This window comes from Euleptes europaea, chromosome 20 (genome assembly GCF_029931775.1).
Source record: "Euleptes europaea isolate rEulEur1 chromosome 20, rEulEur1.hap1, whole genome shotgun sequence".
In the NCBI taxonomy this organism is placed as follows: Eukaryota; Metazoa; Chordata; class Lepidosauria; order Squamata; family Sphaerodactylidae; genus Euleptes; species Euleptes europaea.
This window is the reverse complement of record NC_079331.1, coordinates 1,838,646-1,909,633: the sequence shown is the minus strand read 5'-3', so window position 1 is coordinate 1,909,633 and position 70,988 is coordinate 1,838,646. Positions and strand designations below refer to the sequence as shown.

The following is a 70,988-nucleotide window of genomic DNA, read 5'->3' as shown; positions in this document are numbered from 1 at the left end:
TTAAAATGTGCTTCACACCCGAAAGGCACGATCCTCTTGCTGGATTGTTGTTGTTGTTTTGCTAAATATTTTTAAGCAATCTACTTCACGGTTTTGCCGTGATGCATGATTGAATTATGGCCCATGATTTCCACCCATTACATTCTGTAATTCAAAAGGACATTTAAACCCCCAATTTTTTTCACTTTTCCATTTAATAACAAGCAACAGCTAACTTAAATGTTTTCTATTGTAGTATCTGTGCTTTAAACTGTTAATGCCCCCCAAGCTTTTCACAGCAATAGTAAACATGCCTTTCCTTGGATACTGAGACCACTGAATTTGGGAGAGGATAGGAATATTTAATCCTAGACATCTGGAAAAGACCCTTGAGAAGGATGGGTATCCCCCCTCGAAATAAATGGACATAACTGTTAATCTATTTGTAAAAATTATTTTGGTTTAAGGCCCACCTCAGTACAAGAATTCATGATTATGTTACGATGATAAAACCTTTTAGTTACTCGTAGGGAAAAGAGTGTTTATTTTGGGAACAATCATTACCAAAACGTATACCTGGGAATTTATATATTGGTAATTGTTGAGGGATTCTAAATGGCATCCATAAATGTTGTTAATGAATGTTATCGATTCATGAAGAGATGAGAAGAGCTTTCTTTTGGGCAATGAGCACAAAAAAGTAAAATTCAGTTCCACCAAGTTTAGGACCTAAATTACTCATGACCAATGCTGCAGTTGTATGCCCACCATTGGGGTTTACTTCTGAGCAAGCCTGCAGAGGGCTTTGCAGGTTAGTTGTTCCACTGTTTTCCAGACACTAAAATGCATTCCCCTCTTTTCAGTGGGGCTCCGCCATGACTAACTTTTGCTGGTTCAAGGCTGAAGGTGCCGGGCCTTCAGATACTTCAAGCTTGCTTTCAAGGCTGTGGCCTTCACGTGGCCAGCCGGCTAATTTGCTCTTCACGAGATACAACGCAGACCCCTTGAAAATGGTGGGGATTTCATCATTCACTTCAACGGGGTTTACACTGCACCCCACAAGCAAGAATGTGTACATTTTAACTTCAAAAAGTGCAAGGTAACGGGAACATGGGGTTGTGTGTTGTTGGGTTTCTCTGAGCGATTGCTCCTTCAGAATTGGTACCTTTTGGTCTCGCTCGCTCCTCAGGGCGACCCGCTATTTCCCCTTTCAATCTTCTTAACATGGTCAAATATGACTTGGCTTGCAAACATTAAACGCAATTACTAGCACAAAACCCTCCACGAGATGATGCCACAGCTTTACCTCCATTTTCCCCGACACTAAATGCACAACCTGGACATAAACAACTCACTCGACCTAATTAAACGAATTCTTCCTCTCTATTAAAAATTTAAAAGTGCTCCCTCAGTGTAAACAAGTCATTTTGAAAGGGAAGAAAAGAAGCCGTAATGCCCACAAATAATTGGAAATCTTTCCTTTAGCCAAGCCGCTTTCCTAGGGCAGCGGTCCATAAATTATTCTAATTCTTCTTCTATCAGTAAAAGGATATTTGTGAAAAGCCAGGAGTATTTAACTGTTTGTGATTAAAGTCCTGGCTGTATTTATTTTAACACTTAAGGGTAGTAACACATTTTGGATTTTCTGCAGACACGGCAAGTCGTTCTGGAAACGTTCACTTTTCTGTTGGTTAAGGGAGAAGAAAAATCCTGCAGGCGGACCAAGGGAGCTGACTCAGAGAGCAACATTTTTGGGTGGGAGAGGGACAGATCTGAGGCACTCCAGCCCAATCCACATGGGCAGTTCTGCCACACAAGCCCCACTGAAATGAACTGGCGTGCACAATGAATGCCATCGAAACCACTGAGGTCTCACACAAGAATCTGCTGCAATGAACTGCACTATGTTCATTATTTGCCACCAGCTCCAAAATATCTTGACCCTCCCCACACACCGGCTAGTTCTGTTGGTGGGGGACAAAACCCAATTTCCTTCTTAAATCATGTCCACCATTTACTGGTTGCTTAAAATGATCTTTATAAAATACCTCTTGGCTTTTCAGCCCTGTTTCCTGTAAACCTGGATGGGCTTTGGATGTACGGATGACTTGGATGGGTTGGTTGCATATTCTCCCTGAACGCGGCTTGGGTTTGCAATGGAGGGAGCTGGCGTGCAGAAACGAAAGGATGAAACAAAGGTTTCCTGACATGATTCTTTAGAGAAGGTTAGTGCAGGGTAGGAAAATATAAATGTTTGCTTGGGACCTGTGACAATTCTAAGCTTTAAAAAAGTTGTACAGCTTCCTTTGGGCTCCCTCTAGTGGGAAAATACTCTCTCTGCAGCCTCTCAAGCTGGTTGTGGGGGGGCGAAGAAGATGGAGAAGAAGACGGAGAGGAAGAAGGAGAAGAACGAGGAGGAGAAGGAGAAGACGGAGGAGGAGGAGAAGAAGAAGACGGAGGAGGAGAAGGAGGAGAAGAAGAAGAAGACGGAGAAGGAAAAGGAGGAGGAGGAGGAGGAGAAGAAGGAGAAGGAGAAGAAGGAGGAGGAGGAGAAGACGGAGGAGGAGGAGAAGGAGGAGGAGGAGAAGACGGAGGAGAAAAAGAAGACGAAGGAGAAGAAGGAGGAGCAGAAGATGGAGAAGAAGGAGGAGGAGAAGGAGGAGGAGAAGGAGAAGAAGGAGGAGGAGAAGGAGGAGAAGGAGGAGGAGGAGGAGAAGGAGGAGGAGGAGGAGGAGGAGAAGGAGGAGGAGGAGGAGAAGACGGAGGAGAAAAAGAAGACGAAGGAGAAGAAGGAGGAGCAGAAGATGGAGAAGAAGGAGGAGGAGAAGGAGGAGAAGAAGGAGGAGGAGAAGGAGGAGGAGAAGAAGGAGGAGGAGGAGAAGATGGAGGAGGAGGAGAAGGAGGAGGAGGAGGAGAAAGAGGAGAAGAAGGAGAAGAGTTGGTTTTTATATGCCGACTTCCTCTGCCACTTAAGGGAGACTCAAACCGGCTTACAATCCCCTCCCCCTCCCCAAGCCCCGCCCTCCTCAGGCTCCACCCCAAAAACCTGCCGCCGGTGGCGAAGAGGGACCTGGCAACCCTAGGGGGGGACTTCAGTGCCATAGAGTCCAATGGCCAAAGCGGCTATTTTCTCCAAATGAACTGATCCCTATCGGCTGGAGATCGGTTGTCATAGCGGGAGGTCTCCAGCCGCCACCTGGAGGTTGGCAACTGAGGGCCGGGTGCAAAACCGCTGCACGCAGCACAGCCTGTGGGTGGGGAACCTCGTTGGCGGCGACACTTCCGGACACCGAGCTGGGGGGGGAAGACTACAGAACGGGGGACCATGATTCTGTGCAGCGCTTCCGGTCCATGTACCACGGGGGACTCCATTGGCTGTGACACTTCCGGGCACCAAGTGGTGGAGGGAAGACTACAGAACGGGGGACCATGATTCTGTAAGGTACTTCCGGTCCATGTACCACGGGGGACCCCATTGGCTGTAACACTTCTGGTTACGGACGGTGGCGCGAAGACTACAGAACGGGGCAATGATTCTGCGTCACACTTCCGGCCTATGCACCATGAGGGACCTCATTGGCTGTGACACTGCGCGAAGACTACAGAACGGAGGCAATGATTCTGTGTCACGCTTCCGGTCCCTGCGGCAAGGGGGACGTCATTCACTCTGTCACTTCCGGGCACCCAGCCCGGGGGCGGGGGACTACAAAACGGAGCGACGGATTCTCAGCAACCCTTTCCGGTCATGTACCATGGGGGGCGGGGCTTAATTGGCCACGACACTTCCGGGCACCGAGTCGGGACGGATGAACGGCCGCAGGCGGTTGCCATGGGAACCAACGGCGCGCGCGTACGGGAACGGCGGCGGCTCCTCTGGCTCGGAAACCTGCTCGGGGGGTGCTGCCGCCTTGTGGCGCAATTGAGGAACTGCAGGGCTCGGCCAGGGGCGGGAGGCGCGGCTCTTCTGCGCTCCAATGAACAGATGACGGGGAGACAAGATGCTGCCATCCGGTGGCCGAATCGATGAACTGCAACTGAGAGGCCCCGTGACCTCCATTGCCCAGGCTTAGCCGGGGGGGTGGGGGGGATTCTTTTTTAAATAATTTTTTTATTATTTTTCCAAAATTATTAATCACATAGTTTAACAATGGCATAAACAATAAAAAAAAGGTAACATTGTTAAAAAAATCATATATAATAAAGAATTGTTGACTTCCCCTACACCTCCCTTCATCTTGTGATGAATTAGTAATTTCCTTTGCACAAAATTCTAATCCTAATACTATTGCTAATACTTATTGATTTCTTTGACATTTATATTTTTCAAGGGGAAAAAATTAATAGTTGATAATATCATATAAAGGAAAGGAAAAAGGAAATAAAAAAGGAATAAAAATAAAAAAGGAAAGAAATAGTAAATCTCACTAGTAATAAATGGATTAGTATAATAAAAAGCATTTATTTCCATTAAAAATTAATTATTTTATAAGTCCTCCATTTCTCCCTAACACTCATTTAATACATATTATTTTTCTAGTAAATTGATATAGCCCGGGGGGGGGGGATTCTTAGCCAAAGAGGCACGAAGCTTGGCAGGCCCCGCAACCTCCCCTTCCGGTCCCATGCCCACCCCGCTATGCCTGCCAGATCTCTGATATTTCCGGTTCTTAAGTGACCATGCGGGGCAGCCAATGCAGAGGGTGGGGTGTGTGTGTGTGTGTGGCCTCGGACAGCTCATGTCGCTTTGCAAGGGGGGTGGAATTAGGGTTGCCAACCTCCAGGTACTGTGGGATGAACTACTCACTCAAACTGTACAGTTAAGCTGCAAAAATAAACAGTAGTTGGCTCTGCCAACTGTGATGTATTGTAATAAAACATGAAACAATCATTTAAACAATGTAACAGGACACAGTGAAACAGTGAAAAAGTGACTGATGACAATGTTGTATGCAAAAATTGTATACAAAAATGGGCCAAAAACAAGCAACAAGTACAAGTTTTTGGCCCATTTTTTTATACAACGGATCTCCAGCCGATAGAGAGCAGTTCCCCTGGAGAAGAAATGGCCGCTTTGCCCATTGGACTCTATGGCACTGAAATCCCTCCCCAGCCCAAACCCCGCCCTGCCCAGGCTCCGCCCCCAAAACCTCCAGGTATTTCCCAACCTGGAGCTGGCAACCCTAGGTGTAAGGTTGCCAACCTCCAGGTGGTGGCTGGAGATCTCCTGCTATTACAACGGATCTCCAGCCGATAGGGATCAGTTCACCTGGAGAAAATGGCCGCTCTGGCAATTGGACTCTACGGCATTGAAGTCCCTCCCCAAACCCCACCCTCCTCAAGCTCCACCCAAAAACCTCCCGCTGGGGGTGAAGAGGGTCCTGGCAACCCTATCACCCCACCTGCGGTCATTCTTGCTTCTCCACGCAAAGGAGGCAGATACTTTCCCCCTCTTTCCTTGACATCCCTTCAGAGGGGAAGATCCCCCTGATGCTTTTTGGGTCGAGAGGCTGCTTTGTTTCCTTCTTGCTTGAATGACAGAAGCAGCAAAGGATCCCTGGAAGCTCTTGTGTGGATGTGTGTGTGTGTGGGGGGGGTCTCAAGTTTAGGGGGGCAAGTGGCATATTGCAGAATGGAAATGGCTGATTGTATTGTTTAGTAGAGATCTTTGCTGTTTGGTTGTTTTTGACAAGTTTGCAATCCGCCTGGGGTCTCAGTGAGAAAGGTGGGCGATAAATGAAGTTGTTGATAATAATAAAGTGTTGTAGGGCTTTGAGGGGGGGATTTGAACCCAGGTCTTCCCAAGTCTGAATCCAACCGTGCACCCACATTACACGTCTCAGGATAAAAGGGGATGAGCTTACATAGAACACCCAGAGGAACGATGTGAAAAATAGATAAGGAAGCGGGAAACGCAGAATCAGGAGAAACTGCTACGGCAGCGTATGAGTGAAGCAAAAGATTCCTCATGCACAAAGAAAGAGTCTTGCTGAGCTCCAGAACAATTTCTTTTAAAGTAAAAATTCCACTTTATTTGTAGTTTTGACAGGTACGCAATACACAGAAGCAGAATCCTTCACAGCACAAATTTTCCTCCCTTTGGAATGGTAACTTCTCTAGCCTCATTAGTCCTGCTTAGGTTAGCTACTTGAGTTAAAAAGCCACACAGAGCCAAGTTAGGGGACTACACGAAAGCAACCGAGGGTATCGGGTCTTGCGAATACAGAGAGACAGAAGAAAGTTAGCGTGTCGACGGGGCTAGTTCGGCAGGAGGAGAAGGAAAGCAGACAACGCATATCTGGGCAAGAACGGGTCCTTCTCCGTCACAGTTTTCAGTCGTCTCCTCCGCAGAGGTTCAGGAGCGCCCTCTGATAATCTCCCTTTGTTTCTTGCTGCAAGGGAAGCGAAAGAGACAAGGGAAATTAACCCTACGGACCGTCCTGCTCATTCGACGTCTTAAAAGGACCTCCAAAACGGTGCAAAACTGAAGGTACCAAAATACGTAAAACTTCCCCTCCTCAGCCTCTTTCACATTCTGCATACCGTTCCAGTCGGAAAGCAGATGGATTCTTTCGTCACATTGCAACTTCCAACCTGCCTTACTGTTTAAGCGCAAGGGGTCTCTCCCAAAAGAACGCTGAATGTGGGTCAAACCAAAATGAACTGAGTGGCGGGGGGACACAAAACTCCATATACTAAAAGGTTTCTAGATGACTCCCAACCGGGTGGAACCGACTTCATGCTGTGGGGTGGTCAGAATTAGAACTGTGAACACCTTCTTGACGCTGCACCAGCAAGGCTAATTTTTAGTGCCAAGTAATATATTCAGGAGTGCCCAGCTTGCTGGGGGTAAAGGGAAGATGACTGGGGAAGGCACTGGCAAACCACCCCGTAAACAAAGTCTGCCTAGTAAACGTCAGGATGTGACGTCATCCCATGGGTCAGGAATGACCCGGTGCTTGCACAGGGGACCTTTACCTTTACCTTTTGAATATATTCAGGCCCTGGATGGTCCTTTAAGGAGATTCCAGGACTAAAGCTGGGCCCGTGTTATGTAGTAGTCAGAGTGTCAGAGTAGGATCTGGGAGAACCAGGGTCAAATCCCTACTCTGCCACAGAAGCTTAAGGGGGTCACCTTGCGCCAGTCACGCTCTCCCATCCTAGCCTACCTCACAGGGTTGTTGTGAGGATAAAATGGAGAAGAGGAGAATGACGTCAGCCACTGGGGGTCTAAATGAAGTCAATAAATAAATTCTGTGTGCAAAACCTGCGTGCTGTTGGGTACCAACCCAGCCCCCTCCTCACTCACCTGGATGCAGTAGTAGAGGGACTTTCCGTATTTCCTCTTGAACTCACTCTTAATTTTCAGCATGTCAACTTCGCAGCGGGAAGCCATGATCCTGATCAGCACCTTGTCCTTAGTCCCTTTGCCCTGGAAAAATCAGTTTGTACACATTTATTGTTGGTAACATTCGAAAAATCTTCAAGGCTTTTTGAAAAGGTGACATCTGGTGACAAACGTAATGAGCACGGAACTACTCAAAGGCAAGGAATCATCTTGGGGTCGTACTCAAGGCAGAAGGGATTTATAAAAATAGCTCCTTTGGGTTGCGAGAAGAAACTGACAAAAGGAAGTATTTCTTCACACAACGCATAGTTAAATGGTGGAACTCCCTGCCCCAGGATGTGATGATGGCGGCCAACTCGGAAGGCTTTGAGAGGGGAATGGACATGTTCATGGAGGAGAGGGCTATCCATGGCTACTAGTTAAAATGGATACTGGTCATGATGCAGGCCTATTCTCTCCAGGATCAGAGGAGCATGCTGAATATATTAGGTGCTGTGGAACACAAGCAGGATAATGCTGCTGCAGTCTTGTTTGGGGGCTTCCTAGAGGCACCTGGTTGGCCACTGTGCAAACAGACTACTGGTCTTGATAGGCCTGGGTCTGATCCAGCAGGGCGTTTCTTATGGATACTAGTCATGAGGCATACCTATTCTCTCCAGGATCAGAGGAGCATGCCTATTATATAGAACACAGGCGGGATGGTGCTGCTGCAGTTGTCTTGCTTGTGGGCTTCCTAGAGGCACCTGGTTGGCCACTGTGTGAACAGGCTGCTGGACTTGATGGGCCTGGGTCTGACCCAGCAGGGCTTTCCTTATGTTCCCCCATTTAAGTTCTCAGAAGAGAAACCAGGTGAGGTTTCTGGGGCATAGCACAGCAAGGGTATTGGGGTTTAAAATTACCCCCAGCGTGCCACGAAAACTCCACACAAAGGTAAAAGAACAGAGGACATGGCAGACTGAGAATGTTAGGGCAAAAGAAGGAAATTTGTTTCACAGCTACTGACCCGGTTAAAGAACTTTAATCGATTAAATTTAAAACAGATTAGCATATTAGCAAAGCTTCAAAACTGCTCCCTCTGAGATACTGAAGAAGTGCACAATAACAAACGTTAGCTTATAGGAATCACTTGGCTTAACTCATTCCGTTTCAGAGGGTGGCTGTGTTGATTCGCAGTAGAACAGCTAGATTCAAGTCCAATATAGCACCTTAGAGAACCGCAAGGTTTTGGGGGTATTAGCTTTTGACAGTCAACGCTCATTTCATCAAATACAAAGGAGCTCTGACTCTTGAACTCTTGCGCCACAAAACCTTGTTGTTCTCAAAGGCACGATTAGACTCAAATCTAGCTCTTAACGGACACAGTAATCTTTCACTGATGGTGAGCTTTAGTTTTGTTGGGCCTTGGCCCAGAAGAGGCCCCCCACCACCACCACTTCATCTCCAAAGAATGGGGACCAGCCCACCAGAGTGTGTGCAGGAGATCTTCCCAGAGCATTGCGTGCTTGGCATGTTTTCAGATACTCTACCTTCATGGACTCGCAGAGCCGGTCAGCAAAGTACAGCTGCTTGTTCTGGATGCAGCTAACTGGGGGAGAGGAAAAAGAAAAGAACGGCAGGGTGAAGATGCACGGCGGGTAAAATAAAAACCCACGGAGTTCCTGGTAGCTTCTCCAGGGTTTCTAAAGGAGAAGATCAGTGACGGCAGCCTGGCTTTCCTGAAAGATGGCTGGCCCGATCTTCCTCTGAAATGTGCCGTGGTTGCCAAGTTCTCTCGCATGGGCACAAGGCCCAGTAGGGCCGGCCACGGTGCCACACGGACTAAGGATTCCCAGCACCTGGAGAACAGCCAGCATGAGAGCCTGCATGGTGCAGGGATCAGAATGTGGGCCTAAGACCTGGGAGGCCCAGGTTCGAATCCCCATTCTTCCCCGGGCATTCACACCAGCTGCCTCCACATTGACTTACCAAGGTTAAGGAATGCATTTTCCAGGTCCCCCTTGACCTCCTTCTTGATGCTCTCCTCCATATCGAATGGGCTGTAGTTCCTGTACCTCTCGAACACTATCAGGGTCGGGAAACAGAAGGGCAGAAGAAAACCTCCGTTTAGATCAGGGGTCCGCAACCTTTTTGAGCCTGTGGGCAACTTGCGCTGCCAAAGCAACTTAAAAACAACAACTGCACAGCCAATTGAATCTCCAGTGGTTTTATGCCAATGAAGGTTTGAATGAATGAATCTCCAGTGGACAATCAGAAGACCTGCTGGGCAAAAGCCCCACCTGGCCCCACCCACTTCCTAAAAACACTTGGTGGGTGCCAGGAAAGGTGTGGGCAGATGCCGTGGCACCCACAGGCACCGCATTAGGGACCCCTGGGGTTTAGACAGAGGGTGAGATGCTCACAGAATGGATGATGCAGCAGCACCAATGGTGCCTCCCCGCATGGCTCTTTTGCACCTGCCCAGTTGTAAGGAGAAGGAGGGCAATCGGTGTGTACACGCCTGCCTCGTGCACAAGCTCTCACACGCAGGCACACTCCTACAGCAGCACAGGTACTGCACCAAGCCCCCACCAGCTCCCACGACACTGCGCACGCCTAAGTCTCTTCTTTCTGTAACCCTCTCTGAGGTCTATCCTACTAGAAAGCAAAAGGCTCATGTTCAAATCCTGACTCTGCGACAAAGCTCCCTGGTACCGCCTTGAGCCAGCTTCTCTCTGTCGAAGCCTAACCTACCTCACAGGGTTGTTGTGCTAATAAAATGGAGGCAGAAGGACTAGGCGTGTTACACAGGGTCCTTAAAGGAAGGGTGGGATAAAAGATGTATCAGATAAGTAGAATGTCAACCACACACTCTTTTGTCCTCCTTTCTAAGCGGACCTTTGTTTGACTGAAAATATCTGCATTTCCCTTCCAGCATTCGTGGTCCAAGAAAGGGAGATTGTTACTAGAGTGTTTCTTGATTTCTTAAATCTTTCTTTCCTTTTCTTAGCAGGGTGTGCGTTTTATCTCCATAGACCAGGGGTGGGGAATGTCCGGCCTGCAGGCCGTATATGGCCCATGCAATCATTTGGTCTGGCCCTTTGTGGGTCCTGGCAGATCTCTAGCTCAGAAGGGTCTAAGACTGGTGATCTGCTCCCTCTTGGCTAAATGTGTGACCAAATAGAGCAGGCGAATTTTTAAGTTGATAATTTTGTGTGGCCCACACAATGATGTTATAAATATCCAAATGGCCCTTGGCAGAAAAAAAGGTTCCCCACCCCTGCCATAGATGCTCCTTGCAGCGTGTTTCAAAGTACCTTTCTGAAGGTGGGGAACGCTCCTTTCGCACATGATGTTGATCCACTTGGGCACGTCGGTTCCCTTCCTCTTCACCCCGGCGTCATAGAGGTCCTGTGGATGCAATGAAAAAAAAAACCTCAGGTTTTATCCTGCTTCCTCCACTGGGCTTCGGCATCAGAACGGCAGCTCTCAAAATATCCCGACCACAAAGCTCCCCTCTTTGTCAGACTGACTTTATTTGCAGTAATTACATACAGTTCGTCTATACCCTGCCTTTCTCCAGACACAATCAGGGCCCGAGGCAGAAAAACAACCATAAATACAGCACAAAAATAATAATCAATTGAGGTCACGAACAGGCAGACTCTAAAATTGTTTTTCAGTCGTGTTTTTTTTTTTATTAAGTGTGTCTGCATTGGTGCCCCTGATAAGGGCAGCTTGTAAATAAATAATAAAACGATGGGAAAGAGATCAGCCGTAGCTACACCGCGTCACCTACCCTAGCATCTTGGTCAATCAGCTCGTAGTCAACCACCGAGCAGTTCTCGTTTCTCATCCCCTTAAAAACAACAACACACAAACACAAAGCACATGAGCGCCAAAGTAAATATCTGTTTCAGACACAGCCAGGAACCCTTTTAATACAGAAAAGGCTTTACAAGGTCTCGTTCCCTCATACCACAGCTTTGTGGACTCAGATGCAATAATTCCCATTTTACAGAACGTGTATCAGATGGAGACAATGTACAGGTCTGTAGCCTGGGTCAGAGCACTCACTTCGACATGAATCTGTGTATTGCTTTAAATATTATGCCATGTGTTAATTTGTAAATTGCCAGTAGGCAGCAATGTAGTGCTGTTTGCTTTAGCTGAATTTGCTCATGTAATGTGGAGTTCTCCCATGAAAACGGCCTCTCCCTCTCTCCCTCTCTAAGCCTCTATGGCAGAGAGAGACAAAGAGAGATCACTCCAGGTCTGTGAGAGAGGATTTCATTAAATAGCCAGAAAGAAAAGTTTGAGTTCATCTGCTGTAGAAGAGATCATTCAAAGGCAACATATTAGGAGTGGTGGTGAATTTGAGCCAGTGGACTCTGCCAACCTTGGGGTAAACACCCAGCCTCGTTCTTCTCTGTACCCAACCATGACTTTAATCTTTGGTAAGTCAGAGGACTTTTTGAAGCGGAAGGCAGAACGACAGAGTTCTTTAGTATCCAAACCAGATCCCAGGTTCAATCCTCGGCATCTCCAGTTAAAGGGACCAGGCAACTAGGTGATGTGAAAGACCTCTACTCTGGGACCCTGGAGAGCCGCTGCCGGTCTGAGTAGGCATATAATACTGATTTTGATGGGACCCAGGGTCCGATTCAGTAGAAGGCAGCTTCGTGTGTTCATGATACGGGTATCAGCTTTCCGAATACAGTGGTTCGGTTTCAGCTTAAATCAAATATATCAAATTGCATACACAGCAAGAGAGCAGACGAAATTATAACCAGCAGAGGAAAAAACAGCTGGGTGCTGCAATCCTTACCTTGGCCAGGGCAACCATCAGCTTGCGGAAATCGCCAGACGTGTCCGATATGATGTCCTTTTCCAGCTCAGTCTTGTACACTGAAAAACAGATCAAACATTAATCGGATTAAACCGACAGTGAACGTTTTGAATCTTCTGTCCCAATGGTTAAACATACTGAAACTCAAAAGGGTTCTGGTATTCTCTTTGTTTCTGAAAAAGCGTGGGCGGCGCAGCTTAAACTGAGACCTCTGGATGTCAAAAGCGGCCTTTTGTTACTACTATTATTTTGTAAGCCTCCTCATGCAGGTTCCTGGAAAGGCGGCATAAAAATTTTCTGAACAAATAAAGATCAACTGTATGCATTCTGCAGATCAGACTCCAGGGCAGAGGTGGGTTTCATGAGACGGTTAGCTTTTGTGCTGGACGAAAGGCAAGATTCTAGCCCTCAAGCATACACGCCCTCCCAAACACAATATAGGCAACGGCTACTCAAAGTCTAGAAAACTAAAGAGGGCTTCCTGTGTTTGATGGTCAAAATTATTGTCCCCACACCTCTCTCTGACCCTTCTTGTGGTTTCAAGCACCTCCTTCCTTGCCTTTGTTTGCAGAAGGGACCTCAAGAGCTTTCAAACTCAGGACCTTCCACATTCTTCCCCAGAGAACCGGGGGCAATTCTGTTCTCACTCCGCTGTGGGCAACAGCCCCACCCCAGCTTCCTCATTCCAGGATATATCCTAACACAAGTATTCATTTTAAAGGCCAACCGGCCATCCATTATTAGCTTTGCAAAACATCGCCTCCTCTTAACACTTGCTTCATTTCTCATTTCAACACTGGGAGACCTTTGCCAAGCAATGAGTGGCAAAGGAATCCATGAGCCAGGAAGACAGAAGTTGCTGTGCAAAGTGGGCCGCAGTCCAACAGGAACAGCCCAGTGTTATCTGCAGCACCACACAGGATTCTGTGGCACACCTTGGGCTGAGTGCCGTGGTATGGATGCCCCTAAAAACAGACACCTCTCGGGGCAGCTGTTTACATTGCTTGCGCATTCAGGCTGATCCTGTCCCCAGGCCTACCAATCGGAATTAAAACATTTATATGCTGCCGTTCCACCCAAATAGGGTCCCCAAGGTGGTCAACGTCAAGGCATTGAAACATTTAAAATACGAAAACAGCATTTAAAAATGTATACCGGTATATAAATATTTATCAGTACAATAGGCGTACAGACATGCAAACAAACAAATACAGGAGGGCCAACAGTAGCTTACTGGGGGCACACCAAATGAAACAAAAAGTCTTCACCCACTGGTGGAAGACATTGACACAGGAGACAGATGAATCTCCCTGCAGAGGGAATTCCAAAGTTTCGATGCCACAACCAAGAAGTCCCTTTCTGGGGGTTGGAATAACTATAAGCTGGCGTGTCAGAGTCTGTATGTAGAGGAGAAAATGCAGGCAATTCCATCTTTTTTCGGTAGGCCCAACCAACTCACTTTCTTTGTAGGCTCTGTTGATTGCATTGAGCTCCTGGTTGTTCCGCGAACAGATGATCTCGATCAGCGTCTCCTCGTCTGTCCCCAGCCCCTGAAAAGAAGCACAAAAACAGAACTGACGGATACATACAAAAAACCACTTCCTGAATGGCTCACAGTTCTGATCAAGGTGCAGCTGAAAAGTCTGCCCATGGTTTCAACTGGGGGGAAAAAGCAGCTGCCAACAAAAGAAGAATTAACAATAGGAGAGCTTTCATGTTTTGACATCATGATTCTTTTTTGGATTTTAAATCTAATGCCAGAGGAGTCTTTCAGATGCATGCTGAATATATTAGGTGCTGTGGATCACAGGCAGGATGGTGCTACTGCAGCCATCTTGTTTTGGGGCTTCCTAGAGGCACCTGGTTGGTCGCTGTGTGAACAGACTGCTGGACTTGATGGGCCTTGGCCTGATCCAGCAGGGCTTTCCATATGTTCTTATGTGCTACTGGACTCTTGCTCTTTTCTACTGGTTACATAAAAACACCTGGAGGGTTTGTTATAGACCAACCTGTAGGATTAGGTACATGCCTTTCTATACAACAGTGACACAGAAGTAGACCTATCCGGAAAAGGTGCTTTGTATGTTCTGGAACTGAAAACAGCCAGAGCGGGTTCCTAGTGATGCCCAGGCTAACTGGAGGCAATTGAACCTTTATCTTTTATTTTCTTTGCTTCTATGTTGCTTGCCCCTTTGAGAGATCTGTGGATACAACCGGTGACAGCTTCTGGTGTTTCCCTTGTTTCTATGCCTTTCCTGCTTTCCTGCTTCTGGTATTACCTTGGCTGTGGCTAAATATCTGGCAGCGGCCCTGCCTTCTACGTGAGGATGGAATGAGAGACTGGTATTTCGTAAGACTGGATCTGGGCAAGACAGCTGGGTCGCTGGATTGTATGATAAAAGTAAAGTAACTGGGGATAATTCAAAATCCTGCTATCTGGACGTCATCTTCAGCGGGAATGAAAATTAAACATTTTGCACTGCACCAAGTCCAATGTGCCCATACACTGTATCTGAAAAGTGTTTTTGCAAATCAAACGCAATGCTGGGCAGCCATTTAAAACCAGGCAAAGAAAAAACCCCAGCTCATTATCTCTGCTAACCCTGAAAGACAAAACTATGTTTTGCACGACAGGCTAAAACCCAGATTTCATTTGTTTGGAACAAGCTAGAGGAGTTCAAGGGGCCTAATGCTATAAAATATGTATTTCAAAGGCTGATTCTGTGATCAAAGTCAAGATTTAATCAGCAGGTTCCTCTCCAAGCTGCCTTTCCGCGCACAGTGAACATAAAAACTTAATTCAGAAGTGCAACTTTGAACTAACGTTGAATTAACCGGGTGTAAAGTGTAAATCAATTATGAAGCTGTTAATACAATAAGAAAATTACTAGCACACATGAAAACGTGTCAGGTGTTAATTAAACTCTTTGGGAACTCAGGTGACCTTCCTGAGCCCGGTTCTGTTAAAAGGATTCCTGCCGAAAGCTGGGAAAATATGGTTGATTCCGGCCAACATCAGCTACACATAAGCTTTGATTAGCTACAGAATGGTAGGACACTTTTAGAATGGGAAATATCACATCTTTAAGACAACTCATTTATGGATCTCTTGTTTATACAATATTATTATTATTGTATAAAAGAATAATAATAGTGCAAACTTTTGCTTGAGTATTAGGCACATGATTGATCAATTAAGCTTCTTTAACCAAAGCGCCCATACAATTTCCTCGATAATGTATAAATGCTGAAAAAAGGATGTAAAGAAACAAAGAAGAAGAGTTGGTTTTTATATGCCGACTCTCTCTACCACTTAAGGGAGAATCAAGCCGGTTTACAAGCACCTTCCCTTCCCCTCCCCACAACAGACACCCTGTGATGTGGGTGGGGCTGGGAGAGCGGTGACTAGCCCAAGGTCACCCAGCTGGCTTCGTGTGTAGGAGTGGGGAAACAAATCCAGTTCACCAGATTAGCATCCGCTGCTCAAGTGGAGGAGTGGGGAATCGAACCCAGTTCTCCAGATCAGAGTCCACAGCTCCAAACCACCGTTCTTAACCACTACACCACGTTGGCTCTCAGCACAACAGCAATGAAAAAGGGGTGAAAAAATACTGGTGCCAGAGGCGGTTTATAGAATAAAAGGTTCATCACAAATGAAAACACTGAATAATCTATAATCTAGATTATTTCACTGTTTTCATTTGAGATGAGCTGTTTTGGGATTATTTCATTATGTCACAACCGTGCTGGCCAGAGACAGAAGAGGGCAGCATTGGATTCAAAAACAAACAAGCCACCCAGTACTGGCAAGAACTTCACTTTGGTTAACAGGCCACTGGGTGGAATATGAGGAACCCCAAATGCAAAGCATGCGGGACTGAGGAACAAACGTAAGCGAGCAATGTGCTGCCCTGTGGATCGCGTCAGGAGCCCCGGATGAGCCAAAAGGTAATCTTCGCACAAGTTTAGGCTGTTCTCAGGGCGGATTCTCTGGATAAGATGCTCAAGCAAACTTTGCACCAGCAGAAGATCCATGAAGTGAATGATGAAGTAAACTGGGCATCCCCCACCCACCATTACCTTCATGGCAGCTTTCAACTCAGAGGCGTCATACTGGGCAGGCGTCTTCAAGAGGGCCAACATGAGTGTCTCCAGATGTCCGGAGAGGCCGGATTTCAGAGCTGCAGCCAGCTCCTACAGAAAGGAGGAAGAGGCTGACATGTTAAGGCTCACTCCAGATTGTGCCCTCAAGCAGTTGAAGCATTTTTAAAGGTGACTATTTTCCCTTAAAAATGTAAAAAATGACATATTCCATTTAAAAAATCAGATATTTTGTTATTCCCCAAATCACAGCCCCAGAGGTCAACACAATTCATTTAGAAGAAGAGTTGGTTTTTATATGCCGACTTTCTCTACCACTTAAGGGAGAATCAAACCGGCTTACAATCACCTTCCCTTCCCCTCCCCACAACAGACACCCTGTGAGGTAGGTGAGGCTGAGAGAGCTGTGACTAGCCTGTCACCTAGCTAGTCTTATCTGTAGGAGTGAAGAAACCAACCCAGTCCACCAGATCAGCATCCGTCACTCATGTGGAGGAGTGGAGGATCAATCCCGGTTCTCCAGATCAGAGTCCACTGCTCATGTAAAGGAGCGGGGAATCGAACCCAGATCACCACATCAGAGTCTGCCACTCATGTGGAGGAGTGGGGAAATCAATCCCGGTACTCCAGATTAAGAGTCCACCGCTCCAAACCACGGCTCTTAACCACTACGTATTAAAAAGTTAGCACCACAATTAATTTTGTATGCATTAGCAGTGCATTCCGAAGGAGAGTAGACTGGAATAACTCTCCTTAGGAAAGCCCTGTAAGTTATTTAAAAAGGCAAACAATAGGGATGGTCTCGCCTTACTGCATCTGTGCACTTTCCAGCTTGTGTTGGAAACAGGATACGGGACCAGACTGACGTTTGGCCTGACCCATCAGGGTGGTTCTTGTGTTCTAAAGACAGTGTTGCCCAGTGGGGAGCGTTTCCTCGGGATGTCTGGGCCTCAAGTATGAATTTGCAGGCTGCAATCTGCAAATGCTGCCAGCCGCATGACCCAACAGGAATGTCTTTCCATGGCACAGGAAATACCGCTAGTGTCTTTGGGACTCCCACTGTACCTTCTTGTACCTCCTATGGTAAGCGAACGCGATGTCCTGCCGTTGCTCGTTGCTGCGGTTTGTCAGGATTTTGACGATGGTTACCTCATCCACACCTGCAACGAGAAAGGGGGTTCAGCAGATCTTTGACACACACACCCAACGCCACGTGCATTGAACACATGAAGCTGCCTTCTACTGAATCAGACCCTGGGTCCATCAAAGTCAGTATTGTCTTCTCAGACTGGCAGCAGCTCTCCATGGTCTCCGGCAGAGGTCTTTCACCTCCCCTACTTGCCTGGTCCCTTTAATTGGAGATGCTGGGAATTGAACCTGGGAACTTCTGCCTGCCAAGCAGATGATCTACCACTGAGCCACAGCCCCTCCCAATCAGCACTGTCTATTCAGACCGGCAGCAGCTCTCCAGGGTCTCAGGCGGAGGTCTTTCACATCCCCTACCTGCCTAGTCCCTTTAACTGGAGATGCCCAGGATTGAACCTGGGACCCTTCTGCATGCCAAGCAGAGGCTCTACCTCTGAACCATGGCCCCTCACCATCAAGGTCAGCATGGTCTACTCAGACTGGCAGTGGCTCTCCAGGGTCTCAGGTCAAGGTTTTTTACATCACATTTCACACACAGAGAGACAGAGGGAGACACAGGATGCTCGGAATGCAATTTCCTCCCAGTTCCAATCAAGTTTAATTAAATCCACGATTACCAACAAAGGGGGAAAAAATTCCAAGCAGCATCTGAAAGCAGTTAAGTCACAGCCGCCAGCTGGGGGCAGGGGGAGAGAGCTGGGAAGGAGGAGCTTGGGGAAAAAAATCACCCAGAAGCGGAATATGAGCAAGAATGCCGAGCTCTCCTGTTCGCAAGATCTGCCAAGCTCCGGGAACACCCCTGTTCATTGCTTTGGCATTTCACAGGAAGGAGCGGGGTGGGGGTGGGGGGAGAAGAAGAAAAGCTCAGCTTGCATTTCAGGGCAAGAAGACACCGTGGGCAGGACGCTGACTCAGAGCTGCCAAGACAGGGGTGGGGCAGCCAGCGATGGAAAACTGGGCCTGGCTTTCTTTTGTTTCGTTCTGCTGTGAGGAGGAGCGGGGGGGGGGGGCAGCTCTCTGGCCAACCCAGTTGCATGACCATGAGGAGGAGAATGGTGCAGAGAATGGGCGGAGCCCCCTCTCAGCCACCAGTGCCAGGGAAGCGAGTGGCATCCCTTCCTGGGCTGGTTTTGCCCCCCTGGCTGCGTCTGAGCCCAGCCCCTGGTCTTTAAGGGCCTTTTAATTCTCCAAGGGCCATTCTTCAATCAGTCCGGCAAGAACTGTTCTTGCTGACGGCTTCGATCTACTAGGCAAACGGAGATGCCATGCATTCCCTCCCCTCCCTCACACTGCCCTTGCTGGTTTTGCTATCACACAGAAGCCCATCTTGGCTTCTGGGGTAGAAGCAGGGTTGCCAGCCTCCAGCAGGGCCTGGAGATCTCCAGAATTACAGCTGATCTCCAGGTATCTGACAAAGCTGGGGATAGTTCCTGGGACCTTCTGCACGTAAAGCAGATGGAACAAATGAAGCTGCCTTATACCGAATCACTGGTCCATCAAGGCCAGTATCATGAAGAAGAAGAAGAGGAGTTGGTTTTTATATGCCGACTTTCTCTACCACTTAAGGGAGACTCAAACCGGCTTACAATCACCTTCCCTTCCCCTCCCCACTACAAACCCCCTGTGAGGTAGGTGGGGCTGAGAGAACTCTTAATAGACCTCTAACTTGCCCAAGGTCACCCAGCTGGCTTGGTGTGTAGGCGTGGGGAAACCAACCCAGTTCACCAGATTAGCTCCGCCACTCATGTGGAGGAGTTGGGGAATCAAACACGGTTCTCCAGATCGGACTCCACCGCTCCAACCATCGCTCTTAACCGCTACACCACGCTGGCTCATCTACTGAAACTGGCAGTGGCTCTCCAGGGTCTCAGGCGGAGGTCTTTCACATTATCTACTACCTGACTCTTTTAACTGGAGATGTCAGGGATTGAACTGGGGACCTTCCGCATGCCAAGCAGATGCTCTACCCCTGAGCCTCAGACCTGTCTCCTTGTGATTGTGTATTAACTTTCCATCATGTTCAGATGGTATCCCCCCTCCCCCAGCTGCTGGCATGGAAGAATGATCAGAGGGAGTAGAGGCTCCTCACAAGAAGAGTATTTCTATCTGTCGCAGGCAGTGTTGAACTAAACCACAAGGAAGTGGTTTTCGCGCCATCGCCTCGCTGTCTTGGTGGCACCAATCAGACGCAGCATCCCGGAACATAATCTGAGATAATTGCAACTCTAGGTCGGCTTTAACCAGACCGATCCTGAAGGCCTTGCGCCACACAACCCGTAACGGCTCCCCACCATGATGGATAGGGGGTGACTGTGAGAAATTAAGACGGCACTACATCCACTTGAACAAGCGAAGCTGGAGATGCAAAGAGGACTTTCTCTGCTCATCACGGATGAAGTCAGAGATCTTATGGTGTGTGGAACAAGATCGCCCTGCCTCTGTTCGTATCCACTGTGTTGTTTCAACCTGAGAATGAACGCCTGAAGGCAACCAGCTCTTGGCAACGCTGGCACTAGCTTGGCACAGTCAAGCCACTCCCTGAAACCTAAAAAGCTCATGCATTAAATCAGCAGGGCTTAGCGTCTCTTCTGCAGGTACTACTTAGCACTGCAAAATGCTTGACTTTTTAAAAAAAGAACAGGCATTTTTCTAGCCCTCATGACTGAAAACTCTGACTCCAGCAACTCACAACCGTAACCCAGGTGTTTTTTCCCTGGAGTTCTAGATTTGTTGAGCTCTGAAAACAGCCAAGCAGAGCGATCCTAAGCGCAAATACACCCTCCTAAGCCAATTTAAAAGTCAATGGACTTAGAAGGGTGTAACTCTGTTTAGGATTGCACTCCACAGTGTACAGACATGCTTACTTTACAGGATGTAGATTTAGTTGCCAATGCACGACATCTGCAGATGGATGCAGGTGGGTGATTTCGCCCTGAGAAGATTTGGTGGCCTTGGTTTTCCTAACAGGTATTCTTAATTCCTTTTATCGATAAAGTAAATCAGCTTCATGTTTTGAAAACTGTTCCACAATGCAATAGGACAGCTCTCCTATACTTAGTGATGCATGCTATCTACTGAAGGAATCTGGTTAGGCTTAAGATTTACTGGTAAATGTTGGAATTATTTGACATTTCCCACTCTCCTCCTGTAAGTGTTGCTACAAAATGTTGGTGCTTCTGATAGTTCAGTGAAGCATTTAGCTTTGGGTCAAGGTATAGGATCGCCTCCTCTCCTTTCAACTTATCCATGACCTTGCGAGAGACACTTCTCCCAGAAATTCCTGCCATCTGGGTTATTCAATTTATTGAAATTTTCTGTATAGTTTGGGCTGACCTGCCTCTTTTCTGTTTCCTAAGCAAATATTCATGCTTCCAGTCTGTGGCAGTTCCACTGGCTTGGATGTTAGCACAAACTGCGGCTTGCCATAAAAAAGGGGGATGCAATTTGTTCACTGTAGGCAAGGGAATGAAGGAACGGAGGAGAGAATTTGGCCAATGTGTCTACCTCCGGACACGTGAAACGAAAGAAAAACGAAGCACCAAAGAGCTTTTGAAAAACTCATAAATTAGACAAGATTTGCCTGATAAATAATTCAGACAGCTGTCTGTCTGCATTAATGTATGCGTTTTGGGCTAACCATTTATGGAGCCCAGAGTCTGTACTAAAGATGCTAATGTACAGTTATGCACTCTCGGGTGTGAAGTTATTTCTCTCCATGGGCTGGGTTTCTAAGAGCCAGACCTGGCTGTCCCAAGGGAGGGGGAAGGGGGGACAGCAACCCTGTGTTTCTCTTGGAAACCAGGACCCAAACAGCGGGTGGGAGGCAGGGTGTTTAAAAATCCCTCTATCCAAACGGGGACCTCCAGTTTAATTTCTCTTCCCCAGCCTGGCTCTGGAAGAGAGCCAAACTGAAATAAGAAGAAAAAACATCCTTGTGGGTTTGCAAGCCAGAATCGGCAGATGCAGGAGGAGAGAAATACGCCCTCCATCCCCACACCAAAACCCCGAGGCCACAATGCAGATGTTGCTTTGACAAGAGACCCCCCCTCAAAGCTGAATTTATTCTCTGTTATGTTTTTGGGGAGTTGGCAGGCGGGAGAGTCACTATCGAATGCAGAAAAACTAGCACTGGGCCAAGGAAGTTGGTTTCAATTTTGTCTGGGTGCCATCCCAAAGCTCATTTAAAACTGCAAACTCAGCTTGCCTGGCAGAACTGTCTCCGCTGCCCAAAGTCACGCCCTAAACATTGCTTGGCATGTGCCGAGGCAAAACAGCACAGATGCGAAACAGTCAAGCATTCGCTGGAGCTTTCCCCTAGACCACTGGTTCCCAACCAGGGGTCCGTGGACCCCCAGGGGTCCACGAGAACTAAATTAAGGTCCGCGAAACAAACTTATAAACCCATAATAAATTAATATTGTCAATTAAAAGTTCTCTATTATAAAAATATATATTCAAATATTATTCTAAGTTTAATGTTTAACTAACAGTTATGATTAAAGTTTATTTTCAAATTCTCTGAATTTTTATTTTGAACCTTGGGGTCCCTGCACCGAACAAAAAAGTCCTAGTGGTCCCTGGTCAAAAAAAGGTTGGAAACCACTGCCCTAGACAGAAAGGGTGCAGATTGAAACAGTGTCGCATAGTGGTTACAGTAGCAGACCAGGGCCTTGGAGACTCGGGTTCAAATCCTCACTAAGCCTTACAGGGGACTTTGCCTCTAAAATAAGAGGCCGTACCATGTAGCAATAAAACCTTTGTAATTTTAGCGCATGTCTGCTGGAAGCAACTGCCCTACAACCAGTACAAGACTGGTTTTAGGACTGCCAGCTCTGCCTTGGGAAATTCCTGGAGATTTGTGGGCATTAGAAGAAGAGTTGGTTTTTATATGCTGACTTTCTCTACCACTTAAGGGAGACTCAAACCAGCTTACAATCACCTTCCCTTCCCCTCCCCACAACAGACAACCTGTGAGGTAGGTGGGGCTGAGAGTGTGTGACTGGCCCAAGGTCACACTGTTGCTTCATGTGTAGGAGTGGGGAAACAAATCCAGTTCACCAGATTAGCCTCCGCCGCTCACGTGGAGGAGTGGGGAATCAAACCTGGTTCTCCAGATCAGACTCAACCGCTCCAAACCATCGCTCTTAACCACTACACCACGCTGGCTACACTCTTAACCACTACACCACTAGGGGAGGGCAGAGTATGGGGAGGGGAAGGAGCTTAGCAGGGATGTAATTCCACACCCTCTGCAGCTGCCACCTCCTCCAGGGGAACTGATTCCTGTCATCTGCAGATCAGTGGCAATTCCTGTCGGCTAGCTCCTAACAGTTAATGGGCAACCATATCCTGAATCACTTGCAGTTTCTGGGTTGTCTTCGAGGGCAGCCCCACGTAGCAGCCAGTCAGGGGGGAAATGACAGCTGCGAACATGGCAGGAAAGGCCTTTCCCCAACAAACCTTTGGTCTTGAGCGCTGTTTCGATGGCGGTGCAATCTCTATCAGCATCAAAGTTTGGATATGCCTTGATGGTGGCATAGGCGCACGAAGGAATGGCGTGCTGGAGAGAGAAGGAAGACAAAATGTTAAAGCCTCTCCTTTATGATCATTACAGAGACCGGCTAAATTCCAGCAGGGAGGGGAAAAAATCCCACAAATGTCTGAAAGGGAAGTGGAACACACTCAGCTCTGCTTCACAATTGGGGTCAAACAACAAAATTCTGCCCATCGGAGCCTGAACCACGGACGGCTTTCCCCATCCTCTTAGTGGTTTATGTCGTCACAGGCCATTTTTGCAGGGTAATTAGCAGCGCGTTCCATGCTGAATTGACCCGCATATTTTTTTTAATTTTGCACGCTGAACCGTCATTCTGGAAATGACTGCGAAGCCGGCACAAGGAACTAAGCAAAACAACAGAGACGCGTTAGCTAAGCACATGCTAATGTCTATGCAGACAGGAACAAAGGAGCAGGCGAGTGGGGGTGGAATTTCTCCTTTTGCGTGGGGACCATAAATAGGCATTTTTAAAGTCACATTTTTAAAAAGAGCTTTGAGCGAGAGTCAAAATCGACAGTGCAAAAAGGCCACAGAGTTGTTGTGAGGACTGAACAGAGCAGGGGGAAATGTAAGCAGCCCCTTTGGGGAGAAAAGCGGGGTATAAATGAAGCAAATAAATAATTCTGGACCCAAAAAGTTAATACCTCACTGAAGAGCTACGAATCTTTCCACGCTGCCTGATTTTGCTACTTTCATGGTCGATTTCTATTTAGGGCTGCAAGATCTGGGCTGGGAAATTCCTGGAGATTTGGGGGTGGAGCTTGGGAAGGCGAGGGACCCCAGTAGGGAATAATGCCATAGTGTCCACCCTCCAAAGCAGCCATTTTCTCCAGGGGAAGAGATCTTTGTCATCTGGAGAAAAACTGTCATTCCAGGAGATTGCCAGGCCCTGCCTAAAGGCCGCCAATCCTAATTTCTGACTTTTTTTACTAGTTTGTTTTCTATTTCTGTTCTAGGTTATGTTTTTAAAAAATGTGTCTGCAAGCTGCCTCGGGAATGCTGTGGGATAGTGGGTGGCATGCCGGTTTTTTAACACAAAAACAAAAACCAACACATCCGCTTCGTTCAAGGAAAAGCGCATCCAAACATTATGCAACATGGCCAACGAGAGATATATTTCCCCCCTTCTGGCACCGCTGCTAGGGACATCTTAGAACAGGGGTGGGGAGCATCAGGCCTGGGGGCCGTTTAAGGCCCGTGAAATCATTTGGTCTGGCCCTTTGTGGGTCCTGGCAGATCTCTCGCTCAGAAGGATCTAAGATTGGTGATCTGCACCCTATCGCGGACAGGAATAGCCTCTATTCAAGGCAGATGTGTGTTTGTTTTGCTGAGTAAAGGAACCTTTCCCCCCCCTTGCAGAAGAGTCGTTAGCTATGGAGCTGCTAGGACCGCCCAAGAAACTGTGTTAACCCTTTCCCACTCGGGCCATGGTCAGCTAATTTTTAAGTTGATAATTTTGTATGGCCCGCAAATGATGTTGTAAATATCCAAATGGCCCTTGGCGGAAAAAAGGTTCCCCACCCCTGACTTAGAATATGTCAAGCAATGCAGCCTAGTAGTGCCGGTGCACGGAAAAGTGTCTCCCCGGCCACTTCCTTGGAGTCCTCTGTAATATCTAAGTGTAAAAAGTGAATGTCAGAAACAGAGCTGAACAGGGTGTGAAGAGACGGCCTCGTACGTCTGGTCTCGCCTGCTAGGCAGGTTACCCAAGTAAAGCGGCCGGGCCCTCCTTGGAGAATCCGAGCCTCCGGGTGGAAGGTGTAAACACTTTTTAAAAAAAACCCACAACCCAAAACGTACCCCCACCTCTCCTACAATCCCACCTCTATCGGCCAAATCCCACCTCTATCGGCCTGGACAGCCGCCACCCCTTTGCTAAGCGCGCACAATTTTCCAGAAGAATCTGTTCATTTTCACTGCCAAAAATAACAGCAAGTGGAAAAGTTAAAACACGCTCAGTGGAGAAACTGACGGGACAGAAAAATTCCTAAAGCAAAGCACATTCTTTTACCACCGAACATAATATGCTCGGGAGTTTTCACACGGGCAGGAATGGTTGAGGATACCCCAAAGCATGGTTTCCTCAAAACCTGATAAACAAGAAGTGTTGTGGGGTTTTTTTTTTAAGTGTAATAGAGGTTAACAATATGCTCGCCCTTAGAAAAGACCCCTGTGCGAATCACTGTTCAGGGCAAATTCAGAACATCAACTCATGCAGAGACACAGCGGGAACCCTCCTCCATAGTCTGACCTTATATGCAATGCCAACAATTCCAGACATATTCACCACTGCCCTAGGATGCCTGTGCCCTTCTGGGTTTACTCAAGTGCAGTGATGGAGATACGACACATTGGAGATACAGGCTATGTTCAAATACATCTTTGCACATTCACTCTTGGATGTCATTAGAGAGAAAGGGGAGAAGAGAAGATTAAAGCACAATGAAAGATACTTACCTCTCCCTCCAGGGAGAGCTTGCTTAGGATTTCGTGGACAGTAGACATCTTGAAAGGAAGCTGGAAGGTAAACGAGAAAGGAGACGTCATGTAGATCAGTTTTTACCCATCCTAACTGATACTGGCTGCTGCAGGAATTTAACAAAACAAAGTTGTCTATTGTTGCCGAACGCAGCTATGAGCCACAGACTTTACTGGCAAGCCAGGCTGCATTTGCTAGTTGGTGGAATGTTTTTTTAAAAAACCAAGCAAGTGAATTTTATCTATTATTCCTGTGACCGGAGCAAGGACTTGTTGCCTGAAGGGTCTAGGATGCCGAACTGAACAGGGACAATGGGTTGCAAGTGTAACAACATATTCACAATGGTCAAGACCGAGTTCAGAACATTAACCACCTTTTAAAAATTAGTATAGCACCCTCAGCCAAGAGGAGATTACCCCGCTGGCAAAGAGATCAAGGCGGTCCCAGCAGGGCCAAGCAACACAGGAAGGAGATCCGGCCAGGGCAGGCTTATCGTGGCCTGAGGAATTCCTTTTATTCTATGTTTAAGACTTCAGCTATCTAAACTGAAATCTCATTTGGGGAGGGGGAGACACCCTCCAGATATTTACAAACATGAACAACCCTGTCATGAAAACCCTATTCTGAACAACAACGCCAAGAAGTTTGCCTTTCCCCTCCCAAACCAGAACGGGAAACCGCGGTTTGATTGTGATTGGCAGTTCTGGTTTGGAGGGGAATCACAAACCATAGTTTGCTGGCTCGGATCAATTGGCAAGCTCCATCCGGCAGCGTGCGAGCCTCGGGCCTGACATTTTATCGGCACAAAGTCTCCAAACAAGCAGCCAGGAAAACTGTAGAAGAGTACCTCGTGTGAACAGGCCGGCAACAGTGCTGGAGGGTGAGCCCCTTGAGTTGTGTAGATATTTTACAGAAGCATAAAAAGTCTGGAAGGCCAAAAGTTGTCGCTTAAACAGTAAAGTAGCGCAAGGGGTCAAAAGCCATCATCCAGCATGCAGATTTTGACTTCTTCTTTCCTCTCATGTCATTTATTTATATTTAAAACTCTTATTAGCCACCATTCATAGAATCATAGTTGGAAGGGACCACCAGGATCATCTAGTCCAACCCCCTGCACAATGCAGGAAATGCCATACTACCTCCCCGACACACCCCCAGTGACCCCCTACTCCATGCCCAGAAGGTGGCCAAGGTGCCCTCCCTCTCATGAACCTGCCTAAGGTCATAGAATCAGCATTGCTGACAGATGGCCATCTAGCCTCTACTTAAAAACCTCCAGGGAAGGAAAGCTTACCATTCTATCTTACGGAACTCAAGACGGCTTACAATGTGGATAAAATACATAAAATACATTTTTTTTAAACCCAAAATTTAAAGTTAATTAAGCAGACGCGGTCCTCCATCAAGCCGTCTTCAACTGTTTGTTGTATTGTGGGGGCTTTTGCCACTGCTGGGCTGGGGGAAAGAATCTGTACTCAGAGGCAGCTGTTTTCAGAAGGGCGTTGCTCAGAGGAATGTGGGCAGAGCCCCGCTGCGTTCCTGGAGATCAGGCACGAAAACGAACTCCCAAATTCCTCCAGGTTAGAAAAATTATTTCAGCTCCCGGCCAGCTTCTGACAACGGTAGGAGATGTTCTATAGCTAGACTTGCTGAACTCTACGCCACGGGTGAGGGCCCACATCTGAGACACGGCCCTGTCCCCACAGAAAGGGTGCAAGAAGCAAACAGGGACACACGCTGGGTGAAAAAGGCACCTTGACGTCCAACTCTGCCACATGTATGAGCTTCAGATTCACGCCCACCTTCCTCTCCTGTTCTCCTACACTTCCTAGTTGCTAGCAAACCACTGCTTGCTGCACTGTCTAAATTAGCCCGCTGTGGCTTGCAGATGCCCCCAAACTCAGGTTTGATTTCTGTTTTGGAGACTTGATGAAGCAACAAAGCAAAATATCTACACAGCGCACCTGAGATCTGAGGTCAGCCGCCCAGGCTCTGTTGAAAATCCTTCTCTGTTGGGTGTGAAGCTGAAAAACATTCATGAGTGGAGCTTACTTTGGCAACTGCCCCCCTAATTGCGGGCCTCCCTCCCTGCGGAAGGATGATCGGTATCTTCTTTACCCAGCCTTTCACACCAATTTAAAAACTCTTCAGATTAGGACAGCTTATGAAAATAACAGTGTTGATGACCCCTGAGATCTTCTAATTTCACACATACTATGGGATTTAATCTATTTCTTTTAGAGATGAGGATAGAGCAGTATTATGGTCTTTGAGGATCACAGATTGGAAAGTTTTAATCTACTGGGGTGTTTTTTTGTTTTTGTCTTTAAACTCTCGTGGCATTTCCCAGGATTGCAATTGTGGCGATTATTCTGTTCTTCTTTGGCATGCTTTATATTTCGAAAGCTGCTTTTGTGTATTTTAAGCAGCACATTGGGGGTACACGCTGAGCAAATGACTTGGTCAGCTCCCAACTGGGACGTGCTGGGCTGCGCAACGGAAGGGGCAATGGAAAGAGCCCTTACATAACAGTACCAAAGCAAACCCACCCTTGAACCCCTTTCATAGCCTTCCTACAAGAACTGGACCACATAGTTAAACTGTGGAACTCCCTGCCCCAGGATGTGGTGATGGCTGCTAACTTGGAAGGCTTTAAGAGGGGAGTGGCCATGTTCATGGAGGAGAGGGCTATCCATGGCTACTAGTCAAAATGGATACTAGTCATGATGCATACCTATTCTCTCCAGGATCAGAGGAGCATGCCCAGGTTAATTTTTTGATTTGTTTTTAAGCAGAGGAAAGGAACACCCACATAGCTCTGAACGTCTGCCAGCACCTTAAACTTGCCAGCAAGCAAGCAAGCAAGCAAGCAAGCAAGCAAGCAAGCAAGCAAGAAAGAAAGAAAGAAAGAAAGATCATCAAACCACAAACAAATCATCCCTGAACCAACTGGTAGATTTTAAAAGCCTTTTGCAAGGAAATTTTGCTGCCTTAATGCAGCTGTTGCGCCACAAACTGAAGAAGAGTGCAATAAAAATAGCTTCACCAGGCACCAACCGATTTCTGAAAGAGCTCTGTTACTAAATCACATGAAAACGCACATTCAAACAGGCTTGTTGGGACAGGGGAAGGGGGGGAGGAGAAAAACCGAGACTGAATCATATCCAGCTCACAGACCCTCCCTTGCAAGCTGGAATGTTCCTTCGGTTGCCACATTACTCTGCAGAGAAAAGAAGTCAGTTATTACGGCAAGAGACCGGGGAAAGGGCAGGGCGGGGAAGAAGGGCGAGAAAGGATCTTGACAAAGCCACCTTCCACGGAAAGTGATCTTTGACCAGAGAAGAGAGGTCACCAATGCAGCAGCAATTACATTGTGAAATGGCAGGAACTTCAGACGGGATGGGGCAGCTGCTGGCGAAGGCTGGGTCTTTAAGCCAGTACAGGCTACTAGCACTCATGGGTACAGAAAGAATTTGAAACAGACCTGAGACTAGAAAAGTAAGAAGGGGGGGGGGCTGCCATTCTTACTTGGAGGAAAGTCCAACAGAATGACTTATTTTTGAATCCCCGAGGGCACAGCAGAAACTAGAAGATATATAGTTGAGACAGCCTTGCTGAAGTTAAGGAGGGCTAGATCTGGAAAGCACACGAAGCTGCCTTAAGAACATAAGAACATAAGGAAAGCCCTGCCTGATCAGACCAAGGCCCATCAAGTCCAGCAGTCTGTTCACACAGTGGCCAACCAGGTGCCTCTGGGAAGCCCACAAACAAGCCTTATTCTGAATCAGACCATTGGTCCATCAAGGTCACTACTGTCTACTCAAGAATGGAAGCGGCTCTCCAGGGCCACAAGTTGAGGTCTTTCATGTCACCTACTGCCTGGTCCTTTTAACTGGAGATGTCGGGGACTGAGCCTGGGATCTTCTGCATGCAAAGCAGACGAACACACAAAGCTGCCTTGTACTGAATCAGACAACTGGTCCATCAAGGTCGGTATTGAAAAGACCTGCAGTGGCTCTCCAGGTCTCAGGCAGAGGTCTTTCGCATCACCTACTGCCAGATCCTTTTAACTGGAGATGTTGGAGATTAAACCTGGGACCCTCTGCATGCATGGCTCTGCCACTGAGCCATGGGCCCTCCTCACTGGCATCCCGAGAGATGGAAAGGGGGCCTCTGTCCAGAGTTGCCCAAATGGCACCCCAAAAAAGTACACACACATGTGCGCGCATGCAGAATCTCTTCCACTGCCCTCCCCCAAGTTCTGAGCCAGCTTGGGAGACAGCACCGCCCAGATCCTCCATCAAAGGCCAGGGATGAAATTAGTCAGAAGGGATCCACCAAGGGAGAGAACAGCCGGGCTTCGGCTAGGGCGTGGCTGTTCCCACCGCACTGGCTTAAAGAGGAGAGAGCCCCTTTTGTGGATGACAATGAAGGGTGTTGCCCTGTGGTCAGAAACCTTCAAAATGAGAGGATGGAAATCCTCGGCCCCCAGGGAGGGTTCCTCTTCCCACTCAAGGGTGTGGCCGTGGAGGAGGTCGGCGAGAGAGTCGGAGGGGAAGAGGCCTGCCCTGGAACAGCCACACAGGAGAGACCCCCGGCCCCCAGGCGGAAGCCCCTAAATCAAACCGGGGCTGTTTTTATTAAGTTCTTCACGTAAGATAAGCGTGAACAGGAAATGCCGCCAACCGAACCCGCAGAAGCAACACAGAAAGGAAGCAGGTGCCAAATTTTGCAGCGGCTCTTAATTAACTTCAGGGCAGGAGCTGAGCAACCTGTTTTCCTACAAATAATTTGAAAGCATTACTCGGAGAACTCGGTTCCACGGGTAGAGTGAGAAAGTTCCCCACCGGCTGAGTTAGATCGGCCTCTATGAAGAACCTGCCCTCCCTCCTGCTCCCCCGTGGCATCTCCTGGCCCTGCAATGCCCTTCCACTGTGGCTCAACTCAACTAGGTCATTTACAGAACTTACCGTCTGCACGGATTATGGGGCAGGTGCTTCTTTACAAAGGGCACAGTTTCTGCAGAATGGAAGAGTCCGTACAAGGGGGGGGGGGGTCAGCAGCTGAAGCCCCAGGGCTCAAACCCGGCCTTGTGAGAGTCACTGCCTGGCCCCCCCACTGCTACCCTAAAAGCCAAAGAGATGGCAAGAACCAACATCTCTGGCATCAGGATTCGCTGCCAGGAAAGTAATGGGCCCGTTTTAGTGCTTTTGACTGCTCACCACCTTGGGGACCCTAATCTGGGTGGTAGAAAGGCGGCACAGGAACGTTTTAAATAAATGGAATAAAACAACAGCGGCCGGCCAGAAGTATATACACTGGAACATTCAAGAAGAGCAGGTATTATCTGTTGCTTCTGGTGTATCAGACCGAATTCATTAAAGCATAAGCTTCCAGGAGCTAAAATCCAACCCATTTTGCCAGGGTGGCGGCGGAGGTGGTGGTGAAGGTATAGAATAGTCCCCACCCAATTTATTACAGTGAAAATACTGTATTTCTGGGCTTGAACTAACGTTAGAGGATTTATTATCCACAGAGGGTTAAAATACGATGTTCCGCTACAGGCAAAATTAATACTTCCCACATGTATGTAATTAACCAGATCTTGATTAGTTTCTCTTGGCATATACGAAAACCATGATCTGGTGATTCGGGAACATTTATTTCTGCTCCCCCCTCCAAATGTGCTTTTGCTGTAACACAAGTAAGGGTAAAAGTCACCCAGAGCTCCAAACTATTAAATCCGTCAGATCTAAGAAAGCTGGCATAACATCATAGAATCTCGTTCAACCCCCTGCACAATGAAGAAATTTCACAACTACCTCCCCCACACACCCCCAGTGACCCATACTCCATGCCCAGAAGATGCCCTCCCTCTCATGATCCACCTAAGGTCCGAGAATCAGCATTGCTGACAGATGGCCATCTAACCTCTGCTTAAAAACCTCCAGGGAAGGAATGCTCACCAATCCTGAGGAAGCCTGTTCCACCGAGGAACCGCTCCAACTGTCAGGAAGTTCTTCCTAATGTCTAGACGGAAACTCTTTTGATTTAATATCAAAAGAGTTCTGGTCCGACCTTCTGGGGCAACAGAAAACAACTCGGCACCCTCCTCTATATGACAGCCCTTCAAGATCCACTGCTCAGACCTGCAGGGCCAACATTATAGGATCCCTTTTGACCACCAGCCCAGGATTCCTTAGTCCAGGAGGCAAACGACACTCACTTAGGGATAATTATAATTGGATATGATCTACCCTAAAGTCCTATGCATGGCCTTAGATACGAACAGGAACTGCTCAGGAGTAAAGGGGGTCTGCTCCAAAATAAGCTCGTTCAGAATTACATATTTTTCCATTAATTGGAGAGAAAATCCCAGACGACACCCAGTTCCACAATTAAGACCAGCAGGCCCAACAAAGTTTTCCAGCCCACAGTGCTTATGACTAGACCCTCTACCCACCCAAGCCGAGTCTCTTGTGATCCACCTCCCGTTTCCAATAAAAAAAGGTCTCCCTCGCTCTCTCTACTTGTCTGGAGTAGACAAGTACTACTTTGAGACTACTCTACTTTGCTGAAGCTATTGACAAGCCCGGTTCGAACAACAAAACATATTCAGTCTGCACTACAAAGAAACCTTGTGGTCCGTCAGCAGACGTTAACTGCAAGCGGCAGGCAGAAGCCTTTTTACGAGGATCGGGATCCGAACGGGTGTGGTTTTCCCAGCCTGTCTTAAGGGCAAGGCCTGCTGCAACATGCCAGGCCGAGACAGTGCGCAGGGAGAGAAAACCAGGCAGCTTGGCCACAAACGTCCTAAGAGGAGAGAGACTCCTGCCGAGAGGACACACCCAATATCCGCACTGCAACCCAAGGCCCGGGTTGCACGTCTTCCCAGCCAGCCGTTGCAAAAAAAAAAAAGGGAACACGTCCAACATTAATCACTGCATTCGTTTGTGGCTTTCTGAGCTCTCTGCCAGTTGCGCGTTCGGTAAGGGAGGCCAGGTTCCAGCACACCCACGCCCCTTTTCCAATTCCTCAGCTCCTACACCCTTTGGAATTCCCTGGAAGTGGCGCATTGCTGACCCATGCCCCAGTGCGGCGTCTCAAGATCTCCTCCTGGCCAAGCCCTTTTGAAATGGAGCTTATGCTCCCAACATGGGGACCAAACACAGTATTGCACAGACCAGACCTTCCCAACAAGGGGAGCTGATCCTTCAGCCCCTCGGGGAGGGGGCAGGGCCGAGGGTCAGGGAACAGACGGGGGCCCTACGAGGCTGGAGGCCTCTCGGATGGAAGGAGACCTCTTGGCATTTTGACAGCTGGCCGCCACAGCCCGAGAATAAAATCAAAGGCAGGTGGGCATCTTCCCTTTAGGAGGCAATTGCTGTCACCCCATGCCGGCTTTGGGGAGCCGCAGAACTCTTGCCCTTCACCCGACCACGGAGCTCTGTGTTCCTCCAAATTCTGTCCCAAATGGAAGGATTTGAGAAGATCACCAATGGCAAATTGAATTTCCTGGCATTCTTCCAAGGCCTTCCAGCTGCACAGGGATGAGCCAGACAACTGATAACAGAGTCTGAGCTCAGACCGGAGGCTGGGAAGCCACCCAGATGCTCGGCAGGGCGTGGTCCGGCCCAGAGAGGAGAAGAGGCCCCGGAGAGCTCAGCCCTGCGCCTCTGCAAGAGGGCAGACAGAGGTAGGGTGAAAAGAGCAGTTATGGGGTTGCCAACTCCAGGTCGAGAAATTCCTGGACACTTTTTTGAGGGGTGGTTTGAGTAGGGTTGCCAACCTCCAGTACTAGCTGGAGATCTCCTGCTATTACAACTGATACCCAGCCAACAGAGATCAGTTGCCCTGGAGAAAATGGCTGCTTTGGCAATTGGACTCTATGGCACTCAAGTCCCTCCCCTCCCCAAACCCAAAGCACTCTATGGCACTGAAGTCCCTCCCCTCCCCAAACCCCACCCTCCTCAGGCTCTGCCTGGAAAACCTCCCGCCAGTAGCAAAGAGGGATCTGGCAACCCTAGGCTTTTTTAAAAAAAAAATTTTTTTATTTTCTTCATTTAATATATCAACATAGAAACAGCATCCAATACTAAATAGTAATGATAAAAAAATAAAAACACTAATATCGCTAATTTAACAATAAAATGACTTCCCCCTCTCCCTCTCCCATCTAGAAATAAATTGTATAAACTTTTGCTAACGGAGCCAATCCCGATATTATTTTAACCTGCCCTTACCCCATCCAGCATTATTCAAACGGCAACCCCGGGCTCGAGGGAAGCCTGAGGTCTTCGCGACCCAGAGATCTGCTGCAAACCCGGGAGGTCTCCAGGCTCCACCTGGATGTTGGCAACCCCAACGTTTGCCCCACCCGCCTGCAGCAGGGATGGGGAGACACCCCCACCCCTAACTTTTGGGGCTGCGCCGCGCTCAGCGGGGCTTTCACTCCCGCGGAGCCACATCTGGAAGGAGGATGGGGACCGGGGTGGAGGCGCGCGCGCGCCGGGGACCCCGCTCCCCCGGGGAAGGAGTCCCGTTGCAAAGGAGGGCCTTGCTCCCGAGCAAGGGATGCGCCGAGACTCACCTCCGGGGTTGCAGGATGCGAGTCCGGGCGGTGCAAGAGCGAGCGGCGGCCGGGGCGGGGGTTTTGTAGCAGTCCCCGCCCGCCCGCCCGGGAGCGGCTCCCTCTGACTCAGCCTCGCCGCCTGCCAGCTGCTGCTGCAGCTGCCGCCCCGGCAGGCCCTCTCCTCCAGCGCGCCCCAAGCTCCCTCCTCGCCTGGTGCGACAGCCCCGCGAGGCAGGCAAGCGGGAACAGAGCGGCTCCTCGGTGGGACAGGCTTCCTCGGGTGGGCTCTCCTTCCCTGGAGGTTTTTACGCAGAGGCTAGGTGGCCATCTGTCAGCAAGGCTGCTTCTGTGACCCTAGGCAGGTCAGGGGAGGGAAGGGCACTCTAGAATCATAAGAGCGGGAAGGGACCGCCAGGGTCATCTAGTCCAACCCCCTGCACAAGGCAGGGAATTCACAACTGCCTCTCCCCCCAACACCCCGTGACACACCCCCCCTACTCCATGCCCACAAGACGGCCAAGATGCCCTCCCTCTCATGAACTGCCTAAGTTCACAGAATCAGCATTGCTGACAGATGGCCATAGAATCAGAGTTGGAAGGGACCGCCAGGGTCATCTAGTCCAACCCCCTGGACAAGGCAGGGAATTCACAACTACCTCTCCCCCCCACACCCACAGTGACCCCCACACTCCATGCCCACAAGATGGCCATGATGCCCTCCTCATGAACTGCCTAAGTTCACTGAATCAGCATTGCTGACAGATGGCCATAGAATCAGAGTTGGAAGGGACCACCAGGGTCATCTAGTCCAGCCCCCCCTGCACAATGCAGGGAATTCACAACTCCCTCTCCCCCCACACCTCCAGTGATCCCCCCTACTCCATGCCCACAAGATGGCCAAGATGCCCTCCTCATGAACTGCCTAAGTTCACAGAATCAGCATTGCTGACAGATGGCCATAGACTCATAAGAGTTGGAAGGGACCACCAGGGTCATCTAGTCCAGCCCCCTGCACAATGCAGGAAATTCACAACTACCTCCCCACCCCACACCCCCAGTGACCCCTACTCCGTGCCCAGAAGATGGCCAAGATGCCCTCCCTCTCATCATCTGCCCAAGCTCACAGAATCAGCATTGCTGACAGATGTCCATTACAACTGATCTCCAGCCGATAGAGATCAGTTGTTCCCCTGGTTGGCCACAGTGTGAACAGACTGCTGGACTTGATGGGTCTGGGTCTGATCCAGCGTGGCTTTTCTTATGTTCTTATGTTCACCTGGAGAACTCTATGGCATGGAAGCCCCTCCCCAAACCCCACCCTCCTCAGGCTCCACCCAAAAACCTCCCGCCGGTGGCGGAGAGGGACCTGGCAGCCCTAGTTTAGGACTGCAGCGTACATCCACGCATGCCGAGTTGTGTACGCTAAGGCAGGCAGGACCCAAGATTACGTATTTACAGGTCAAGCTGAGATCTTACACATGTTTACACAAGAGTAAAGCCCTCAGCATTCAGCTGCGACTTCTTAAGCGTCAGCACAGAGGGGATAGCCTGTCGTTCCAATGCCCAACCCATTCAAGGGGTGGGGTTTACAGCCACGGCAAGAAACCTTTCGCAGGCCACAAACTGCCCTCCAGCGTAGAGAGAGGCTTACACAACTCGGCAGGTCACCCTCCCTTGCCGGCCTTCTCACCCCATTTCAGTCTGTGACATTAGCAGAGAAAAAAAGTTTTGTTAAAAAATGTATTCTATTATTAAGGACTTTAAAAAATAGAATTTGCAGAATGAGTTTTAAAAAAATAATTTGCAGAACCATTGTTTTTTTTTTTTTAAAAAAGAGCTGAGCACAGAACAGGGCCAAGTCGAGACAAGGGATGACTCACCAGGAATTTGGGCCGGAGGCTTCTTCTGCGGCCGGAAGGAGGGAAGATCAGAATTTGGCTTGCTGCTTCCAAAGCAACTGGAGCTTAACAGTCAAGCGAACCAATGTTGAAATATCAAAGCGTGGCTTGTGCCATATGTGATAACGCAGCGGCCAGGGACTGTAGCTCGGTGGTAGAGCATCTGCTTGGCATGCAGAAGGTCCCAGGTTCAATCCCTGGTATCTCCAGTTAAAAGGACTAGGCAAGTAGGTGATGTGAAAGACCCCTGCCTGAGACCCTGGAGAGCCGCTGCCGGTCTGAGTACACAATACTGACTTTGATGGACCAAGGGTATAAGGCAGCTTCACGTGGCTGTGGTCTCCAATAACTCCCTTCCCCTGGCAGCCTGGGGTGGGATGATCAGGTATGCAGGCAAATATCAGCTGGGGGTTTGGGGAAGGCAGAAAGCGCTCAGTGCTATGGAGTCCACCCTCCAAAGCAGCCATTTTCTCCAGGGGAGCAGATCTCTACAGTCTGGAGACCAGTTGTAATAGCAGATCTCTAGGCCCTGCCTGGAGGTTGTAGATAAAGAACAGAATAGCCAAACAACAAGTAACATGCAAGGGTGAGTGTTGTTATAAATATATCAAGAAAGTGCAGCAAGGTGCAAACACATGTAACAAGACACAGTTTGTATACAAAATACAATTATATACAAAATACAAAAGTACAGAAATACAAAATGTCCAAGAAATATAATCCTTTTAGTTCACAATGTGAACCTGATAAAGGTGCCTACAAGGCTATACACTTTGTTTGCTATGTAGCATGAATTCTTGGACATAAGGAGCTGCTGTAGAGTTCCCTTGACCTGTATCAAGAGTGTAGGAATACAGGGATCTGGTAATCTTCCTGTTTCGATTATTCATCTTCCTCAGAGTAGGACGTGGACTGCTCAGTGGCTAGTTCACATGTCAGAATGAGAGGTTCTGTATTTTGTATACAAGCTGTGTCTTGTTACATGTGTTTGCACCCTGCTGCACTTTCTTGATATATTTATAACAACGCTCACCCTTGCATATTATTTGTTGTTTGGCTATTCTGTTGTTCTTTATCTACTACCTACACAACAGGCTAACTTTATATTGATCCTGGAGGTTGGCAACCATAATCAGCTGGTGGGTATTCTGCCCGGAGAAACGGCAAGGGTACGAAAGCTTTAACCCTCTTCCCCATCATCGGTCCAAACAAACCGGCAATCTCCCTCCAGCGCCAGGTTGCATTTCAGCTTTAAAAAACAAACAAACTGGAGAGCAATTGTAGATCTAACAATTTAGGCTTTGGGTACACCCTGTCCCCAAAAAGTGAGTCTTGAGCTGCTATTCAGGTTGCTTGCCTAGACTGATTGTTCTTGAAGTTTTTAAAGTGCGGGTGGGACCCACTTCTAAATTTGTTTTTGGGGATCCATCCCTGCAGGCCCCTCTTCTCTCCGCCAAGGGCTGAGAGGACACCGAGTTCTTGGAAATGAACAGGGCTGCATTCCCACTACCTTTGGGTTACGACCCACGGCTTTCAGCCGTTGGTGTTAACAGTATTTTCTCCCTCTCCTCTTTGGAAAATGAACAATTTTAGTGGAAGAGGCCTGGAATGAGTCATGAGTCAAATGCCTGAAGTCTTACAACATCGGGGCCGTGATGAGCTCGGGAACTAGGAGGACTGGGGGAAGTATACCAGAGCCAGCTTTTCATCCTGCACATAGAGTAGAAGTCCAGATCTTGCTAGATGCTCCGCCTAGCAAGCTAATCCCTGGGATCAAGGATTTATTTGCGCTTCGATTCCGATGGACCCATGCACATTCCAGCACCCAACACGCTCCATCTGAGAGGGCTGATGGTTTTGTGCAATCCTTTTCAAAGGACCTTCTATTCTCCCTGCGGAGAGAGAAGTCCAGAACAAGGGTTTGTTTTCAGAGTAAAGCATATTTGCGGAATGGACATGTGGACGAAATTAGACACACAACTAAATCTTAAGCACAGTTGAACTTAGGAACGTTAAGAAGAACCCTGCTGGCTCAGGCCAGGCTTCTTACTGCCTCCCCGATTCATTACACAAAGATGTGTCATCCCCTTACAGCAGGGGTGGGGAACCTTTTTTCCGCCAAGGGCCATTTGGACATTTATAACATCATTTGCGGGCCATACAAAATTATCAACTTAAAAACTGGCCGACCAAGCCCCAAGCAGGCAGCTGCCCCAGATGAGTAGACAATACTGACTTTGATGGACCAAGGGGGGCCTGATTCAGTATAAGGCAGCTTCATATATCCGCACTGTGTGACTGAAGGTAAGCTGCAGTGGCCATTTTGTGGCTGACTCCGCCTCCTGCGGCAGCCATTTCGTAGGTGCGCCCACCATGCCCGGTCAGAATTCCAAAGGTGCCCGCAGGCTCAGAAAGGTTTGGGGCCCCTGCTCTAGTGTAAACCCACTGGAAATGAACCTAGACTGGAGTCACTCTGCTTCGGTATCTTGAGTTTGCTTCCTTCTTCCCTCCCTGGTGGCTTTTTCCTTTTGCACCGTGCCCTGCAGCCATTATTTAAATTGTAAAACACCTCAAGCGTTTTAGCAAAAAAAAAAGGGGGGGTTGACCCAAGGAACTAACTAGGGAAGAAGGAAGTACAGAAGGGGTCACCGGGGAACACAGGAACGTGAATCACAGTGTGGGCAAGGGAATCCGCGACTTCCCGATCTGTTTAGAGCAGCTACAAACGTCAATCACAACCAACAAATTTGGCGCCTGTTGGTAGACTGCGTTTGTTTGTTTGTACCAACGGATTAAATCATTTTAATTAACTACCTGACTCATCCGTACAAATGTGTGTGCTACCGAAAGATCTCTCTTGATGAGACTCTTAAAGGGACGTCAAAAGCAATACTTAACAACGTACATGTTTTATAAACAAAAGCTACTGCTTTCAGTAAAAAAGGGAAGGTCAACTTTAATTTTTCGATTCCACGATACTGTAATTATACCTGAACCAAAAGATATTCTTAAAACGAACATATCCCCTTAAGAGCCAGTTTGGTGGAGCAGTTAAAGTGTAAAAGAGTAGGGTCTGGGAGATCCAGGTTCAAATTCCCACCCAGCCAAGGAAGCTTGCTGGGTGACCTTGGGCCAGTCACATATTCTCAGCCTAATCCACCTCACAGGGTTGTTGTGAATGTAGCATAGAGGAAGGAAAGGCTGACAGATGCGGGCCGGAGCACCTTGGAGGAAAGTCAGGATAGAAGTATAGTAAATAAATAAAATTCTCAGCCCCACCAATTAAAGTCGGCCCTCCCACTTAACCAACTCAAGATTTAGTTAAGTCCCAATTCAAGCCTACAGTATTTTTTTAATGCAATAACTGAAGCTGTTTCTGGAAAGGCAGCAGACACATTTCTCTAACAAAACAAACAAATTCCAGCAGTGTTAAATGGTATTTGCTCACCTAAACCGTGACAGTGCACAGTTCGCTTAAGAACATCAGAAGAGCTCTGCCGCGTCAGACCACTGGTCCATCTAGTTCAGCATCCTGCCTCACATAGTGGCCAGGCGAGGCCTTCCCTTGATGTTGCCTCCTGGCACTGGGATTCAGGGGTTGACTGCTTATGAACGTGGAGGGTTCCCTTTAGTCACCATGGCTAGTAGCCACTGATAGATCTCTCCTCCATGAATTTGACTAACCCCCCCCCCCTTTTAAAGCCATCACTGCATCCTCCAGCAACAAATTCCACATTTTAAATCACTCGCTGTGTAAATAAGCAAATTCTTTTTGCTACTGCCCATCAGCTTCACTGGGTGCCCTCAAGTTCTAGTATTTATTGACTTGCTCTGTATGTTTAGCCTGTAAAGGAGAAGGCCGAGAGGAAATATGATAACCCTCTTCAAGTACATGGAGGGCTGTCATATAGAGGAGGGTGCCGAGTTGTTTTCTGTTGCCCAAGAAGGTCGGACCAGAACCAACAAGTTAAAATTAAATCAAAAGAGTTTCCGTCTAGACATTAGGGAGAATTTTCTAACAGTAAGAGCAGTTCTTCAGTGGAACAGGCTTCCTTGGGAGGTGGTAAGTGCACCTTCCCTGGATGCATCTAAGCAGAAGCTAGATGGCCATCTGTCAGCAGTGCTGATTCTATGACCTTGGGCAGATCATGAGAGGGAGGGCACCTTGGCGATCTTCTGGGCATGGAGTAGGGGTTGCTGGGAGTGTGTGGGGGAGGTAGTTGTGAGTTTCCTGCATTGTGCAGGGGGATGGACTAGATGACCCCGGTGGTCCCTTCCAACTCTATGATTCTGTTATTCTAATCCGCCTTCAGTCCCAGTGAGAAAGTCGGATGATAAACAATGTAAATAAATACAAGTTGTTTTGAGACAAGGAGTGTTAGGCGCACATCTTCTGGAAGCCATGGCAGCTCCGTTGTGCATGAGAAGCCACCAGCCATAAGCAATTTGTAAGCCATTAAAATAAAGCCTTCCACCCATAGCCCTTGCTACACCAGAATGTGCTCGAAGGTGTAAATTATTTCCACCAAGGTTGTGGAATGAAGGTACACCCTGCAGGCTGTTTCAGCAACACCCACGATGTTCCCATTGCATACCATCAACGGCTTCCAGGCTCCAGAGCTCCCGGCCTCCTGTCCCAAATTCTACATACCTTTGACCGTTTTCTGATAACACCTGTTTTTGTGACACATCAGCTCTGTGGCTTCCTTCAGGCTTCCCGGCCTCCTTCTGATCACATCCCACAAAGGCTCAGTGGTAGACCTTGGCGGTGGTGGTTGTGGAAAGCGTCGTCGAGTTGCAGCCAACAGACTTATGGCGACCCTGTAGGGTTTTCAAGGCAAGAGACGTCTAGAGGGGGTTTGCCATTGAAGGGCTGTCATATAGAGGAGGGTGCGGAGTTGTTTTCTGTTGCCCGGACCAGAACCAACGGGTTGAAATTAAATCAAATGAGTTTCCGTCAAGATATTAGGAAGAATTTTCTAACAAAGCGGTTCCTCAGTGGAACAGGCTTCCTCAGGAGGTGGTAAGCTCTCCTTCCATGGAGGTTTTTAAGAAGAGGTTAGATGGCCATCTGTCAGCAATGCTGATTCTATGACCTTAGGCAGATGATGAGAGGGAGGGCACCTTGGCCATCTTCTGGGCATGGAGTAGGGGTCACTGGGGGTGTGGGGGGGAGGTAGTTGTGAAATTCCTGCATTGTGCAGGGGGTTGGACTCGTTGACCCTGGTGGTCCCTTCCCACTCTGATTCTATGATTGCCTGCCTCTGCGCAGCAACCCTGGATTTCCTTGGTGGTCTCCCATCCAAGTAATAAAGAGGGCCAACCCTGCTTTCCAAGATCTGATGATATTGGGCTAGCCTGGGCCATCCAGATCAGAACAGAACCAGCACAGTTTTTCATATATAGGACGTCCCAAAGTCCACCCCCAGCATCTCCAGTTGAAAGAAGATCTCAGGCCAAAGGGGTCAATGCTGATCTGGAAGGACGAGTGGTCCAGATCACATGAACACATGAAGCTGCCTCATACTGAATCAGACCCTCAGTCCATCAAAGTCAGTATTGTCTGCTCAGACCGGCAGCGGATCTCCAGGGTCTGAGGCAGAGGCCTTTCATGTCACCTACTTGCCCGGTCCCTTTAACTGGAGATGCCGGGGATTGAACCTGGGACCTTCTGCATGCCAAGCAGAGGCTCTACCACTGAGCCACGCCCTTTCCCATCAGTGTGGTCACTTCGTATGTTTCAAGGTGTGATCTCCTCTGTGGTTATAACACCCTGCCCTTAGCAACAAGTAAGTATTGTGGTTTCAGAGAGTAGCCGTGTTGCTCCGCAGAATAATGTCCAGATTCAAGCCCAGTAGCACCTTGGAGACCAACAAAATTTGGGGGAGGCATGAGCTTTTGAGAGTGCAAAGCTCCTTTGGTTACATACTATCTGACGAAGTGAGCTTTGACTCTCAAAAGCTCATATCCCGAAAATCTTGTTGGTCTCTAAGGTTCTGCTGGACTTGAATCTAGCGTTTCTATGGTGGATTACATCCAGAATGACACTTCTGTAAAGCATCAGCTCTGTGCCTGCCGTTCAGAACCGTCCTAAGATATTTCAAGCCCAGAACGACACCAAAAAAAAGAAATGCACAAGTCCCATCAGAATATAATTTCCCCTTTCATTATCTGCAATAAGGATTCACAAATAGAGGGGCTCTCTGGGTGAGACATAGAGATTCTCGCAGAAGGCCTTGTTCCTCCTGTTTTGCCATCCATGTTAGAGGTTGCCAGGCAAAAAAGAGAAATAAACACACCTGCCAATTACTCAACACTGATTGCACGTACAAAGTATGCACCCAAAACAATGAGGCGGTCACAGGATACGTGCATTTGCGCCACATCTGGAATGCTGACAGTTCTGATTTCCTGATGCATTCAGAAACAAGCAAAAAACAACCCAATTATTTTCTGGTCGCCTGGGACTCGCTCAGCTCGTCACCTTCAGTCCTTTTAGATCCAGGAGTCATTTGCAACTCTTACAATCACTCAACCGTTTCTTGTGAGGGCTGCATTTTAATTCTGCTCTCTCCCTTTAAAATGCCAAGCCTGTATCCTGACATTACAAAGAAACCACGGTTTCTTCATGACAAGAATAAACCTAAGTTTATTCTTGCGGCTCTGTTCCTGTTCTTCTTGTTCAGGGGGTCAAGCTGTAAAACTCAGGAAACTTCAATCCACCCTGAATTTGCTGTGACTTTTCAATGGTGTTTGTTTTATCTACACAAAGGATTACAAACTACTATTTATTCCCAGTATGTGGGCCAAAAAAAACAAATCAGTGGGTTCTAGATCAAATCGAGCCTGAACTGACCCTAGAAGCTAAAATGACTAAACTGAGGCTATCTTATTTTTTGGTCACTTTATGAGACGGCAAGAGTCCCTAGAAAAGACAGTCATGCTAGGAAAAGTTGAGGGCAGCAGGAAAAGAGGAAGACCCAAGAAGAGATGGACTGACTCAATAAAGGAAGCCACAGCCCTCAATTTGAAAGATCTGAGCAAGGCTGTCAAAGATAGGACATTTTGGAGGATGTTGATTCATAAGGTCGCCGTGAGTCGGAAGCGACCTGATGGCACTTAACACACACACATGTGGGCACAAGGCACCCAGATTCAGAGGTCATGACAAATCCAGGGTAGACTGAAGAACAACCCAACTCATGGACCCATGCCAATGTGTTTGCAATGTCTGAATACACCCCAAGGTACTAGAATTACCGTGCTGAAGGTAGAAAGGGCAAACCGGGTCACGAACAGGAAAATTCCCCACGAATCTTCCACAGCCCATTAACGGGGATATTCACTTCATATGTTTCAAAGCTGCTGAGATCTCAAGGGCTTCAGTGGGATTTAAGAGGTCTAACTGTGAGCAGATTTGCTGTCCGTTCCTTTATTTTTAGAATATTACGCAAAGTAACGATTTTAAGCGATTCTGACAGCTGTGGAGCATTTGTACTGGCAGCAGGAAATTAAAAAAAAAGGACAAAACCCAAAACTTTTTTCTGCCAGGAAACCCGTTTTTGAACTCAGATGTATACTTAAGGAGAACGATGCCTCCGTTTTCCACTCTGCATAATTTATTTGGCCTGTGAATATAAGTTTCCAAGAAATTTGATTTCCCCCCATAAGGGGCAAAAAAAAAGGGAAGGGCTACCAGAATTGTGAGATGGGGGAGAATCAGTTGTGAGAGGACAGGAGAATTTAGCAGGCCATGGAAATTTGGCCATATGGCACTACCTTATACTGAATCAGACCATCGGTCCATCAAGGTCAGTATTGTCTACTCAGACTGGCAGCCGTTCTCCAGGGTCTCAGGCAGAGGTCTTTCCCATCACCTATGGCCAGGTCCTTTCCCTGGAGATGCCGGGGATTGAACCTGGGATCTTCTGCAACCCAAGCAGATGCTCTACCACTGAGCCACGGCCCCTCTGGCCACGGGTGAGGCACTGGGGAGAGGCAAGCATTAATGCTTCTCCCCCACACCATTCCCCACATCACAACTGCTTCTCCTGCACAGTTTTGCAGACAGAAACAGAATTCCATTGTTGTAGCCTTTTAAATAATAAAGATGGGCAAAAGCAGCTATATATTAAATGGCTATTAATGGGGGAGGCGGGGAGATGGGATGGTGTTGATAAGCAAGCCTGCATGGAAGCGGGGTGATTAAATCCTGGCCCGTTCCAGCGTGGGCACAATCCATCCAGGCCCCCACGCACAGCTCCAATGTCCCTTGTCCAGGCTGATGTTGACTTATGATTTCTGTCAAATGTCAGCTTGACCCAACCAATCCCCAATGCAGTCCAATCCAGAAACCAGCTGGAGATTAGAAGCTCACTCCAGGCAGTAAATGCTTCAGTAAACCCTCCTGAAGTACATATTTATTTTAATCTTAAAGCTGGCTCATCTCCCTTTCAAACACACGCTGGAATTTCTTTGTTTACCAGAACATAAGAGGGTTTTGCTCTACAAGAGGCTGCAGATGCATCTCCAAACTATAGAGGTGTGATGGTTTAATGTCCAGTTCCTTCTCCTGAGATACTGTTAAGGGTCTCCAACGGAGAATCGGGACCCTCTTCGAACTACAATTTCCAGGATTCCATGACAGTTAAAGCGGCATAAAAGCGATATACGTGTGTAATGTAGATAAAACACACCCTGTGGAATTTCCCCTATCTGAAATCTGACTAGAGATGTTTATGAAGGCCACAACGGGGGAACGAGGAAATGGCTTGTTTTGATACCTCAGCTCACACAACTGCAGATGGCTTGTTCTGTTTTCACAAAACAGGAGAAGCTGTCACTGCCAAGGAAAGTTTTCCCACCCCGCCTGCCAGCAGAAATATCAGAGCTGGTTCAAGGGAAGGCAAGAGGCGCCCATCGGCTTGGGCGCCCCTTCGCCCCCCAGCTCATTAGTGGGGTCTTCATCAATGAAGGGAAAGGGTTCCACTCCCACCCGGCCCCTCCCAAAGCTTTAAAGGGCACAGGGTGAGGATGAAGAAGAGTTGGTGTTTATATGCCGAATTTCTCCACCATTTAAGGAAGAATCAAACCAGCTTACAATCACCTTCCCTTCTCCTCCCCACAACAGACACCCTGTGAGGTAGGTGGGGCTGAGAGATTTCAGAGAGAACTGTGACTAGCCCATGGTCACCCAGCTGGCTTCATGGGGAGGAGTGAGGAACCAAACCCAGTTGTCCAGATTAGAGTCCGCCACTCCTAACCACCGCTGTTAACCACTACACCCTGCTGGCTCTTTGGATGGCTTCCAAAGGGGATTATAGCCACTCCCGGCACCACCCCTACCCAGGTCTGACAACCTTGAAATTTGGCTTTTCAGCACGCTGGGAAGATCCAGCTACGGATTTTCCCAGCATCTCATCGGTTCAGACCAAAAGCGCACAAGAGGAAAGCGAAGCCCTTTTGGCATGTGGGGTCTCTCCATATCTCTTTCTGGAGATCTGATACAGGCTAGCCAGCCTGCTGCCCTGCAGAAGGCGCTATGCTCTCTACTTGTACATCTGTCAACAAAACAAAATATTACAGTGATGGCCGAAAGTCCCAATGCTCTCTTCTCAACAGGAAACCAAAGCAGGAGAACATGTCCCTGGACCATCCTGGTGGTGGAAAAGTGCCACCAAGTCGCAGCCAACAGACTTATGGGGACCCCATAGGGTTTTCAAGGCAAGAGACATTCAGAGGCGGTTTGCCATTGCCTGCCTCTGCGTAGCAACCCTGGACGTCCTTGGTGGTCTCCCATCCAAGGACTACCCATGGCCAACCCTGCTTAGCTTCTAAGATCTGGCAAGACTAGGCTAGCTACCACTTGGGAAAGTCCTCTTCCCGCCCCGCCCCCCACAATCTCCTGAGAACGAGGGCTCAATGGTTGAGTCTCAAATTGCAGGCATTGCATAGGCAAGGTTGTGCAAGAGCTGGCAAAGAAGGCAGGCCCAGCATTTGCTCAAAGCAGGAGAGCAAACATACCTTCCGTCAAGAGCTGGATGCATGTACGGGCAGGACCCCATCTAACCAGAACTGTCTTCAGCAGCTGATCCTCAGCCAGTCAACTTGCTGCTGGAACATGCATATTTAATCACACCTTATCCTTTGGGTGGTTTGGAAGAAAATCCATTAGCAATATCGATTCGCTTTCTCATCTGCAGCATCAACCCTTAACATAGTCAGGAAGAGTGCAGAGGGCTGTGTTCCATCCTTCCAGAAAAGACAAGGCCCAAAAGGAAAACCTAGTGCATGAAAACCCACAGTAAGGAATCTGACTGCCAGTAACAACAATAATTCATATAACATTATAGTGTATCCAAAGCACTTCACATAATTAGTTCTATAATAATCCTACAGTACAGGCTAGTATTGATTTAGTGAAATAGGCGTAACTTGTCATTTGCCATAGAGCCTATTTTGACAAGCATATAAATAGGCACATTAGATTAAAAAGCAAACACTATAAATTGTGTGCGTGTGTGCATGTGTAAACCAACACAATTAAAACAAAATAGCAGGGCAAAAAGTATCGGAATTGTCCTCTAGGACAAAACTGCTTTCCCTCCAAGGCTGAAAACAAAGGGTGCCAAGTGAACACATGGACACATGAACACACAGGAAGCTGCCTTGTACTGGACAGCCAGCATGGTGTAGTGGTTAAGAGCGGTGGTTTGGAGCGGTGGAGTCTGATCTGGAGAACTGGGTTCGATTCCCCACTCCTCCACATGAGCAGCGGAGGCTAATCTGGTGAACTGGATTTGTTTCCCCACTCCTACACACAAAGCCAGCTGGGTGACCTTGGGCTAGTCACAGCTCTGTCAGAGCTCTCTCAGCCCCACCTACCTCACAGGGTGTCTGTTGTGGGGAGGGGAAGGGAAAGTGTTTGTAAGCCGGCTTGAGTCTCCCTTAAGTGGTAGAGAAAGTCGGCATATAAAACCAACTCTTCTTCTTCTGAATGAGACCATCGATCCATCATGGTTAGTATTGTCTACTCAACCTGGCAGTGGCTCTCCAGGGTCTCAGGCGGAGGTCTCTCCCATCACCTGGTCCTTGTAACTTGGTCTCTCATGCATGTTACTAAGCAGGGCAGAGCCTTCTTAGCTTCCAAGATTTAACGAGATCAGACTAGCCTGGGCTATCCAGTTTAGTGGGCGGGATCCCAATACTTTAAAAGCAATCAATCATTTTCTTGGGAGAACTCCAAAGACTGATTGCTGAGGGCCAACGGTTCTTGCTGCTGACCAGCCTGTTAGACACTCTGCAAATACAGCCATAACGACTTCTGATACTGCAACAATACGTTTCCCAATTCAATTGCAAGATGTCATTGGCCCGGAGAAGTCAAGCTGATTGAGTGGGAAACGCTCTGGCCAGGCCCTTTCTAAGCCAACCCTTGCCAAGAGGAGAAAGAGGTGGGCCAGAGAAAGAACAATGGCCCATCTTTCTACAGGCAATAGGAACCCAACGTTGATTCCCAGGGTAGCCCTTGAAAGGGTTTTAAATATCTGGATTCAAGCCACCAGCCTGCCAAGCTGGAAAGCGCCTTTTAGCATAGGGCAGGCTCAGATAAAGATCGCTCTGTTTCCTTGCTAGCAGACAGCAGGAACTGCAGGCTGCTTGGATAGTTATTGGTCCTGGGAGTTTTCTTCTTTATGGGATGAGGAACAGATGCAGAGATGAACACAAAAGTCACCACCCAAAATGGCCACCCCAACTACCCTCCTTCTCTCCTGACATGGAACTGTATGTCATCACATACACGTGGCATCTCCAGTTAAAAAGGACCAGACCATAGGTAATGTGAAAGGCCTCCGCCTGAGACTCTGGAAAGCCACTGCCAGTATGAGTAGATAATACTGACCTTGATGGACCGATGGTCTGATTCATGTGTATTATTGTATGTATCATCTTGCTTTCAGTACACTGTCTTCTACCTTCAGGGTAGGGCTATCCGGCGTGCAGAAAGTCCCAGGCTCAATCCCTGGTGTCTCCAGTTAAAGAGGACTGGGCATTATTACAACAGACCTTCAAAGAAAAGGGGGAAGGGAAAGTCAGCCACACTCAGCACTCAACTTTAGATTTCTTTTTGACTACGTGGTCTCTAATTAGGATTAAATTACGAAGTCAGAAGCAAACCAGCCAAGCTTCACAGGCCCACAGAGAAAGCTGCTTGATTGTTAAGGGTAAGGTTTCCCCCCCTCTCAAGTGAGCTAAAATGTCTGCTTCGTATCCCCACCCTCTGTTATCTAGCCCATGACTCACTGCAAAAAAATCTCTCCTGGGGGAGGTTCACATAGTGGATACGCAGCTTTGAAATGGGGATCTACTATTTAGCAGCAGGGCTAAACAAACTTTGCACCAGTCATTATGCTAGGCAAGCAACTCCAAGGAACAGAGGAAAGGCAGTCTGCTATGGCAACAGGATGTAAACAGGGCCATTAATGAATGAAGAGGCGTTGGCACATTCAATACGTTTCCCGTTTCACAAACTGGTACCTCCAAGTACCGACTCCCGCTGTTACCAGTGTTCCAAAGACAGCGTTGCTTTCAAGCCAGCCCCCCACCCCTTTTAACAGTTGAATTTGTCGAGCCAAGTACAAACATTAAAGAACGACTTCTAGTTAAAACTGTGGTATTGAAACTAAGTGTAGGCAGAGCTAGTCCAAGGTATTTTGGCACTTGGAGGTAAATCTCAATAAACACCCCCTATATCAGCTAGCATGGTGTAGTGGTTAGTGTCTCAGACTAGGATCTGGTTCGAATCCCCACTCGTGCCATGGAAGCATGGGGCCAGTCACCCACTCTCAGCCTTACCTGCCTCTCACAGGGTTATTGTGAGGATAAAATGGAGGAAAGGAGAATGACGCAAGCCGCCTTGGGTCCCCATTGGGAGAAAGCCAGGGTATAAATGAAGTAAATAAATCAAGCTATACCTTACAGTGAACCGGCTGGCCCTGACCCTGATAAAGTCAGGGCAAGCGAGCACTCTAGGTGCCCCCCGGGGGGGGGGGGACAGGTTCCCCTGGTAGGCAGATACATGACTTTGAAAACTAACCAAAAAAAAAAAAACCTCAAACAAAAACACTAACAACAGGGGACTAAAATGTTCTAGAGGGGCAGAAATCTGGAAATGGCAAGGGTCAATGGGGAAGAAAAAGCAAGAAATGGGAAGGGGGAGAAATCAGCCTATTCAGAGCCTCTGAGAGCTTAGGGAATCTTGGAGGGGGAGACCTGGGGTGGGCGATTTCCAAGATGTCTCTTCCCCCCATCCATACAGGTTAGATCACGCAGCTCATTCATAAAAGGTTTATACCAAATTGTGCTTTACAATGTCACCTTGTGCCGTTAGGCGGCAGAGCTTGCAAATTGCGTGGTGTACTGGTTAACAGTGGTGGTTTGGAGCAGTGGAGTTTGATCTGGAGAACCGGGTTGGATTCCCCACTCCTCCACATGAGTGGCAGAGGCTAATCTGGTGAACTGTGTTGGTTTCCCCACTCCTCCACATGAAGCTGGGTGACCTTGGGCTAGTCACAGCTCTGTTAGAGCTCTCTCAGCCCCACCTACCTTGCAGGGTGTCTGTTGTGGGGAGGGGAAGGGAAGGGAATTGTAAGCCGGTTTGAGTCTCCCTTAAGTGGTAGAGAAAGTCGGTACATAAAAACCAACTCTTCTTCTTTTTCTTTCAACGTCCTTGGGGTACACTATCGAAGAAAACTACACCACCCAATTGCAAACTGTGGTTTTATAGGCATGCCGCTCTGGATTTTGACCGCAACCTGGAAAAGCGAGTGAGACCAACGGCCAAAACATCCGGGCTCTTAGAAAATGTGGCCACATTTTATTCATTGCATCTTGGCTTGCTAAACAACGGACTGTATATATAGTGAACAGTTTTTTTTTTCAAAGTGTGAGCTTGCCGTAAGTACGAGAGGGTCTAATCTGATTTAGCTCTTAATTCCAGGAAAGCTTTCAGGGTGTTGCAACACCGTCCAAATTCTCTGGATCTGTCCAGCCTCCTCGGGAATTCTCCCCAATGCAACAGTTTCTTCATTTGTAAATAAATTAACCCCTCCCCAGTCCAATCTATGTCCTCCCTGCATGACTAAGCTGGGTCATCTTTGCTCCTCTTTGTCTGCTTCCAAAAGTGCCAGTTTGGCCCTCGGTTTGCCTGCCTGTAGATGTTTCTCATCGTCTTGTTCTGCACAACTCCAGGTCTCTTTCTAAAAGGCTTAGTTGGTGGGCGTTCATTGTTTGTTTCCATGGAAACTTGCTTTCTGCGGTTAGGTGTGTCTGGGCGTGGGTTTGTCCCACTCATCTAGGAGAGAAGAGAACAGGAAAGAAAAGAGGAAACTATTTTCACATTTGAATAAAAGCGCATAAGTTTCTGGTTGACTCTGCCCCAGCATTTGCACAAAAGGTCCTCCTTCCTGCCCTGAAGTGGTTGAGGTCAGAGCAAATTATGTGGCATGAAATGCTGCTAGGAAGCTTCCTTGGGAAAAAAAATCTGCATAAGAAACTCAGGGTTTAATCAGAGATGCCAGATCCAAGCTCAGCTCTTTGGAAGGGCTGTGGCTCAGCAGTAGATCATCTGCTTGGCATGCAGAAGGTCCCAGGTTCAATCCCTGGCATCTCCAGCTAAAAGCATCAGGTGATGTGAAAGACCCCTGCCTGAGATCCTGGAGAGCGGCTGCCAGCCTGAGTAGACAATACTGACCTTGATGGACAGAGGGTCTGAGTCGGTATAAAGAAGATTTATGTATATGGTTGTCAGTGATTTCTAAACCTCAATCAAGGAGGGAAGAAGCATTGGTTGCTCCAGCTGGGTGGCGCAGCTGGGGCCCACGGGAAGGAGTGACAAAGGTGAGGGTGAGATATGTGGTAGCTGCCACCCACCCCCCAAAAAATCAGCCACATGAGGTCCCCACCTTACAGAGCTGGCCCCGCATCTTGCTGACCACCAGTGGAAACAGAAGTCTAGGCTAGACAGACCCGGGCTTGATCCAGCAAAGCCATTCCTATATTATTTTTATTTACTTCATTTATACCCCGCCTTTCTCCCCAAAGTGGCTTGCGGCGTTCTTCTCTCCTCCATTTCATTCTCACAACAACACTGCGAGGAAGGTTAGGCTGAGAGAGTGCGACTGGCCCAAGGTCAGCCAGTGGGTTTCCATGGAAGAGTGGGATTCGAACCTGAATCTCCCAGATCCTAGTCCCAACAATCTAACCAGCACAACACACTGGCTCTCCTTGAACACATGAAGCTGCCTTATACTGAAATCAGACCCTCAGGCCATCAAATTCAGTATTGTCTACTCAGACCGGCAGCGGCTCTCCCGGGTCTCAGACAGGGGTCTTTCACATCACCCATGGGTCAGGAATGACGCGGTGCTTGCACAGGGTACCTTTACCTTTAAGTGTATATAAGCATGTTTGGTGGAAGTGAATCCCACAACTTTGTATTGTGTGAAACAATACACATGAACTCATGAAGCTACCTTCAACTGAATCAGACCCTCGGTCCATCAAAGTCAGCACTGTCTACTCAGACTGGCAGCGGCTCTCCAGGGTCTCAGACAGAGGTCTTTCCCATCACCTACTTGCCTGGTCCCTTTAACTGGAGATGCCACTGGGGATTGAACCTGGGATCTTCTGCATGCCCTCCCTTAACATATTCTTATGTTTAAGAAGTTTAAGTTGGGCTACAATACTACATGAATACATGCGTTACATTGGTGCAAAAGTTAGGGTCGTTGTTGCTGTTTCTTGATATCCCAGGGTAAGAGAAAAACCTCAGGTTCAGTCCTGGACAACTCCCACAAAATTATTTCAGGTCGCATTGGCTCAGAAGGTTCTCTGCCTGGAACTCTAGAAAGCCACGGACAGCCAGCAGAGATAAGACTGGGCTAAAATGAAGCGGCCAACCAGGTGGGTAAGGACTTATTGTATCCAGCAACACGCCCACTTCCCCACTGCTTCAGCAGCAGCTGATAGGGACGAGGACTGTCTGCGCCCCGCAGAGCTGTTTGGCTTTGTTTATTAAAAAAAGAACAAAACCACCCACATGAAATTATACGTGTATATCTTGCACATCAAAATAATGTTTCCCTGAATTAAGAGTAATCATACAGCTCCAGCCAAGGAAGAACATATGGCTCTTACGGTTTTTGTTTGTTTTAAAAACGGAGTTGCATAAAAAATCCGGTTCTTTTGTTGAGTCAGCTTCAGGCAATACTAAAGCACTCTCCTTTCTTTCTTATATAACGAACTGCTGCTTATGCTAGATGAAAAACAAAGCAAGACCCCTCCCAAGGTTTCTAGCCCTCATGTCTGAAAACATGCCGTCTGCTTTGCCCAGCTTCTGATATCGCTCACCTTGTGGTCCTTTTTGGGGTCGGCCGGTCTCGGCGGGAACGTGCAGGGAATTCGCCCTTGAGCGTAGTGATAAGGTAAAGGGACATTGGGATCCAGCGGTACCCACGGGACGGAGAGGGCGGAAGGGACGCCGGGCAGGTCGCGGTGAGCCGCGTGCAAGTTGTACGTCCCCCTCGTCCCTTCCCCAAGGCAGCTCTTATAGATCGTGACAGACGAGTCGCCTGCTGCGTGAGCCAAGAGGTAGGAGCCCTCCTGCAACCTGAAGCAGAAAAAGGCATTGCAGCCGAGTAAAACGCGTCGGAGAGTTGGGCTCTGGAGCACACAAACAGCACAAGCAGGAAGGGAAGAGCAAAGCAACAGCCAGAGACATGAGGAATGGACTTGGTGTGTACAGGAGTTAAAACTCATCCCCTGCATCCACCTGATGGAGAGGAGTTCAGTTTGCCCCCTATGTATTGCCCCCCGTTAACCCTCTGCCCATCAACAGCAGGAGCTGAACGCCTTGACCTGGTAGGCATGAGGCTCCGGAGATTCAGATTCATTTATTAATACGGCAAATGCCCTTAAAAAACATTCCTATCGGTTACAAGGCTCTGGAGAAGGAACGGAGGAGCCTCTGCCATCCACAGAACAGCAGAGCAACCCCAAGTACTCATCTCACACCACTGGGCAGGGGGTCCCTATTCCGGGAAGTTCCCTATTCATCTCCCCATTCTATGCTAGTTCATAGCCCAAGGTTACCCAGAGCTGGCTTCGTGTGTACGAGTGGGGGAAACCAACCCGGTTCACCAATTAGCCTCCGCTGCTCACGTGGAGGGGCGGGGAATCGAACCCGGTTCTCCAGATCAGAGTCCACCGCTCCAAACCACCGCTCTTAACCATTACACCACGCTGGCCAGAGGGCAACTCCAGAGGTTCACAAACTATGGGGCAGCCCCTCAGACTCCTGCCCAAGGCATTAAGGCAGGGTCCCCAATGTGGTACCCATGGGAGTCATGGTACCTGCCGACTCCTTTCCTGGAGCCTACCACGTGTTTTTAGAAAATGGGAAGAGCCAGGTGGGGTTTCTGCCCATCAGGACTTCTGATTGGCTACACGTTTTGTTTTTTTAATTGCTTCAGCAGCAGCCAGCGTGGTGTAGTGGTTAAGAGCAGTGGTTTGGAGCGGTGGACTCTAATCTGGAGAACCGGGTTTGATTCCCCTACCCTCCACATGAGCGGCGGAGGCTAATCTGGTGAACTGGATTTGTTTCCCCACTCTTCCACACGAAGCCAGCTAGGTGACCTTGGGCTAGTTACAGCTCTGTTAGAGCTCTCTCAGCCCCACCTACCTCACAGGGGTATGGAGAAGGGAAGGTGATTGTAAGCCGGTTTGAGTCTCCCTTAAGTGGTAGAGAAAGTCGGCATATAAAAACCAACTTCTTCTTCTTCTGCCACCACAACACAAGTTATTTTCATTGTGTCAGAATCCCAAAGGTGCCCACAGGATGAAAAGGACTGCAGACCCTTGTAGTAAGGGTTTTGACATTCAATGTCAGAATTTTCAATCAGGTGAAGGAACAAAACAGAAGGCAGTTCAAATCACAGGTGCCAACTTCTCCCCAGCTTAGGTCCCGGCCCTCTTGTTGCCTGTCATCTAGACCTGGTTCCTGCTAGCCATGTGCCGATCTATTCCTGCTGGCTCCGATATCCTATGGCTCGCGAGCACCTGCTCCTTTGGAGGCCTGGCTTATGCACCCAGAGCTCTAAATCCACAATGACTTCAGTGGCATTTACAGACTTTATGGGCATGGGAACGTTCAGTCTATTGACTTTATACTCTATACTACTGTGTAAAAGGAACAGACATAACAAAAAAGTCCATACCCTGTCACCTTCTTCAAGATATGTTGAAGGATATTCATCGAATTTGCCGGCCTGCAGATTAACAGAAGATTTACATTTGCTTTGTATGAAGAAAGGTGCCATAGAAGCATTTTTAAGTAAACGTTTTTTTCTGGAAAGAACTGGGACATGCATTTATACACTGAAGCTTAGGGCAATATAATCATTTGCTCCCTAGGGGGGAGAAAACACAAGACGGTTTATGAGTTCGGTCATTTTCCATGTGCCACTGTTTACATACCAAAGAGCTCAGAGCTGCTTCACAAGAGGGTATATCTGGTCAGCTCCCCCCCCAAACACACACACACATTTTCACACTATTTTAAGGGCTCCTGTAACCACATTGCTCCATGTATCCACGACATCACCTGGGAAGCATGAAATGTAGTGTTTGGCAGAGAGAGCGGCAGCTTTTGTTTATAATCAGAGGCAAGTCGCTAGCCCTCATGATCGAGAGACTCTTGGAACTGTTTCAGAGGGAAGCCACGTCGGTCTGCAGGAGAAGAGTTAGATAACAGTCCAGCAGCACCTTACAGACCAACCAAATATTCACGGTATGAGCTTTTGAGAGTCAACACTCCCTCCATCATATACCAAAGGGTGCTTTGACTCTCGAAAGCTCATACCCTGAGTGTATGGTTGGGTCTCCAAGGTGCTACTGGACTCAAATCTAGCTCTCCCACAAGCTGTGTTTAGAACAAAAACCATACTGTCTTCACTGAGGTCGAGATGTTTAAACCTCTGCGGAAGAAAGGTACTGGCTTGTTGAGACATGTTTCTGCACCTGATAAAGAACCGGTGTCCCGTGAAGCTGTTTGCAGTCATGGAAAGCTCACTCACTTAAATGTGCCAAATCTTCTTTTCAGGCCTTCCGCGGACAGTTTTTCAAGCAAAAAGAGTTTCGAAGTGAGGGCGTCGATATGAGCTGGAAGTGGAGCAAAGGGGAGGGGGGAAACCATACAAACACACACTGTCAGAACTTCACTACATTATAAAAACAAGGAAGCTCACAGCAAAGATGGAAGCCAGTTTTCAAGTACTGAAATAGAGCCCACTATTTAGATTAAGGGGGGAAATCATGAAATAACCAAAAACAGTGAATGAGAAGTGGGGAAAGGAAAGTGGTTAATTGTAAAGCCCTGCTGTCTTCAGCACATGCAAAAAGCCCTTACAAAAATAAATAGAAAAAGACACTTCCTACTAGATCAGAACAAGGGCCCATCTGATCCAGTGTTCTGCTCCCAAGACATCAGGCGTCACCCCCAATATAGTCCCATGCAGGGGCTAGATTGTTTCCAGTGCTTATCCTCCCCTAATCATGGCAATCTTGCAATTCTCAATGCAAGTTTTCGGGCCACTACATATCTCTTTCTCTCTCCCTGCCTATGTACAGAGAGATGGAAACATTCCTAGACAGTGACGCTTGTTTCAATGTGATTTTTAGCGATGGATTAAGCCGGCCTCAGAGCTGCGCGGGGCTTCGTTTGCAATTCCACTCGGCCTTTGGACACGGCACGCCTCCCAAACAATGCTGCAACATGCCCCGGTGGGAATGTGCTGTGAATTTAGGTAACCTTTTGATAAATGCTTGACATAGTGCTAAGCGGAAAGCCGAGCAAATGTCAGAAATCAGCCACACTCCTTGGATGGATATGAGCCTGATCAAAAGTCAGCCAGGCAGAAGAGGAAAGGGTATAGGGTCGGATGCCGTTCCACTATAGAACCAATCAGGGGAAATTTCCTGGCACCAGCACTAGCGGAATGGATTTGAGGATCCAATTCTTATTTTTAAAAACCAAACCAAACCTGGAACCATTTGAACAGATCAGTTCCCACACATAACAATACTTTTGTGTTTGCACGGTGCTTTCAAGCGTTCCAAGCACCCCGCATCTGTTACCTTCTTGTAATCCATGCAACAGCCCTCTGAGCCTGCAAGCAGCCTGTTGCGTGAAAATTTTTGCACGTATAAATACATTTTCTATTAATCAAGTTACAGTTAGGCACTGTGAGCTAAACCGAACCGAACTTACCAACCACAAACGAACAGTTGGAATGCAATAAGCTCTCAGTCCACAGCCGACATATTTCACCTTCTGTTAATGCTTCTGCTCCGTAGAAGGCTTGATATTCCAGCTTTGGCAATACGTAAACTGGGTAGTACTACGAAGCAAACGAGAAGAGTTAAAGAACCACTTGTTATTCCTTTCCTTCCTTTCCTTTATCCCTACCACTTGTTATAAAATTATAAAAGATTTGCATCCATGTCTGATGGGCATGGAGGCATTCTGGATTTCTAGCACTGCAATGCTGCCATCTGGAGGAATTCAGGAAAAGACACTTATTCTGATTCCGAGCCGAACGATCAGTGATTAGACCAGTGGTTTGTATACTTTATGCTAACGTTAACAGCGAACTGTATCAATCTTCCGGAGAGTGATAAGCATTTTCCTAGCTGATTCGGCCCCACAAGTTCTTGGACTTCAGACTCCTAAACTGAATCCTGCGATGGAACTTTTAGGGATCTCTTGGGACTGCAAATAAATTACTAAAAACTACTCAAGTTGTCTTTACAAGATCCTCAGTTGTTGTTGTTTTCTTTCCACACTGACCCTCTTCTGTGCAAGTTCTCTGCATGGTTCAGATATATCTATCAGACTGATAGATAAAAGCTTCCATATCTTAGACTGCAACTTATATTCTTCAGAACTTATGTTCTTTAGGAAATTTTTATGCTGTCCTCTCCAGAGTGCAGTGCAAGGTGACTTATAAGTAAAAACGTGTAAACACTGAATATAACTCCTCCTGATGAATTCTGAAACACTTTGGGCTTCAAGTATCATTTTCAGGCCTAAATGTGAATGGTGCAACTCAATGCTGGGGTTGATTCCCTCCCCCCCATCAACAGCAATATTTCCTTAAATGAATAAATACCCTGTTTTTTCACCCCCAACCACCAAGGCTGTGGATTACGTATGCGTTGTATTTGTATTTAAAACATTTCTGTCCCAGCTTTCCACCCAAACAGGGTTCCCAAGGTGGCAAACATCAAAACAGCATTTAAAATATACGCTTTATATAAAATATTTAAACGATTCAATAAAACATACAAGCACACATAACAATGCAACCAGGGTATAGGGCCAATAACAATTATTGGAGGAACACCAAACCAGACAAAAACAAACAAACAAACAAACAAAGTCTTCACTCACTGGTGGAAGACAAGAATAGAGGGAAACTGGCAAATCGCCCCGCGAAGGGGGTTCCAACCACAACCGAGAAGGCCCTTGGCCTGTTTGCTTTTACAATAATCTGATTACGCTTTCAGGAGTTTCCCTCTCGGGTCAGCATGAAGTTATTGCACAGTTGGTGAGTAATGAGGATGTTTTTGTTCTCAGAGCCCAAGATTTAAAGGAGGCCTTAATTATCCTGGGAGGTTCAGTTGTTACGCCAGCGGAATGAACTGACAGCGACAGAAACTGCAATCGCCATGCCGACGTCATGAAGCACCGCTAAGGGCATTCCATTACAACAGCGTTGTTGGGATGCATCCGTGGGGTCGGACCGTGGCACGCAACAAGCCAGGGCCTGACGCAAGCAGACCAGGGGTTCGGGCAGAACGGTAGAAAACTGCAGTTACAAAGATATGAAACCACGCAAAATTCAATTGTCCAATAAATGGCTTTCGCAGTGAAGCAAGCGTGTCTTCATTTCCTTCCCCTGTCAAACGATAGGACTGTTTTAAATTAAGGGAATCTGGGAGCCCAGTCCCTGTTGCTGCAGAACGTATGAAAGAGGAAGGCGGCTCAGTGGAAGAGCCTCTGCTCAGCATGCAGAAGGTGCCAGGTTCAAACCCCGGCATCGCTGACAAAAGGGTCAGGAAGTAGGTGATGTGAAAGACCTCTGCCAGAGAACCCTGGAGAGCTGCTATGGGTCAGAGTAGACAATACTGAACTGGATAGATCAGAGGTCTGACTCAGCAAAAAGTAGCTTTTGGCCAGGGGCTGGGAGGAAGAATCTCTCCTCGACATGCAGAAGGTCTCCGGTTAAAAAAGAAACAGGAAGTAGGTGATGTGAAAGATCTGAGATACTGGGGAGCTGCTGCCAGTCTGAGTAGACAGTACTGACCTCAATAGACCCATGGTCTGATTCGATATAAGGCAGCTGCCTAAGTTCAAGGTGCAGATAACCGTGGCCATTTCTTCAACCATTTCCTGCCACAAGGCATGAAATGTACGTGTGTGGGGAGGGGGGCTTCTTGCCAGCACACAGGTCAGCAACTGGCAGCCCTGGGCCAAATCCAGCCGAATCAGTTGCCGACCAGAAGCAAAAAAAGGTCACTGATGGATCAGCAGCTACAGCTGGGGCTTTGGCCCTCGCTCAATTTGGTCTTCTCAAAATGGTTCCAGGGCAGAATTAGTTGAGGACCCGAGGCACAGAACATAGCCCTACCTTAGGCTGACTACTGACCTATCACTGGAAGGGCATGTGGCTCAGTGGCAGAGCATCTGCTTGGCATGCAGAAAGTCCCAGGTTCAATCCCCGGCACCTCCAGTTAAAGGGACTAGGCGAGTAGGTGATGTGAAAGACCTCTGCCTGAGACCCTGGAGAACCGCTGCCAGTCTGAGTTGACAATACTGAATTTGATGGACCAAGGGTCCAATTCAGTATAAGGCAGCTTCATGTGGAATGGCAGTGGGTCTCCAGGGGCTCGGGCAGAGGCCTTCTCTATCACCCACTCCTGGATTTTGCTTTTTAAGCTGGAGATGCTGGGGATTGAACCTGGGACTTTATGCATGCAAAGCAGAGGCTCTACCACTGAGCCACGGCCCTTCAATGTGAACCAGTTCAAAAAGAAAAAAAATGTACTCCCCTAGAAAGAGAGCCACGCTGAGCCACAAACTTACCCTCTTGTTTTGGATTTTCTTGTTGCGTGGTAGCAGCTTTACCTTCTGTATAGAACAGCGCACCAGCAGTAGCAGGTCATCCAGGCTGAACAGTTTGTAAACCAGGTTGCCCTGCTGAGGAGCTTCATATTCGGAACGATTTTCGACGGCATCCCAAAGAGACACTTTCCAAGAGAGAGAGAGCAAAAAAGGCAGCTATGTCTCCTGTTCCCACATCACTTCCCCCAAAAAAAAAAAAAAATTCTGTCCCCCCCACTTCAACATTTGAAAATGGTGTCTGAATAACTGATAGGTTAGATTCGGATAGAGCCAACATGGTGCAGCGGTTAAGAGTGTCACACTAGGGATGGGGCCGTGGCTCAGTGGTAGAGCATCTGCTTGGCATGCAGAAGGTTCAATCCCTGGCATCTCCAGTTAAAGGGACCAGGCAAGTAGGTGATGGGAAAGACCTCTGCCTGAGACTCTGGAGAGCCGCTGCCGGTCTGAGTAGACAATGCTGACTTTGATGGACCAAGGGTCCGATTCAGTATAAGGCAGCTTCATGTGCTCATGTGATCTGGAAGAACCAGGCTGGAATCCCCAGTGTTGGCCAGTCACACGCTCTCAGCCCAACCCACCTCACAGGGTTGTTGTGAGGATAAAATGGAAAAAAGGAGAATAATGTAAGCCGCTCTGAGTCCCCGTTAAATAAATTTTAAACAATTCAGGGAAGAAACCTTTGATCAGGGTGGCCCAGAAGAGGCTACAGGGAGCTAAGACAAAGATGGAATTTTGCCCTGCTGTGTACCAATTGCCTACTGGCCCAGCCAACACCCTCTCCCCAAACTCACCTTTTTGAAGTCCCTGAAAGTGTGATAACGAGCTCAACTTGGGTAAGGCACCTGTCTCCACAGGGATGCTTTGTCCAGGCTCCAGAGTAGAAGCTACTGAGGCTTCCGACACCAGGCTTGGTGTAGGATTCGAGCAGTTTTCAGAGCTCGCCTCTGCCCGCCCTGGAGAGTTGGAAGGCGTTGCTTCGAGAAGTGCAGTTTGCATTTCCAAGATCTGTCCGACAGGATCAAACCCTTCAGGCAACTTTTGACACGATTTTTCAGAAATGTTTGTTTCCTGGTCCGGATCCTCTAAAGAATCAGCCGCTTTTCCTGGCAGGTCTTGTGTAGAGCAAGGAAGCTGGGGGCCGTCTGCTACCGGGCTTCGGTTAGAAGGGATCGCAGTTGGTTTGATGTGACTGGTATGTTCACATTCTGTGTCAATTACCAAAGATTCCTCGTCAGTGTCGCTCTCGCAAGGCGGAACACTTGGCTTATCACCATTTTTATCTTCTTTGCCAGCGGCTGCTCCCTTGCCACTCAGTCCAGCTGCCACAGATTCAAAACTCGGACACGAAAAGTCTCCTTTACAATCCAGTCCCAAGACAGAACCGGCTGAGGGAGTTTTGTCTAAAATCTGCTCGCTTCTGTTTGCTGAAGCCGGTCGGTCACTGCCTTTGCAGCTTCCTTCACCCATGCTGCCGCTCACCTCTGACAGCAGCCGTTTCTCCATTTTCAAGAGCTCCTCCAACCCAATTTTAGGGACTGTACCTGGTTTTGCAGGCACACTCTGTGGTTTGGGAACATTCAAAGCCTTCGAGGTTGAGCCAAAAGTTTCCAGTTCCGTGACATCAGTGTCAAAATCTAGATCTGCGGGGTCCGATACTTGCAGCTGTCTACCTTGGCAAGACTCAAGAGTGTTCAGCTGTGGGGGAGAGAGAAAGTAACATTTTGGAATAACAGTGAAATACAGTAAATCCACTATTTTTGGTATGCCACAAAGCATCCTCTTTTTTTAAACTAAGGGCATAAAGCTAGGATCTCTTTGAAGTGCGGAACAGGTTTACATACATTCTCAGGGTCTTTGCAAGGCTTGTCCAATAGGGCAGTGTGTGCAAAAACAAAGGTTTGTTTTGTTGTGTGAAAATCTGCCAGAAGTTCATGAAAAAAATGGTTCTTCTCTCTCACGGTCATCTCTTTCTTTGGGAGAGGGGGGTCAATGTAAACCACTCTGACTGGTTCGCTACCTTTAAATAGAAAGAAAGGAGTTTTCAGTTTCCAGTTATTTTTAGATGCAGATTAAGCTGAATTCCCTTTGATTGAACACATGAAGCTGCCTTATACTGAATCAGACCCATGGTCCATCTGGGTCAGTACTATCTGCTCAGACAGGCAGTGGCTCTCCAGGGTCTCAGGTGGAGGTCTTTCATAACCCCTGCCACCTGATCCTTTTAAGCGGAGATGTCGGGGATTGAACCTGGGACAGTTCACATGCCAAGCAGGTGCTCTACCATCGAGCCACAGCCCCTCCTCACAAACATTCTTCAACCCTCCAATCTCCCTCTTGAGCAGGCCAATTCCACTCCCCACCCACTCATTTTCCCTTTCCGGGCATTCAGCTGCAGTTAACCTTCAGCCCCTTCTGAAACACATTCCATACCCATGAAGCTGGTTTTTGAGATTTTGGGGGGAGAAAATAGACAGCAGCAAGGCTACACCTGATGACCAAAAAATCTGTATAGCCAAAATGACAACGTTTTAGATTCAGAACAGCTCAAGGGATGAAGCGCTGGTTCACCTATGTGACCCAGCTGCTTATTTCACATGAACACATGAAGCTGCATTATACTGAATCAGAACCTTGGTCCATCAAAGTCAGTATTGTGTACTCCAGGGTCTCATGTAGAGGTCTTTCCCATCACCTACTTGCCTAGTCCCTTTAACTGGAGATGCCGGGGATTGAACCTGGGACCTTCTGCATGCCAAGCAGAGGCTCTACCACTGAGCCACGGCCCCTCCTTTAAATTATAATCTCATGAACACATGAAGCTGCCTTATACTGAATCAGACCCTGGGTCCATCAAAGTCAGTATTGTCTACTCAGACTGCAAGCGGCTCTCCAAGGTCTCAGGCAGAGACAAGTTGCCTTCTGAATACAGGACTGCACAGGGAAAACCTGTCTGCGGATCGTAGGGAAGTCCCAATGTTATAGAAAACGTGTTCAGATAGCCAGGCTTGCAATCCAGATATTGCCAGCCAGTTAAGATCCCTGTTGCGTAATAATCATTTAGAAATTTAGCATATCCTTTTCCCATATCTGGAACTGGCTATATGTATGAGAACAATATTCACATATGCAAGTGAACCACACCAATAAGCACCAGCTTATCATGCTGTTCCGGTGCAGCTTGACCTGGGTGCTGACCAAACCGTGTAGCTCAGCATTAAAATACATTTCAAAACTGGGGGGGGGGGGGGGGACACTCACACACAAAACTCTACCTGCAACAGAGATGTTTTTCACCGTAACCGGAAGCTCCCACTGTTCCTTGTAGTTCAGACTGTGATTGTTCAGCAAAGTAAATAAGGACTCGGTCGTCAGCACGACCTGAGGACAGTATTTCCCTGCAAGTTTCTCTGCATTTGGGTCTGTGCTAATATCCTTAAAAAAGAGCAGAAAGAGGGGAAAGAACAAGGAATCAGTAAGAATGGAAAACATTATGTTCCGTCGTTAGCTGCGAACTTCGTGACTGGAGCATTTGACTGGGGGTGGGGGAGGATTTCTACAGCAGGAATCTATGACCTCAGCAATGTCATCTGAAAAACTTATATAGTAGCAAGTGATGTACAGTTTGAACCTGAAATAGCATTCTTACAAATGCCCAGTTCTCTGCTGCAACCATTCTTAAACTGTGGTTTGGCAGGGTGAACACATGAAGCTGCCTTCTACTGAATCAGACCTTGGTCCATCTAAGTCGGTATTGTCTACTCAGACCGGCAGCAGCTCTACAGGATCTCAGGCAAAGGTCTTTCACATCACCTACTTGCCTGGTCCCTTTAACTGGAGATGCCGGGGATTGAACCTGGGACCCTTCTGAATGCCAAGCAGATGCTCTACCATGAGCCATGGTGCCAGCTGACTACTCACATGGTGCAGTAGGGAAGCTCTCTGTTCTGGAGTTGCAACAGCCGATTCGTTTTTCAGATTAACGGGTATCTGTATCTGCGCAGGCATGTTTGGAAAGTATAGCTTAATGTTGTTCACCTTTCCCTTGAATGAAAAAAAACACTGCTTTTAGCGTGGCTTACAAACAGGGAATTTAAGGACGTGTCTCTTTAAAGGCTGAACACTTCACCAGTGAACCCGCCCATCCACTGTTATCTTCTGGGGAGGCCTTTCTTGTCACAGCCCTGCCTTCTTAAGTGAGTTTTGCACGGTCTGATATGAAGGCTTTCTCAGTGGTGGGGGTCACATCTATGGAATCTCCCACCACTACCTGAAATTCACCTCTTGCCTGCTGTCTGCATTCAGATCTTACTGCCTTACCTTTAATTAAGTTACTATGTTTTGGGCATGACCTCATTTCCTTTAAGGCCGCTCAGTTCTTTTTCATCTATTTATGGCTTCGGCTTAGCTTTTTAACATATATATAGTTTAACAATTCTGGCTTTAACAATCTGTGGATCTTAATTCTAACGCAGTTTGTGTTGTCATTTTTATACTCTTGGAAGTCACAGTGAAGGCTAGGAAAAGAGGAATATAAACATTTTAAAGAAATGAGCATCAGCAATCAGGGCTGGCATCAGAGGTCAATGCCAACGCCTTTGCGGGCTTCCAAAGGCTACCTGTCCCACTGCACTGGGAGAGTCAAAAGCAGTTACGAGCTGCCCATCACACTGCTCAAAAGAACTGCCACGATGGGCCAAACCGAGCGCCCGCTTAGCTCAGCAGTCCGCCTACCAACGAGGCCAGCCAAATTATTCCTAATTAATTTAAGTGTGCCTCATTCCAAAGAAGAGCACAGGGATTTTTGGAAGAGCAAGAGAGCACAAGCAACCTCCCACTTTAAATACCCAAAGGGCTGTCACACGGAAAAGGGCAAAGATTTGTTCACTGCTGCTCCAGGGGACAAGACTACATCTAATGGGCTTCAATGACAGGAGAGGCGAGTTTAGCTGAAGAGTGGGAGGAAAGTCATAATGGGGAGGGGGTTCTCCGTTACTGAAGGTCTTCAACCACAGATGAGTTCGCTTATGACGGCAAGAAGGGGCCTACTTGAAGTGTAACCATGACTGGAGACAGCATGTGGTGTAGTGGTTAAGCATGGTGTAGTCGTTAAGAGTGGTGGTTTAGAGTGGTGGACTCTGATCTGGAGAACTGGGTTTGATTCCCCACTCCTCCACATGAACGGCGGACGATGAACTGGATTTGTTTCCCCACTCCTACACACGAAGCCAGCTGGGTGACCTTGGGCAAGTCACAGCTCTGTTAGAGCTCTCTCAGCCCCACCCACCTCACAGGGCGTCTGTTGTGGGGAGGGGAAGGTGATTGTAAGCTGGTTTGAGTCTCCCTTAAGTGGTAGAGAAAGTCGGCTTATAAAAACCAACTCTTCTTCTTCTTCTAACCAGAATGGACATTATGGTCACAGGACACCACGGCCCGAAGAAAGCCCCAGATAATTCTGCATCCCTTCACCCATTACCCTATCAAGCATACCATACCAGAGCAAGAAGGCTAGCTTCCAGTTTTAAGGTCAATTCTGTCCTAAACTTTCCTCCCATGATGCTCGTAACTTCATGTAGGGTATAACATTCAGGATATTTTTTCACAAAGCCAATGCAAGAGCTTAAAAATCGCTGGGGGGAAATAACACACAAAAAAGGTGTAAAGCAGTGTAATTAACAACAGAGGAACTAGTTACATATTATACTGACGTAAAACGCTTCATAGTATACTGCTGTGAAATTCAGTCCTGAAATAGAAAGTATAAGCGGGTGAGAGGAAATCCCATTCCTCTCCCCTTCCACTCCTCACTCTTCGCTTCCAATAAAATATCTTCCTGTGCTCCAAGTCCATGAACCAAACTGCTCTACAATTGATAAAGAAACCATGAACCAAACTGCTCTACAATTGATAAAGAACCCAAAATGGTACCCAAATTCAGAACAGTGCATGCATTTTTTAATGTGTGTACCCAGAGATGTTCATAAGTTTAGTTTAGTTTATTGTTGTTACGGTGGTAGACCAGCACAGATGCTCATAAAGTTTTTTCTTTTGTTTTTGTTTGTTTGTTTGGCAGGGGGTCCTCCAAACGAGGTGGATCCATGACTAGATTTTCTGCAAACCTGAGGTTTCCCCAGATTTGCAAAACCCTCACCAGTAACTATGGCTGGTCCTGCTATGCTAGTTTCGCTGTTCACATAGGCGCCGGAATATCAGAATTAAATATAGTGATTTCATTTAATTTTCCAAACCGTTTCATAAAAGCCAAGTTTGATTTTTATGCGTCGATTACTCCCCACTCCTTCTTTTACCACATTAGCCACATGCAAGAGCACATAATGATGACCTACCCAGCTACTGCCCTGACTGTTTTTTGTTTTGTTTTCTTACACACAAGGGTTAAATGTATAAGCCATGTTTACTAAACAGAAAAAGGAACCAAACAGATCCTTTACACTAGTTACCTTGGAGTAAAGTAACGCCTTTTCAGAGATGGAATCATAATCTTTAGCGCACGTCCGAGCAGCATTCTGAGCAAACTTCAGAAACTCCGCGACCTCTTTGCTCACAAATTCTTTCATTTGCTAAACAAAAGACATGCCCGCACTAAATCAAATAGTTCCGTTTTCATTATGTCTCGCTGTTGCTTTAATAACTATTACCCGTACATTGAATGTGTTCACACTTATGTTCACGCTGGTATTTAAACCCAACATGCAGAACTATGTTCTGAACAACTACGTCAAAATTGTTTTAACTTTTAAAAGAATCAAACAGAAAGTTGTCACAACTGGAGGTAAACCACGGCATAGCACTTCACTCTGAGAGTCACAATTCACACACCCAAGTGGTCAGCAGCTGCCACCCCAGCACAAGGATCTTCACTGTGTGACTGAAGGTGGCGTGTCCACCACCCTGTGTCAGAATTCCAAAGGTGCTTGCAGGCTCAAAAACCTGGGGACCCCGGCTGGACAGGATTCAGCCATAGCATTGCCATATGCATATGAGGATTTTCTAACAGAGTGGTTCCTCAGTGGAACAGGCTTCCTCGGCAGGTGGTGAGCTCTCCTTCCCTGGAGGTTTTCAAGCAGAAGCTAGATGGCCATCTGTCAGCAATGCTGATTCTATGACCTTAGGCAGATGGTGAGAGGGAGGGCACCTTGGCCATCTTCTGGGCATGGAGTAGGGGTCACTGGGTGTGTGTGGGGGGGAGGTAGTTGTGAATTTCCTGCATTGTGCAGGGTGTTGGACTAGATGACCCTGGTGGTCCCTTCCAACTCTATGATTCTATGATTTGGCTACTTGTTCATCTTATCTGCAAACGGCATCACTATTTAGCGGACAAGGAAAAACTCGGCACTTACAAGGTACTGTGAATAATCACTTTGTTCTGACACATCTGTCAGGCTGGGCTCTGCATTTAAGTAGGTAGACAACAGATATAAGTATCTCCTCTGTTCTCTCTCTGTCAAACTAGAAACGTAAGGGTAGGCAGCTCTGGGCTCTTGGAAAGGTGCAGAATCCGCTGAAGACTTAACTCCTCCTTGAGCTGATTCCTGTCCACCAGAAGCGCTATTTTCTTGTCCAGGTTTTGATGGGTCTGTATTGCCTTCTGCATTTCTAAAGTAAATGACAAATATTCAGTTTTTACGCATGAAAGCGGAGATTCTCATTCAACAGTGGCATAAATGTATGATATGTAATTTTATCATGTGCTTGTTATTCTGAGGGGAGGGGGGGGAAAGGGTATCATAACGAGCCCAGCCAAGTCTCATGTTTAAAAAGACCTTTGGCAGAGAACATTAAAATTAATCACTTTTTGGCTTGTTACTCTGAACAAGCATTACCAACCCAACAACTTATTTAGTACAGTTGGACAGCTAATCACCAACCAAACAAAACAAAAAGCCTGGCTTTTGAAATCTTCTCCTGATGTACATTCACATCTTTGGGAAGCAAGACAACGGCCTGGATTTAAAGGGCAACATCAGCCTGAGCTAGAACCAACACAATTTTTTGGCTATTTTCCTTCGAGCAGCCAAGATCTCCTCCCCCTTCCTCAAAACGCTGCATCAACTGCTTGCAAAACTGCTCTCCCGTCTCACAAGCAGCTTGCCACATGGCACGTGGGGCTGTTCAACAAAAACAAACCCCCCCCTCGTCCTTCACTACTCTGGCTCTTAGCCAGAGTATTTTCTTGGAACGCTACTCTGCAGTCAGAAGTCCTCTGACGCCGCTAGCAATTACAGGGTTGGCATTAAAAAAAAACTACCCCAACACGATATAGCTTACTTAGCTCTTAATTATTTTAGCATAAGCATGCTTAGTAATAAGCGCATTTTAGATTAACTAAATCGAGTGTTAACTGCTGATCTGGTTAAAAAAAAAGCACCTTGATTTACACACCAGGAAACCGTCTCAACAGTATCATGTCTACAGCTCTTAATAATACCACACAGCTGTCTCTCAGAATATGAGAACACGTCCATCCTCATGGCACGAACTGGCAAATTTAATTAAGCTGCTACACCAACAAGATGCTGACTCAGATGTGCTCGATGTGGGCATGTCAAGCGGTTCTAGCAGCTTAAATTAGCGGCATTTTGACACGGGCTGGGATGGCAGCCCATCAGGATTGCTTCGCTGCACGCCGCTGTCACAGCTTTCAGCAGAGCGCGAGCCAAAATAATAGTGCGGGCCCCTTTTCTGCTTGCATCGGCTGCCTGGTTCTTTATTTAAACTGACCCCTCGAGTTGGCAGCCTGCCCCCTTCGCCAGATCGCAGCTTTTATTGGGAGAGAGCAGACAGAGCACCTCTGGTGCAGATCTGAATGTTCTTAAGAATTTTATTTTGCAAGATGCACCTGCCCCCTCTCCACATCCTTAGCGCTGCCTCCTTGCCGTATGAGAGCCCTTCTGCTCCCACATTAATGGGCTACAGCGTTGGTAATTAAAACTCCTGAAATGAGGTAGTCCTCAAAGTTTCAGTGATGGCCTTGCAAAGATGGTTAAGACTAGAGATTTTAAAATTTTGGAATTTTGATTAATACTTGGCCTCATGTGTAGGGTTGCCAGGTCCCTCTTCACCACCGGCGGGAGGTATTTGGGGCGGAGCCTGAGGAGGGCAGGTTTGGGGAGGGACTTCAATGCCATAGAGTCCAATGGCCAAAGCGGCCATTTTTTTCCACGGGAACTGATCTCTATCGGCTGGCGATCAGCTGTAACAGCAGGAGATCTCCAGCTATTACCTGGAAATTGGCAACCCTACTCATGTGGCTTGCCACCACAGATGATCCAAATCAGTACTCTCACAAAACAAATGATTGCATGGGGCCAGCTTAAGAATGCAACCCTTATTCTTATTTGGAAGCCAGTCCTAAAGAACTCAGTGAGACTGACTCACAAGCAAAAAAAAATAAGTAACAGTAACCTGCCTGTCTCCTTGCCCATAAACAGTACAAATTAGAGATAATTTATTTGCTTTTGAAAATTAGGAAAGTAGTGTATAATCAGTACCTTTTGGATAACAACAGTAGCTCAGAGAGGGTTGGAGCCAGTGAATATTTTTCATAAAGATCATGCGAGAAATATACTTCCTGTCCGTTCTTGGGTGGCGTATCCCTGTTTTATTGTGTAACAAGACATAACAACACACGTTTGTGTAATAAGCACAATGAAAGGAACCAGAGATTGACGAGTTACAAGTTTCCTTTAGCATCAAAATGATGTTTGTAAAAAAGTAATTAATCAGAATAATAAAATAAATAAGTAAACACAGAAAGCACAACCAGTTAACGGTTAGGCAGTCAAGCCTCGTTTTATTGATGTGCGTAGCCATTCTGAGCCTGGCCTTGGCCAGGAAAGAGACAGGGGTTTAAATCTAATAAAATAATAATAACATTTGCAATTATTTCCAGACAGCTCACTGCACAGACCTGGACCAGTCGTTATCTTCCAATGAGCCTCCCTCACATAGTTGTTGTGAGTACACCTTAAAAGTGTACGATATTCTCAATTCTACAAGGTACCATTTTTTGGAAAAGGTTCCTTGGTCTAAACTCAGCTGATTTCCCAACCTCATGACCTCCCTCGCTGCAAGGCACTGTTCTTTGTAAACTGAAGGCTGCACTGACTTATGTGCAGATAAATTCTGCCGATAATAATCTTTTCCCATCAGACAGGAGACCACTTCAAGAAAGCATGCAGATGACAACAGGAATTCCAGACAGAAGAAAAAGTTTAAAAAGAAGGGTTATGAAAGCCGGAAGAATACCAATTTGACTCTTAATAAGGGAAAGGGGGGGTAAAGGAAAAATGATATCAACTTAATTTTTTACTTAAGGGTATATAAAGTATTTTAAGATCTATTCCATTTTTTATGACAGAGATGAGTGACTGGAGAAAATTATGTTAATGAGTTTTGTTACGTCTCTGTTTTTATTTTTTAAATGATTTTCTTCTTTTTTTTTCTCTTTATTATTAATACCATATTATTAAATAAGGGGAAAGTATAACATTAAAATAATGACTTATAAGGATTATAAAATATTAATACAAAGGAGACACCAGATGTTTGTATGGAGGGAGGAAGTCGGTGGGGAAGTCAACTATAATTAATCATATTTAATACTGAAGACATGCACCTAATTTTCTTTCATTTTTTATCGATTCAAAGATTGGTATATAGGATGTATTGTCAAATGAGATGTATAGTAATTATTGAAAAATTATATATGTGTGTGTGTGTGTGTATATGTATGTATGTGTATATATATATATAAAATATCATATTATATATATGTGTGTGTGTGTATACATACATACATACATATATATATATATATACACACATACGTATGTATGTATATGTATATATATAATATCATATATATATATATATATATATATATATATATATATATATATATATATATATATATATATATATATATATATATATAAAAATAATCTTTCCCCCCTAATTATTACAAACAGATGAGCTGTCTCTTGCAGCAAAATAAAACAGGAGCACCTTGAAGCCAGTCTCTCTCTCTCTGCCTAGCCTACCTCGCAGGGCTGTTGTGAGGATAAAATAGGGACCCATGTAGGAGGAGGAAAAGGCTTGCTAAAAGTACAGGAGGAGGGAGCAGAAATGAATTAAGTGAAGAATTCTAACTATTTCTGTCAGAAGGGGTTAAGATTACCCATAATCTCCCCCACCCCTACCCCACTTCTCAGGTGGGGTGCTAATGAAAACCTACTGAGCCCCTGCCATGCTGCTGGAAATGCACCCTTAGAAACGCTCTCTGCATGGGTTCCACGTTTTTCTTCACAACAGCCCTAGGAGGTAGGCACAGTGGGGGATTCGAACCCAGGATTCGCCACGTCACGCGTCAGGGGGCTGAACTCCAGCGTCCGAAAGAGGCTGTCGGGGCGGGGAGGAGGCTGAGCCCCTCTCCTGTAATACGGAGCTAGAGGTTCAAAACCAACCCCGCGGGATCAACTCACCCGCTCAGCGCTTTCCCACCCGCCGCCATCTTGCGGCCTTCCTCGCTCCACCGCCCGGCTCGGCGTGGAAAGGACGCCTTCCCTTTCCCCCTCCCCGCTCGCGTCGTCTAGCGCGTGACTGTCGCCGAGTAACTGTCATCCTCTGCCCACGCCGGCCAATCAGGCCCCGGAATCACCGCAAGGGGCCGCCGCCCCTGCGCGAGGTAGCCAATCAGCTGGCGGAAACGGGAGGCACCGAGTGAAGCGAGGGAGGGCGGCATCTTGCGTGAGGGCAAAGCGTCGCCGTCGTTCCCCTCCCTCCCTCCGCTTTTAGGCGGGAAAAATCAAACGCCTCAGGGGGTTC

The 70,988-nt window shown here is 47.5% G+C and overlaps 2 protein-coding genes across 2 annotated transcripts; both read right to left on the bottom strand.

Annotated features, from left to right (window-relative positions):
- Positions 1-6,279: 6,279 nt before the first annotated feature.
- On the bottom strand, positions 6,280-25,466 carry ANXA2 (annexin A2). The gene is made up of 12 exons (XM_056865972.1): positions 25,411-25,466; positions 22,857-22,956; positions 17,316-17,410; positions 16,230-16,343; positions 13,609-13,699; positions 12,129-12,208; positions 11,100-11,159; positions 10,618-10,711; positions 9,290-9,385; positions 8,851-8,909; positions 7,286-7,408; positions 6,280-6,368 (listed from the first exon to the last, which is right to left on the bottom strand). Exons 1-12 carry the CDS (start codon positions 25,456-25,458, stop codon positions 6,309-6,311), a joined length of 1,020 nt encoding a protein of 339 aa, XP_056721950.1. The 5' UTR covers positions 25,459-25,466; the 3' UTR covers positions 6,280-6,308.
- Positions 25,467-50,014: 24,548 nt separating this feature from the next.
- On the bottom strand, positions 50,015-70,704 carry ICE2 (interactor of little elongation complex ELL subunit 2). The gene is made up of 16 exons (XM_056865966.1): positions 70,646-70,704; positions 68,654-68,758; positions 66,503-66,758; positions 65,603-65,722; positions 64,637-64,771; positions 63,063-63,185; positions 62,417-62,576; positions 61,357-61,362; positions 60,986-61,161; positions 59,936-60,839; positions 59,106-59,269; positions 56,229-56,358; positions 55,036-55,120; positions 54,178-54,228; positions 52,313-52,571; positions 50,015-50,255 (listed from the first exon to the last, which is right to left on the bottom strand). Exons 1-16 carry the CDS (start codon positions 70,672-70,674, stop codon positions 50,043-50,045), a joined length of 2,916 nt encoding a protein of 971 aa, XP_056721944.1. The 5' UTR covers positions 70,675-70,704; the 3' UTR covers positions 50,015-50,042.
- Positions 70,705-70,988: the final 284 nt, after the last annotated feature.

Bases quoted from the DNA above. Each gene is read 5' to 3' on its own strand.
- ANXA2 (XM_056865972.1), bottom strand. From the start codon at position 25,458: ATGTCTACTGTCCACGAAATCCTAAGCAAGCTCTCCCTGGAGGGAGAG. The intron at 22,957-25,410 runs GTAAGTATCTTT...TTCTCTCTCCAG, and splicing joins AGCTCTCCCTGGAGGGAGAG to CACGCCATTCCTTCGTGCGC. The intron at 7,409-8,850 runs GTAGAGTATCTG...TGATTTTTCCAG, and splicing joins GGCTCTGCGAGTCCATGAAG to GGCAAAGGGACTAAGGACAA.
- ICE2 (XM_056865966.1), bottom strand. From the start codon at position 70,674: ATGGCGGCGGGTGGGAAAGCGCTGAGCGG. The intron at 62,577-63,062 runs GTGAGTAGTCAG...CTCTTTTTTAAG, and splicing joins GAGCTTCCCTACTGCACCAT to GATATTAGCACAGACCCAAA. The intron at 50,256-52,312 runs GTGAGCGATATC...CTTCTCTCCTAG, and splicing joins ACCCCAAAAAGGACCACAAG to ATGAGTGGGACAAACCCACG.